Genomic DNA, 50,745 nt, shown 5'->3' on the forward strand with positions numbered 1-50,745 from the left:
TTTTTAAACAGGAAAAAGTAATTTATTTCAATATACATTGCATTTAAAACTATATAACATTATTTGTTTGTTGAATATTTTACACAGCTCTTATCATGGAAATGTACTGGAATTTTACAAAATAAGACCAAGCTCTGAAATAATAATAATAGTATATCCTGCCCTTTAATTACTGCATGATTCCTTTTTTTTGTTTTTTTTTCACATAAAAGTAATTATAGCTTCATACCTTATTTTTATTCTTTATAAAAGAAAAAAAAACATACCTTTTCAAAGTGAGTTTATATGCTCTTTGATGAAAATAAGATTTATCCAACAGTAGTGAGTGATTCTGATTATGTAATGCCTGAGAAACTGCTTTAAGTCAGAGCAGAATGGACATAATATGATATAATATTGTTGCTGCTCAAAGGTCCATATGGTCAGACCATTCAGATGTACCAACTGTCATGTATTAAGAGCATGGAAGATAGTTTGTGGAAACAGATTCAAGAACAGAAAGGAAGTCAGGTACAAATGATGTCGATCTGGAAACTAAGTATCTGTTCCAGCCTGACAGTACCACCAGAGCCAAAGATGGAAATAATTTAGTGTAAACACAAATCGGCACAGCTTTTCTCTTCAGAAATGGCCTAAAACTACAATTTAAAGAGAGAAGGACTGCCTATAAAGTGGGCAGGACCATTGTATTTTGTAGTCACAATATTGCACTATAACAAGCGTGAGGGAGGGAAAACCAAAGGGGGAATAATTGGCCTGTAGTCTGTAGGCCAGCACCTGAGAAGGCCTGTGGTCCGAAACAAATTGTACACATCATGGGGATGAGAGCGCTGAGTGAGGAGAGGAAAACTCTCCACTAGGGGGCCTTCAAGACCTGTTAGTGATGACTAAGGAATCCCTTTTATCCATCTCAGTGTGCAGTGGAGTCCCCAGAGAAAACTAAACATGCCACGGTGCAACTGTAAAAGCGCTGGGCACAGCCCATTACCGTCAAGAGCTGAATGGTCAGACTTGTTGGAATCTAGACCCTATTTCTCAAAGTGGTACAGAATAACACATTCATTGGCATTAAAACATGAAGGAATCTCAATATAAAAGCTGTTTTTCATTTTTGCTTCACTGGGACTGGTAGCCTGGTGATGATCGCTCTCCAGTTCCCATATATAGCAACCGTTTACTGAAGACATTGTAGTGTAGCTATTACCAGAATTATCCTTATTTACATGGTGATCATGACTTACATTCTTCTGAGTAATCCGAGTCCCGAGGGAGCTCTGGCACAAATGTAGGAAGCTCGCTAAAGCATAGGAAAATATGTCACAAGTCCTTTCATTTACAATTAAAGCAGGAAAAATAACCAAAACCAAAAAAAAAACAAAGTGGCCTGTTCTGATTTTGTGTTGCAAACTGCTACAGAACACTGTTGCACAATGCCAGTTCAAAATCTGTTATTGCGTGTTCATTCCCTTTCTCTTTTGCACCTCTATAATCAGACAGGCATTTGTGAACCATTTGTGTTGGCTGGGCACAGAAACACAAACCCTGTGGTTCCCACTGAGGCACCAGCGTCTCTCATAAACAGGTCTCATCATCACTCGGTGGCTGCATGACTGGTCTCTCTGCTCTGTCATCTGTAATGGTCTTACTCTGAAGCCTTGCTTAGCAGGAACGATGACGTCCATTGAAATTTCACAAGAGCAGTGTGGCATTTGCGTTGTACACAGTCGTGGATCTGTCTGTTGCATATGATCTTGTTGTGGCGGACTGTGTGCTTTCTGTGATGACCTGGGGTCAGATGCTGGCCTTGTCGCTATAGAAGGGCGTGACGTGAAACATGTAGCAGTGTGTGCACACTCTGACGGGCTTCACCTGGCCATATCGGGGTAATGGTGCGGAGTGGGAGGAGCAGCGAGAGCAGAAGATCTGAAATGACACCGTATATAATGCATCCGTCACTACCTGTATGATTATGACGTGCAATGTATTAGACATCTGTTTCAGCAACAGCTGCCCCCTGGACAGCCTCAGACAGGAAGAGAGCAATCGTACCTTTCCACAGCTCCTACAGTGATGCTTCCTGCGGATGACAGTGAAGGGAGCCTTGCAAGCAATGCAGGAGTTGCAGGCTTCATCGGGGACCCAGTCAGGAGGGTCTACACAGAGCCAACAAGAAACAGTCAACACAGATCACATCCCTGCCATCATCACTGCATCTGTTGCAGAAGGAAGGGCGGGCTGACATTTCAACTGTGAGTGGGTTTGTTTGTGGATTTACTGACCTTCGAACTGGCCCTCCCGCGCCTTGGCTGCCAATTCTGATGAAGAAATGGTCTCCTGACAGAGAGCACAGTCCTCCAGCACAGCGCTACGCAGAACTGGACCTGCTGCACACCACAGAAGCAGAAACTAAATCCACTGTAGAGGCACTACAACACTCAAAAAAGAGTGTGATAAATACGTGGATGGAAGGAAGCTGACAGAAGCAGGGCTGAACCACTAATTTCACATGAATTTAGACTGAGGTCAAACTTTTTTTTTTCACAAGAAGGTTTACTATTTTAAGCAAGCAGGCAAATGAAGTTTGTGTAGTTTTATGAAACAGGATCTGGGTCAATAAGAAGCACTGTGCTTTGCCATAGTTCACTTGAATAAATATTCCATTTATAGTAAGGAAGTTTTGAATTCTGTCTGCTTTATATTAATAAGGGAAAGACAATGTGCCATACTGTATATCTAAGACACTTCCTCACCTTTCTTTTGCTTATCATTGTCTCCCTCCTCACACTTGGTCGCCATAACTTCAAACAGGGTCTTGAGGATGCTGCGAAGGTCACTAGCATAGTTGGTCTGCAGCTGATCAGCAACACCTGCATCACACATAATGGATATCAGCTTGAGAGACACAAAGAGCCAGAGGGGAAAGCGACTAAGAAAGAGAGAAAGAAAGAGCTTTTACCTGATATACAAACAAAGAGACGGTGGATGAGGTCACTGCTGCTGTGGAAGCGTGATCGGATCTTGTTCCTGGCGGCCACCTTTGCGTCTTCCAGAGCCAGCTGGATCTCCTGATGGTCCAGGTCTTCTGATGTCCCCGAACTGGGCGTCAGACTGCTCACAGGGCTAGAGGGAGTGATGAGGGACAGGGAAGGATTGTCACTACATCTTTCCCCAAAGGTACATCCTCTATTTATACATTCAATTTATTTTTCATCAATAAAAAATTTCAATCTTTAGGTTAAAGATGAATGCAGAATATTAAGTGGCAGAAAAGAAAATAAATACACAGTCATTCCCTAGAAATTTCCCCACCACCTGATTAAAATTTACACCCATGCTTCTGTAGAATGAGCACCAGAGACTGGATACAGTCAGAGGACAGTAAATGTTTTTATGCACATTGCAAATTTCCAGGAACCTGCTGTTATTATTTAACATACTGCATTTCCACAGAAATCAATACTCCAGCATAGAGTATGTCTAATTAAATCTACAGTCACACCCAGGCAGTAAATTAATGCTGTCACGTGTAGCTCAGAAGGGAAGAAGTGACTGACACTTCAATCAATTGCTAAATCTGAACAAAGACCTCGATAAAGACTGGAAATGAACAAGGCTATCCTTTTATCCCTCACGCAAGGAATCGCAAGTTTTCAGTTACCATCAGTGCGTAAGCAGGATGAGACACTCACAAACATATGACACGTTCATGAGTGACTAGTTACCTGGGAGTGTATGAACTGCTTGACAGACTACATGTGGTGACCGACACACTCTCACAGTCACTACCTGACACAGAGCTGAGGGGAGAGTTCTGAAAACTAAAAACAAGCAAAAAAATAATGAAAAAGGAGAAATAAAAAAAATAAAAGAAATGCAGAATAAAACGTGCCTACATAAACACAGTGGAAAAACAAGAACATAAGTATTTAATTAAGGCAACATAAGGTAAAGTGTAAATGAGAAACAATGGATGAAAGCAACAGAATAATTGAAAATATATGATGAAATATGGTGAAATAAAACAGATATTTAGGTTGATGCAAGACTGCGTGGAGCTCATACTTCCCCCAAAGCAAACATGGTGACAGATTAATCCAACATGAATCAAAAACACAGTAAAAATAATGTAAATGGAAACGACAGGACACCTGGAGCTCCTCCTGCTGTCCTCTTTGGTGTCCCTCTTCAAGTCTTTAGTTCCTGGCTTGTCTTTATCCATCTCCTTATCCCTCTGTCGGCCTCCACTGGCCTGCTGCCTCTTTTCAGTCCTCAGCTGGTGGTTGCACAGAGACGATCCATCCCCTCCGATGGAGCTACAGTCCTGAGCATGATGCCCTGGCCCCGGAGCCACCGCCAGGCACTTCTCACAGAGCTGGGAGTTTGAATCCCCTTCCAGTGGCTCTGCAGAGCTGCGGGAAGATGGTGGAGTCACCTGGGCGAGCTCACCCTTACTGTGAGGCTCGTGACCTCGCAGGGGCGCCCGGCAAGCAGAAGACTGGATGACAGTGCTGGGAGCTGCGGTCTTAGAGTGTGTATCCAGTCCCAGGGCGAGCCCTAAACCGAGTCCGGTGGTCTCTGTGCTGATGGCATCCTCGTGGCCATCTTCACAGCTCCCGCAGCAGACACACGAGTTAAGCAGGCAGTGAGTGGCCACCAGAGGGCTGCAGGGCTCAATCTCAGAGGGAGTGGGCCGCGGCAGCAGCAGCTTGTCCACAGCCAGCTCCGTCAAGCTCGGGGAGCGAGGGTTGAAGATGACCGTGGCAGACAGCTTCATCCCACCCATACGGTGGGCGATGACCTCGGCAGTTTCAGAAGCTGGGCCCTCTAAACCCATCTCCCACCCATTTGTGTAAGGCAGAGGTTCAGAGCCAGGGGCCGTGGTGCATGGTGGGAGCTTTGCATTATGACAGAGTGTGTTCTGGCTGCGTGGCTGTGGGCATGGCTGCTCTGATGGGGTCTCAGAGTACCAGCCGTTCCTAACAGAGTCTGGCTGTGGTCCCGGTTTGCGCTGCACAGGACGAGCAGCGCCCGATGCTTTGGGAGGAGAGGCAATGCAACTATAGGCCTCTCTTGAGATGCTGGTGATGCCGTCTCCTGCTGCGTCCAAGTCCTCCATGAAGAAAACCCTGTCCTCCTCCTCTACATAGATGCCTGTCCTTCCGCGGACCCCCAGAAGCCTGCGGGGAGACGCGTCAGTGCTGGAAGCCCCACTTGAGCCTCCTGCCTCTCCTCTGTTGGGATTGTGGGCTGGGGACTGGCCCTGACTGGGGGGCGACAGCAGGGTGGACATCTCGTCTCCTACGAGGTACACCATCATGTTGAGCTGCTCCAGTTCCTCCTCATCATACTGCATGGAGCAGGCCAGCTCAGCCTCCTCTGCCTCCTCACATAACAGGCCCTGCTCCTGCTCCTCCTCCCCCTTCTCGGTCTCCACCTCCTCCCAGCCCTTTCTCACTTCTGCCAGCTCCTCCTCTTGGCTGGAACAGACATGCAGAGCCAGGTGCTCCTGCTCCCCCTCGCTCTCCCCACTGGAGGTGTCATTAGCGGGGATGCAGGATGAGTGATTCTCTTGGACCGGTGCTGGTACACTGTTTGTAGCCAGCCCCTGGCCTGTGGACAACTCCCAGTCCTGAGAGATACACAGATTCCTCTCCAGTGTCATCAGCTCCTCTTCAGTCAGCGTCTGTAGCAGGTCTCTACAAAAGCATTGTAAAATAGTTTTAACATGATGAAAGAGGAAAAGAGAAATTTTTTGTTATGATGTTTAATACTCATGGATTATACCTGATTTTCTTCAATAAAGTGCGAAAAGGCCGGAAGAGCTCAGACATGTCCTCTGATTTTCGGTGTAGGTTGAGAGGCCCCTCTGAATACACAACCAGCCCACTAAAAAAAAATTTGTTTAAAATTCTGTAAGAGGGTGGGAAAGAGTACAAAACAAAGAAGTGGGCGGAAGAATGGAGAGGACAGGCAACACTTACCACACAATGGCTAGTCTGGGAATTGTAAACATCAATGCAGGTTCATAGTCATCGATCATGTCCTGTGTAAGATAGCCCAGTTTCAGAGCCCTGAGGCGACGGAGACAGGAAAAGACATGATGAAAAAAAACATTACGTCCGCACATTATTTAGATTCTGGTCTCTTCCAGATTACGTCAGCATCTGTTTATGTTCTCTGGGTGCTCACCTCTCCACAGTCTCACAGAAGAGCACAATCACCTCTTGCTGTACGTAGTATTCTTTGGGAGACTTCACAGGCACCATGGCTGACACATAACTGGCAATGGAAGAGAAGAAGGAGGAATGTAATGACATTCACAGCTTTGTTCAATGTTTTAAATCTAGAAATCTTGTTGATACGATTGCCAGTAATGTCAAGTCCTTAATTTACCTGAGCTCAAACTCAGCAAAAAGGCTGTCGAAATGTCGCAATGCGTCCTTCATGCGGTCTGTGTACAAGTTGAGGTCTCTCAGGGCCTGGTCTCTGGTGATGTTGCGTACCTCCTCCAGGCTGCGAGTAAGGTCCTTAGCCAGGGGTCTCATAGCTATGCTCTCTATCTCCCTGTTCATGATGATGGAGCCGGCAGCCAAACACTGCACAGGAACACATGATAAATTCTCTAGACTTGTACAGAAGATTAAACTGAGAAAATGGTTGTTTACAATGGCACACTTGATGATCAAGGAACACCAAGGAATTGTAAAAAAAAAAAAAAAAAAAAAAAAATATATATATATATATATATATATATATATATATATATATATATATATATATATATATATATATATATATATAGCATTTCTATGCATGTGTTTAGGACTAGGTGTAAAAGTTGTTTTCCTGCAGGCTGATGCTGGAGGGAATACACTACCTCAGCCCCAAACCACAGCTGCCCTGCCAAGTTGTCATGACGAATCTCCTCGGGGAACTTGACACAGAAGTCTCTGTTGGCCCGGTCGTTGGGGATACATTCATCCATGATCTGATTGATAATGTTCAACACATTGTCCTGCAGATGAGCACAAGAGTGTCAGAAAACAAAACTGAACAAACTAGTTGGAGGGATAAACATGGGCACTTGTGAAAATCTGTTCCTGAAAAGCTATTTTCTCTGTTTACTTTGATTAACTAATGTTGGTTAATAATCTTTAAGTTTCTCCTCTTTCAAGAAGGCCATTGTGTTGCAGCGTTTAGAGACAATTGATTAGGAAGAGAATGAAAACAATTTGACAAGTACATGAGACAATTATGGTCCTCACAGCTACATTCTCCCTCAATAAAAACATTAAACTAAAGCACATAATTCCAGCAGTGAAAATGCAGTGTCACACACAGCAAGAGCTAATCAAGAGCTTATGTGCCGCTGGCATGTACAACAGCCATAACAATGACTTACAATGAGCCTTTCACTCAACCGCAGCTGCACTGTGCACTGTAATCTTGTCAGGCACAGCACTGCGTCTTTCTCTGCTCGCCCCGAGGAGAAAGATTAAAAAGCTTTGAGAGGGAGAGCTTAACCACCGATTCCTTTATGGCTGTGTGCTGTGTATGTGTCTTGGTCTGGTCTGGGTACCACCCCACTGTCTGTAAGTGTCTCCCAATATAGGACACCAGTGATAACCTTCCCCACCGTTGGTTTCCAAACATCCAGGGGTAGTGACTCTGGTGTGATACCTACTTCTGACAAAAGCCTGGCTTTACTTCTTTTTTTGCTCTCACTCTTTTCACTGTCTATCTTTGACAGTTTCTCTTCCTCCGTCTCTTGTGTATGCTACCTAACTCAATCTTTGTCCATCTCAAACACACATACACACACACACATACACACACACACACACACTTGCCTGTTCCAGCAGGCCACGCTGTAAGAACAGCCGTGCCAACATAATATGAGCAGCATGCCAGTAACCCCCACAGAGGACCCTGAATAAGAGCTGATAGCTGTAGTGGCAGGTTCAAGTGAAAAATTTTGGCTTGAGTGCACTAGCCTTCTATCCTTGGGGCCTTGGGGCTATGGGGTATAATGCCGCTTAATTCATTCTCTAAAATCCTTGAGGCCTCGAAGGCATGCCACTGAAAAGACTCTTCAATGAGCATGTAAATGCTGAGAGTCGGCTGCTGAAACATTTTCACTGCGACCTGTGAAATGAGAAATCGGAGACTGATATGACGTACGGACAGAGGGGAAAAAACCTAACAAGGGCTGCTCGTTCTCAAAAGCCTCCGCATGATGAAAAGAAACACTAAAGAATACTGAAGAAGAAGAAAGGTGACAGATTGGTAGAGGGAATGATGGAGGGGAAAGAGACAGAACAGTCGGGGATCAAGCGATGACCTTATTAAGTGATTCTCCCCTGAGTGCCTTGGTGGTGGGGGGAGGCTTGATGACGACCTCCCTCCACCACCTCCAGCTCTCTCAGCATGAGGCAGCATGGCAGCCATCATTCATTCGCAGCATCACCTTCTAAGCTCCTCTCAACCCTGACCTCATAAAAACCCCAAACAATAACCTGCATCGCTACATGCAATACTTTCCTATCTTAAGATCCTCAGATTGATTCATTCAGCAGTTTCTGAATAGACTAAAAAAGAGACAAGTTATAAAGCAATTCTTCTTCGGTTACTTCAGTCACAGCTGCAGGTATAAAATGCTTCTTTCTGACAAAAATGCTCTTGTAATCGTCCGCTAATAACCCACATGACACACAGCTCTGTGTTATCAAAGTAAAGAGGAGTGCATCCACTTGCTGCTTCCAAACAAAGTCCACTTATCTCACCTTATCAACAAAACTGCTTGATATAAGAACCCTGGCCACGCAGTGTTCGGTAAAGCAATAGTCATATCACCACGCCTTTATCCGGAAAGGGGTGATAAGGGTGTTGTCTTTTTTTAGCTTCCAGGCGAAACAAGGTCAAGATGAGTGATTATGTGAATAAAAACAAACAAAAAATTAACACATATGTTTCATGGCTCAGAGTCAAATCCAAGGGGGTTAATTTATCTGGATTCCAACTTTACTCCACTTAAGGGCTATTCTTGTGTATAATTTACAATCAGCGAATGAAGTATAAACACTCAGTTAAACAGGCTGAAAGTGAAATGAAAAGCACATGAAGATGAGGATTTTGAGCGTGTTGGTTTCTCCCCGCTCACCTGACAGGATCGGAACTGGTTGACCAGCAGGGTACATCTCTGAGGGTCCTTCCTGCCGTCGAGGCTGTCCAGCTCAGTAGCCACCTGGTTCAGCTCTTCATCAGCGTAGTAGAACTGGGCCAGGAGCTGGGGGTCCGTCCTCTGCACAGAAACACAAGGAGATCATTTTCAGTACTTGTATTGCTGTTAATAAGATAAGAAACAATACCAACAAAGCAATGCACAGAAACACAACATGCAAAAGGTTATACATTTAAATGACTGTGATGATTAATTACTGGGTTTGAATACAATCTACCCCCTCTATACTGTATGTTTTGTGCGCATGTGTGCTTTGCTCATTCACTGACTTTCTGAAAAGCTGAAGCATGATATTGGGGTGTCTTGTCTACAGATAAATAAGTGTCTTTTACCATTCAGGTTTTTAAAATCATCTGACAAAATCTTACATGTTGAAACAATGTCATATTTACAGAGGAAATTACAAAATATCAAAGTAAAAAAAATATGTTTGACCATAAGCAGAAAACAAAGTACAGGCCAAGCCAGGGTAACTTGGATAACAGTTTTTGAGGGATAACTGGGACAAAATCTCATGTCTTACTAAACTGTGAGAGGTAGGATATTAAACTCTCCAGTGTACATAACCTGCTTGCTGATCTCATATGGTGAGACAATTAGGCATTGATGAAATATGGTAACAATACGTTACAATACGATGTGTTCATACACTAGTTTTCATGTGTATTGCTAAGGGGAATTACCATATGCACAGTTTAGAGCTATGCATGAGTGAAGTACAGTGTTGGGCAAGGACAGCTGCACTCTCCAGAAAACACAGCTTGATGCTTGGTGGTTTGGGCAAGTCAACACATGAATTACGAATTATGTTCAGCAAGTCTCCTGGTTACAATAACACTGCACTACACTGAACAGGTGGAGTACTTTAAGTCAACACAGTTGCATCCACTCCAATAATACGGAGCCAGCAGTGAATTTAGCTCTCGTTAGTCATCTTCTGCCTCGGTGATATAAACCCTAATCTCAAATAAAACTGAGTGAGAGAAAGGGATAGAGAGAAGTTATGGCAAGGCAATAGAGCACAAACATGAAGGCAGCATAATACGGCAACATACTGACAATCTGTAGGGACAAAAATAAAAATCAGGTAAGTAGGGCATTGTATAGGCCAGCTAAACAACACACTAGAATCCCATTTGCCGAGGTATCTGGGTGATTTACGAGTAAACACAAATACACATTTGTGCATATCCAAATTTCCAACAAGTATAGGAAGGTAAATGATAAAGAAATGGCATAAATCCTAACAAGAAGAGTTAACAAAGGTTAATATAGTGTGAAAGCTCCCCAGAAGAGTAGGTGTAATTAGAGAGCCGGGCCCTGGTAGAGGATTTGTGTCATTATCTCCCACCATGCTCCCCTCAGTGTGGGGGGAACAGCACAGCGCAGCAAATCACTCCACTGCTGAGTGAAGCACATGAACCAGCCACAACACACAGGGTAGGGAAGAGATACTAAGGCATGAAAAATGCAAACACAACAATTCATCATCTGCATTGCATACGCCCGACCAAAATAATCAGGTAATGGCAATGCAAACTTTACAGGACAACCAAGACACTGATTTTTTTTAATCAAGACACCAACAAACACTGCGAGTGCACACACATCCTGGGGAGGGCTCACGCTGAACGAAAGGTTAATGGTTTTGAAAATGGCGACCGCATGCTGACGTGCATCATCACAAACCACAAGGACCCAATGACAGTACAGGAGCTTTAAAGGACAGCATGACTGTGCAGACTGGAAGAAGGGGGAGCTACGCTGGTAAACAGACTCATTTAGCTGCCGTGCATCGACTGTCTGGAAGTGCTTTTCGCAAAGTTAAACTGGATACTGGTATTTACCGAAAACCTCTCACAGGACCTTTTCCCTTAAGTTTGCAGTGCTTCCTGTTGCGTGATGCTCTCCCCCTGGGCCCTTGCCATCTTTCTCTGAATATGATACACGGTGCTGTTCCCTCACCCTCTCTCTCATTAATAATGAAACAAACTGCGAGGAGAAAACACAGAGATATAACCTACAGCTGGGATACTTGTCGCATCATTTCTGTGAGGGGGCAAAAAGTACTCTGAACATCTTTAAGGTTATTTGGAAGACAAAATATGTCACAGTGAGAGACGTTATAAGAAATATAATGTTGGGTGATAATACAGTTACAAGAAGGATAACTGATTATTTGGTTAACCTCTGGTTTAGTGCTTTAAATGTGATACTTGAGTTTACACCTGCTCACAGGTAAATCAGAGCTACAGCTGGCTGAGTTACAGAACAGCAGCACTGGGGCGGAGCAGGATGCGGTTTCTTCTCTTGCTCTACCGAAGGACACTTCAGTAGAACAGATACTTGCCAACATAAAACCCAACATTGCTGCCTTTCTCTTGTCAACGTGAATCCCACGGAGCAAACTCAACAATATTCCTGCACATTTTGTTCATGTGTGTTGAATTTTGATGTCTCTGACAAGTTATGCTTACTGAGAAAGTTGGGAAAGCGACACACAAAATGCATCTAATCCAAACTGAAACAGGCAACATTGAGTCTGTATTAACAGCAGGCGAATATAGCAAGTGTTTCACAGTCTTCTCAAGTGTTCTTTCTTAACAAGGTCACATACATGCTCTATATATAAATCATCTGTGAAGAATGGCAATAGAAAGCCATGATATTATAGCAAGACAAATAATATAAGCAAATAGTAATACTCGCAAATGCATTTGGCATTACAATAATGGAAACACATTTAAGTGGGTTTCTTTGAATGCGTAGGCTAATGGAAAATGAATACAAAAGGAAATCTTAATCATACACAAGGAAGCAAACAAACACACCACAAAACGAGGTATTTGCCTTTACATCCAAATTCTTCATCCAAAATCTCAGAACAATGAGAAAAGCAATGACATCACCAGTCAGGAGGCAGATATGACTGGACAACAGGACAACAATCAGCGAGTCTATGATACAAATGTCAAGATGACCAAACAGGAAGCAGGAGTGGGAGACAGTGAAAGACCTTTTTCTTGACGGGACACAGCACAGCCCAGAAAGCGATGGCATTCATTTTGAGATTTCTGAAGCTTATAGGCCAACGCTGACAGAGGAAGAAAAGAAGCATTTGAGACAGACGGCATCCTATAGCCTCCTCCTGCTGCATTCCTCACTCAAGAGGGAACATTCCTGCAGTGCTGCATCATGGGGGAAAAGTCAAAGACAGGCAATGTTCAAGACATGCTGATTTTCTTTTAGATAGGCAACAATGCTTGAGTTGCTTTGTCTACTGGTGTACCGTGAAATAATTACTTATCAAATATTAGTAAAAAAAAAAACATTACATTACATTACTAATGTCTTGACTTGTTTTCAGTTACAGTTGGTGCAACCAAATCCTGGGTCATGGTAAAAGTCAAGTGCTACTTGCTACATCTAATCAAACTCAGCACAGTTAACACCTCTGGTAAACAATGCTGGTATAAAGGCAGCAGTGAGATGAGGCCCTTCAAAGTCATAAACTGAAGACTATTCTTTCGTCTGAGATTCAGATGTGAAGCCTCCACTGCTAATATTTACCTGGTTACAAGGCCCATGAGTCAATGATGATGTTAGACTCTGCTCTGAATAGCTGAAAAAATATCTGTTATCTGCTATCTGCTTACATAACATGGGTTGGCACAAAGTAGTCTTGGCTTTGAATCAATGGCAAAAGCATAGATGGTTAAAAATAAAAACAAAAACAAAGCAATAACAAACAAAAGTAACAAAAAAAAGAAACAAACCTAACAATCAAATTAAGGAGCTGAGAACAATTCCTCTTTATCAGGGTAATAAAACAGTTTTAGCAAAGTAGTGGTGTGAACATCTGACAATCTGACTCCTGCACTTGGTAGTTGTGTCATCATCACCAATGACAGCTCTACCTTGCGTAAGCGAGGAAATGATTCAGCAGATTCAGCTCTTGTCCCCTGTGGCGTGCCACTCTCCTGTCCTACTCCTGCTGTCAGTTGTCCTGGGTGCCCTCTCTCTGAGATGACTCAAAGACTCTATCCACTGCGGTCAGAAACCCATCATTTCAGACTATTAATCTCCCCATAACTTCATACAGAGTGACAATTACTATAAGCCCCCCTCAATCACATAATTTCACAATGAGTCAGTGAAACTTCTGTCCCTTTTTGTTTAACATTAAATCAATTAGCGGCGATGACAGTGCAACTCTCATTGAAACGTGTTACCGAGAGTTGCCTGCCGCTGTGCGATCAACATTTCCGTCTTCTCATCCTGCTTGAGCTGCTGATTCTGGCCCTCATTTTCATTCAGACTGTGCAGATGATGGAGGCTGTCAGGCTAATGCTTCATGAACGTCCACAGCATCAGTGCATGCACACTGAGCCCACTTAAGGGACTTATGAGAAACCTTGCCTCTGCCCTCCATACTCTATTCCAGGCTCAATTTGCTGCTTTCTGGCTGCCTTCCAAGGATCAGAGGCAAATATTGTAGGGGGGGTAAACCAGTTCACTCTGTTTCATCCAGTTAGTTGGCAGACTGGCAAAAAAAAAAAAAAAGCAGCCGGATACAGTTCATCACCTTATTCATTATTCAGGACTCAGCATAAAAGCCCCAGCAAGAGTGAGCCAATCATTCTGGTAACAAACAAGGAAACTTCCTCAGCCATTATTTATATTACGTTTGGCAGAATAAAAAGTGTAATCTTTCGAAGAATGCAGAGTTATGCTGAAGCAGGTTTACCTGTGTTGAGTCATTCATTTCATGATCAGCTTGCACGGGGAGTTTCTGTTCTCACCTCTGTGTTGTTTTCTGCAGTTACTGAGTAATTGGTGGTGACCTTTCAAGCATAAACTCCAACTGTCTTAAAATCATGCTGGTCACACTTTAAGGCATTCTGAGATTTTCTGTTAGATAAATGTGCAGTTAAATCAATGGCACTAATCACAGACTGCTGAGGAGTTTTCCTGCACTAACCAGCTGAGAGCTGGATCCATGGCAGACTACAGACTTAACTCATTTCACTGACTCAATATACTGAGAGTGGTCTGCCCATCTGCACTGATGGCATAATCTGTGTGCTTGTCCCTTTTCTGAGGGCTGCCCTAATCTGGAATTTGGACTAAGCAATGACCTGTGCATGTGCCTGGCACATGATTTAGCAGGGCTGGCCGAGGTAACACAGGGGGGCACAGAGGATTTAGGTGGCAACAAGGCGTGTCCACGATCCCCTGACGGTAGTGCGGTGACACGTGGGGACACCCCTCTACACATCAACTGCAGGGAAGTTCTTATGCAAGAAATAATCTGGTTATACAATCCAGAACTGGCTGCTAAACTGTGGCCACAGAGGGGAAGGTGAATTTTAGATTTACAAATCAACAGCTTGACTTTTTTCATGAAGCATGTGTGTGTCCTGAAGAGATGAAAAGATTGGTGGAGATACATGCCCACATCAATATACTGCCATGCATAACATTTAAGAACTGTACTGACCCAAATGCAACTCAAACAAAACCATCTATGCATTGTTATGATCCCTCCTTGCAATTTTGACCTACATCCCCTCATCACTGTTGAGAATGTGCATGACTCAGAGTCAGGCTTATTCTGTCCACATACTTTTCATTGTCATAAACAGTGACTGAGCGCTGGCACTGCCCAGGCTGTCCCAAATTACACACAATGACAGCCGTGGATAGCCACAGTACGTGTCTGAGCAAACCCACGTTTTTGACTGCTGTCTGTGGAGATTAAGTACATGCAAGTCAACGTGCTTGTGCAACTGGGACTGCACCTGAGATTGCACCACCAACATCTAAACCTAACAGGGCAGTAGCAGAGTAAGTAGTAGTAATATGTTTGTATCTTTGCACTTTGTTCTCCAAACAAGATTTTACCCATAACACAGCTTTATTTTGGCTAGAAGAATACTGCCACTCATACTGTCTATCCCACATTATCTTTAGGCAAACTAAGAAAATGCTGTGTCACACTCAAATCCACCAACACAAAGTAACCAGTGTACCCAGTCCTTTCATTCTCAGTAAAACAATACCAATTTGTGAGACATTTTCAAAATGTCTCCCACCCTCAAGCAAATCATTACTGACGTTACTTTGGTCATTCCCCTGCAGCACATGACAGCTACAGGATGAGAGCATAAACAGATTCTAATACTGACTAAATAACTACACTGCTTTCTGTTTAAAAAAAACTAGATAAAATATGGGTGTTTATGAAAAAATTCAGTCCAGTCTTTTGGATTACTAATCATCTCAGCCCTAGAATTCAGTTAGAAGAAACACTAGAGCTGCTATGGACCGACATCCTCTCATTTTATGTCTTGCCAACTGTAACCAAGGCCAGAATCTAATCCCAAAAATACAGGCCCACTGTTCTCCTCCTCTCCTGCGTTCCCTGCCATTCTCCCCTGCTGGTAAGACAGAGCCCAGAGCAGGAGGGTGGCATTTCATTTGCTGGCTCTTCCTAGAACAGTCAGACTCACAGTATAGACAAAGGGCACCTTGAGTGCATGCTTTATGTTTATCATCAGCGACAATGAAGAGAGGAATTTGAAAAGGCCGTTGATCAGAGAGGGTACCAATTATTAGCAATAAGAAACGAGGTGCAGAAAATGAGCGGAGCCTCTCAGGCGATATCAGGACTCGTTTATTCTCTGTGGAACCTTTAGAACTCACTCTTCCTCCACCTCTACATTCCTTCAATCATCTCTTTCTCACACCTAGGACGGCCCCTGATTCCCCAGTCCTGCAATGAATTAAAACAGGCATTCAATGGCCTGGCCTGTGTCGATCTGCACTAGGGTCAGCTCTCTAAATCCAGGCAGCTGACACCAAATCAATTACCGCATGGCTGGTGGGTAAGCAGAAAGGGACATCCACAAAGAACTCCAGAAACGGGGCTAAATATGAAGCCTCACTGGCCACTGCTCAGCAGTTTGCTCTTCCTTCTACTCTGTGCCAATCCTCTCTGCAAAGACAAACCCCTAATTGCTTCGCCTTCTCTCAGTCCTCCTGCTTGCATGTTAGCAATATTCACAAACAAACCAGGGCAGTGATAAATGACAAATGAAGGACAAACAAGAAGATGACGTAAACAACAACAGTTCCTACAACAGCAGGGCGAGTCGTCATCTGCAAAGTGAAACAATCACTACTAGGGAAATGACCGGGAATGATTCACCAGTGATTGAGAGCTGTGACAAAGTATTTCCGATGAAAAGAGTGGTGTTCTAATAAAAATCTATCATTTTAGACTTCCGGTTTAGGTCTTGGGTCACAGGACCAAAAGACTGACAATAACAACTTGAGTTAATGGGCATCAACTTATAGAGGAGTAAGGCTCATTATTATTATTTTCTAGATTAATAGTTCAGATCAGTAAAATGTCAGAAAATTGTGAAAAATGTCCACCATGACTTTACACAGCCTAAGGTGATGTCTTTAATTACTTATTTTATCTGAACAACAGTTCAAAATATAACATTATATTTAAAATTACATAAAACAGATAAAAACACCAGATCTTCTCATTTAAGAAGGTCAAACAGGGGAGTATTTGGTATTTGTGGTTGATTAAACTATCAGACACTATCAGATTTTCACTGTTGTTGTTGACTCACTGTTTCAGCTCTGGTCTGCAGGTCATCTGCACAAATTAAATTTCACTTATTTCACAAAATCCATCATATGATACAAATATGATTGTCACATATAAATAAACTAAGAACTACAGCACTACATAACTTTAGACAAGAGATCACAACTTGATATTAATTTAAAATTCATCATGTATCACCAGTGAATTTCAAGCAATGTGTACTTTCACTAGCCAAGGTGGCTGCTTAACATCTGTCATGGTTTTTTTTTTTTTATTATTTCACTTCATTTATTTATTTATTTGTTTGTTTTTAATTTGAAACCTCATGACCCTGATGACCCTGGCTTCACTTTCACACACATTTGAGTAAGTTTGTAATGAGACATATGTAGCTATCTCCACTGTTGTAACCATGTGTCATCACCACCTCTTCATAGATGAGCATTTCTTTTCAAAATCAAACTCAACTGGTGCATTTTAAGTAGGACCCACACAGCTGGCAACAGAAGCGCCCGAGTGGATTATAAGTAAAAATGCGTTGCTTTGTCGAAGCCATCAGCTGTCAACATGCCTGCTTTTCCCTCCGACAGTGTAAACATCTCTAAAGCATCTTTCATGGTGGTCTGACATTGATTTATGATCATGGTAAATACTTACATTCTCGATGTGTTTCATTACACAAAACAGATGACTTTATGAGATTTGACCTTAAACCATTTAATATATATATATAGGTTAAACTTTTAGTTAGAGCTGAAATGATTAGCTAAACATCAATTTTAACGATAGATAATTTACATTTTAAAATTTACATGCCAAAAATTCACTGGTTGAAGTTCATTGTCTAAATCTTTCTGGTTGCATTAGTCTTTTAAGAGAGTAGACTGAATGACAGAAAACAGTCATCTTGGTCTATGAGAAACTGTGCTGGGCATATTTCATTATGTACCATTTTCTAACAGAAATACAAGCTATATGTACAATCCAATTTAAAAAGGACTACTAAGAGAAAATCTTGCTAACCTGTAGTTTAATTTTGTTTTTGTTGTTTTACGAGGAAAGAGACAAAATGGATCTTTAATTTTACTAAAGAAAAGGGTGTAAAATAAACAAAAGTCATCATTCAAAAATTAAAAGCATGCATGTGGAAGTAAGTTGAGAAAGGAAGAATTTATGGCTCTGAATTTGTGCTATACAAAATGAACAACTGCCACTAATTGTCGTAAGTATCGTTATATTTTTTCAAAATTAAAATGTGCATCTTCCTCAGTTCTCAAGTGAACTCTCATATGCTGGATGACCTTATCAAAGTAATCAGGTATTAGCATTACATATGTTCTTACACTTGTTAACAGCCTACATTGTTACACACAGTGATGTCTGACATTTTGATAAGGAGGCGTGTGGGAAGTATCAGCTACCCACGCCCTAAACTGTCCGGCAGGGAGAGGCGGAAATGAAAGGCAAATTAGAAGGATCCTGCAGATGCAGGTGAGAGCACCCGGCCTGGTGAGAGCCCGTCACACTGACAGATGAGGTGGTGTGGAGCTGAAGGTCAGCTCCTGAATGCCTGATAGAACAACAGTCAAGAGAGGAACACGGGGCTACAGAGGAAGTATACAGGTTCAGCCTCCTGACATCTCCCTCACTCACCATCAGTCACTCAGCAAGTTTGCAGCTGATGAATGAGAGGTGAGAAGACAGTGGCCGTTTTGGCTGCTCGGAAACCTGAGCCAGGTCTCGTCTTTGTTTGGGACTGCAGCGATGGAGAATGAAACAAGTCTTTCATGAATACTTCTCCCCTGATTTCCCCCTCGTCAAAGCCTCTTAATCTATCTACAACTCTTCCCTGCACAATGCACAGTCAATGAGAAGTCAAAACAGAACACACCTAAAACAAGTGTAGGAATTGTAAATATTTTGGGAAAAACTATTAACTATTGACGCAAAAACCTGCTAAACCAGTTTTAATGACTTAAAGGAATGTGAAGAATCTCGCCGTGTAGTAGTGTATTGTTTCATGTTCTTTCAGTGAGTTAAATATTACTACCTTTCCCCTAAAGCCTTAAAGAAGACCAGGACAATCCATTCTTGCACTTTGATGACAGAGTCAGGCAGGATAGACAGGTACATTATGTCCCGCACAGAGCCGCACACTACTCTCTAACACACCGGGAAGAGGTTGTGTGGCAGGGGCAAAAGAAGGTCCTCCTCAGTGGGACTTATCTGGGGAGGTAAAGAGCAGCTCTGGAAATATCAATAGCTCCTCTTCAGTCAAGGGAACATGCTGATTCAACACTTTTCTATCTCCAGGAGAACATAGTTCAATAATAAACAGCTTAGTGTTGATGCAAAATGACAATGCTGCGCTGTGTTCGACAATAAATGCCAGAATATGCGGGCTGCGCACTGACTTTAATTACCACAGAAATATTTTCTCTCAGAGCAAAAACAAAACGATTGGCTAGCCTAGCTGCTGTTCAGTAGCAGGAGCATAAAGTGACCTGAACCCTTTCATTACTGTTGTCTTTTCACACTGATTGGCATAATTACCGAGGCTTTTAGCACTCTTTCTCCTCACTCCTTTGAGGCAGAACTGGTCGTTTAAATCCCACAGACTTGTGTGTAATTCTGTTAATTCCGACCGCAGCTGTGATTTGGCAGAAAAGGCACTGATGTAACAGCTCAGCACTTCAGAGGCAGTAGTCATTCATGAATGTGACAATACTCTGGTGAACCCCAAACACTTAGGCCTAACCCCAACAATGTATCGTGAAAATGCTGTGACAGCAAACATGGTTGAACAGAGAAAAGGGGAATGACGCAGGTGTGTGTATGTGGTAAAGAGCAGGAGGATGATATATAATCAGAGGCATTTCTTCTAAGCCTACTCTGACATTATTGTTGCAAGGACTCCAATTATAGTTGATATGGCAACTCAGCTGTCTTCCATCACCAGAAAGACTGACCTATCAATGTGTACTGCCAATTAGAAATACATGTTGATAAACCTTTTATGTAAAGCAAAAAAAATCTATTTACTATGCCAAGAAGCACAACACTGGCCGCACCACAGTCAGCTGCTTGTTTAAGAGAGTGTCTGCAGTATATTTCCATAAAACAAAATAATCTGTTTTGGAGACTCAATATGTACAGCGGTTATGATGCAAGGTCAGCCTTTTATGTGCAGCTCTTATGCCTATACACTGAAAAGATACAATGCATTAAACACACTGAAATGTTACTGCCTTGCTCTGAATGTGGGTGTGTGGACTACAGCAGAGAACTTTACACCTTCAGCATTCTTCATTAAAAGTCAAGATATGTAATAAAGCACAGAAAGTTTAGAGAGTTCAATTGTTTTTTTTTTTCTAAATTTCCTAATGTTTTTATGTAAATGCTCTTCAGTTGATAATAATAACCTTTTTGTAACCATCCTCCCAAAGAGGCCACATTAAAATACTGTGTAGTATAAGTGGTGTGCATCATTTTGTAAAGCGCTTTAAAAGGAAGATTTGCTCAAACAGTCTTCCCTGTAAATAGCAAACTTTCGATAAGAGCATATGAGCAATTGAGACAGAATGATGAGTGCATACAAACTGTAAACCCACGTTAAAATTTACAACATCCAAACCTCAGAATTCTCTAGAAGCAGACCAGGTAGTGGTTTCTCAATCCAACATGAGCACAAAATCTGTGACTGTTTTGTGACGATGATTATGATGATGCAGCACAAATAAATGACTGTATATCCTCATGATTCAAAACCAGCCTCACATTTATATGCTTCAAGTTTCACACACACAGTAGTTTATGATTGCTCTCCCTGAAAACCCACAAGTTAATAAGAATTCCCTCTCCGGAGAAATATTCACAATCACTCTTCCTAAAAAGTGCTGCAGATGACATATATTAAACAGTTCATTTAACAAGGCGACCAAGCCTTCAATACTTCCTCTGCTGTGTCAGGCATGTTTCCACACTGTGAGCTTGATTTAAAGAATTGCAGCACATCCATTACTGGCTCACTCCAAAAGTGATGATTTTGCCTACAAATTGTGAGGCTGAGCAGCATTTGATTTGATGTGTTTTGGTGGCTTTTAACAACCATTAGTTAACAAACGATTGCAGTTTGGGATGATGTGTACAATCAACAAATAAATCAAGTCAATTCAAGTCCTGCAGAGCTGAAAAAAAAAAATTAATTAAACAATTAGAAGAAAATCATTGGTAACTATTTTGTAAACGAATTCGTCATTTTAATCATTTAATGCAAAACCTTTTCCCTAGTTCAAGCTTCTCAGCTGTGAAGTTCTGCTGCTTTTCTTTGTCTTATGAGATAGTAAAGTGGACTTTGGACTGTTAGTCAGACAAAACAAGCAATGTGATCTTGGGTTTCAGGAAACCGTGATGAGCATTTTTCTCTATTTTTTAAACATTTTATAGGGCAAACAATTTAGCAGTTAAGCCGGGAAATAACCAGCAGATTAATCCACAATGAAAACAATCATTAGTTGCTACCCTAAAATCCTATTAAACTTTTTATTTAATATCAAACACTATTACACTTTTGACTAAGAAATTATTATTAGTATTATTATTAGTATTTCGTTGCTGTTGTTTTTCTTTTTGTTATAGATAATCATACTATTTGTAAGATGAGTACGTGTAACTATAATACCGTAATAAATTAATAACCAACAATACATAAAATGAATGACAATGTCAGCTGGAGGCAGCAGTCAGTCAGCATAAACCAGTGTATATTGACAAGCTGTAACACTGTTAGTCCAGACTAGCGCATGAAAACAAAAGCATCAACAACAACAAAGGGGGTAGCTGCTGATTAATATACAGTGTAACATCAGCACGGGCTAACGTTAGCAGATGTGTGGCAGTGTGTGTGAAGTGATCAGGCTAGCGAGCCAACACTGATCGGCTGTTTTGCTAGCTATCTCCAAAGCTATGCATAAAAAATGACTGACTGCAGAGCTGACACGGTGTGTGAATCCAAGATAACTTACCTTGGGCTTATACAGCCACTTTCGAAAGCGGTTCATCGTTACCTCGCCACCTTCCTTTGTCACCAACCCCTCCTCTCCTCTCCCGTACCTGTGTGTCTGACACTACCAGCGGTTGGCTGCTAAGCTAGCTAGCGCTGCTGGGTTCCACAACGGAAAATGTACAAAACACAATGTACGGCAAGTTGTCCTGAACGTTACACCAGGGCTCTGAAGGCTCACAAAGGAGATATTCGGAGACAACGACTTATTCCCATCTTCCCTGAATCTCAAGCTTGGCTGCCTGTCTCCCCCGCCCGGCCACTTTCCAAGTCCCGACGATACAGACGAGCGGAGCACCGACGGCTCTGCTGTTCTCTGCCCCTGTAACGTTACTTGATGACAGTCACGTTGACAACATTCGCCTCCCACTTTCCCAGGAAATGATGCCTTCAGTGCAGCTCCCAAATGCCGTGCTCTCAATGACGCTTGGGCGGAAAAACTAACAAAATATCCAGCTTTATTCGTTTTTATTTTTATTTATTAATATCCCCTCCTGGCATGATTATATATAAAATTAACCGGTTTTTAATTTTTTTCCACAAATAACACGACGAATAACCCTAAATTATATACTTTCCCTCAATGTAAAAGCCAGATTCAATGAATATTCAAGTACATTTTTAATTTCAAGAGTTTGACTCCTGGACACAAAATATCTACTGAACTGAAAATTCTATTCTCAGTATATGTGCACTGAAGATTTCATGTTTCTTCATTGTGTTCGTTGGTTTCCATTCTTTTTGTTATGTTGCACAGTTATGCTTACACATACATGTCTTAATCTAACCATTTAGTAACTACGTGTATCAGTCGAGTGTCAGAGTCTGCACATCTACTTTTTGTTGAGTTGAAGGGGACTTTAATTTTAAGTTACTCTGGGTTGGCAAAACAATCTCAGTTCAAGGTCCACTTCCTCGCTTGTACCGGAGCTTTCAACAGTCATAAGCAACCGATAACTGTTTGCTCAGTTCTAGTGAAACAGATGTTGAAACTTTCCATGAATAAGAGCACTTCTAGGACTTCTCATCCAGGTTGTCCAAGTTAAAGTGGCCTGTTCCCTATTTCATTTCATTCTTCAACTGACAGTTCATTTTTAATGTTTCTTATTAAAAATATTCAGCCTGATTGAAAAATCAATTTCAAAACTAATTTTGTGACAACAGAATGCTAAACTAATGACTTTGTTTACAAGCCCACAAAATAATCAGATTATGTTAATCAGATTACTACAGGAACTCAGATGATGCATTGTGAGACTCCTCTAAAACCCCAGTTTGCATGTGATTTGGTCACTAATCTCAGATTTTCCGCACTAAACCCTGATGTAAAGTTAGTCACTTTTTCTTCTTCCATGGCAATTATATTTTTACAACAATCAGGCACAGGCCTGCTGCCTTAATCTAGTTATAATTACATGCATGAATTTAAGCTTTTCCTGTTGTATTTATCACGTTGATTTGATTATCGCTCTAATTGCCGTATTTCCAACAGCACATGAAGGCAGCGCACGGCTCGCACAGACGTCACAATATGCTACGTCATAATTATTGTTATGGCAGCCAACAAAGGATCAGGATGTCACACTACTAATCTGCATCGGATTAAAACCATGAATGTTGTGTTTTTTTTATCTAGTGAACAAAACAGTCCAGTAATTAAAAACACCTCCCATTAATCCTGCTGATATTTCCTGTGTTTGTAAGGTTTTACTCATTTAACATCAGGTGTTGGAGCTGGGATACGTTTGTGTTTACGCCAGTGTGTTGCTAAGCAACGTCTGAACATGGCAACGGGTCGAGCTGAAAACAAGCTGCTCCGTGGATGTTCTTGGGGAAAATTACAATTACAGTTACAACTGTAGAAAATTACAATCTTAATATTTTTTTTAATAGCAAACACTTTGGTCTCTTAGACCAAGAAGTTTTTTTAAATTCTATTTTACTTATTTTTTAAGATTTTTACACGTTTTCACTGTATTTCTGTGGCCTTTTCTGCGAGGACAGATCTTCTCATCACAGTTATCAATCTCCACCAGCTTTCTGTAGGTCGATTTAGAATGGCATCAAGCTATGGATCACTTGTCAAGGAGGCCATTGTGTTGCTTGATAAGTTCAATGCTGGCAGACAGTGTTTGGATGACTTCATAGAAGATGCTTCAAAAGACCTGCAGGTAGGTAAATTCAGATCAAAGTCCTGATGCTGCATGTTCTTGATCCTTTTTCTCAAGAATATCATATTTGTTATTTGTTGCAGAACCTGGATGATCATCATAAGAAGTTCATACTTGACGTGGTCTCTGGATGCACTGAGCACAAAAGCTTATTGGACGTAGTTATCAATGTCTTCTATGGCCATATTGGGAAAAACTTATCCAGAGCTGATCGCAGCCGGTTTGTTAGTAAGTCAATGAATAAACAGTCAAGTGCTCTTTTTTTAAACTCTGAATAAAACAGGATTAACACTGATATATTTCTAATACTGTGTTGTCCTCAGTTATCTGTTACATCACTACATTTGTCCTTGATGACATTGGGCTTCAGCATTTTAGCAACATTGTCAAATCTCTGGACATCAAGAAGATGCATACAGTAAGAAACTACATCTCTGAATACATCACTATATGGACTGGAAAGAATCAGCAATCAAAAGCTCTTTTACAGTGCATGCTGTTTAAGTGTGTGGTGTTCTGTTGTAGTTCCTGAATTTCTTCTTCACAAACCTCACCACATGGATACAAGAAGAGTGGAATACAATCTACGATGCTGCCTATGTGGAGAAACACTGGATTGCCCCCCTGATAAGGTAGAAGAAAAGTCTGGGAAAATCCTTCTCAGACTGTGACATTTTCTATGAAGACAGGAAATGACAGAATACTGTATGCTGTTTGTCCTTTAGATGGCGCCCTGAGATTGATATTCTCATGGACCAGCTTGCTGTCAAAATAACTCGTGGGACACAGGTCAAGAAGGCTCCAATCAAAACCACTGAGCCTCAGGAGTTCTCTCTCACCAAACCTAAACCTCAGCTTCTGCCTATGCCTGAGCCCACCCCACAGCAGGAAAAATCCAAACCAGTCAGCTTCATTTACAGTTATTTCCAGTATTTCCAGTTTGATATTTATAGTTAGTTCACATATATACTGACTTCTGTTTTTGCCTTCAGATATCCTATCTGAGTCATAATGCTGTAAATTCTGTAGAGGCTGATGCACCACTCATGAGGCTTTTGTTTCATAGGTACCAAAGAGCACATACACAGCTCCAAAGGAGATGCAGATAATAGAGGAGATAAAACAAAAGAACCATCAAAAGACTGAGGTACAATGTCTTCTTTTAAAATTAACATCTGAAAAATATTTTGACATCTAAGAGGCAAAAGATGGAGTGTAATACAAACGTGTTACAACAGTAAACAAGTTTGACAGAGGCTGCAGGTGTAAATCAACAGCCGATATATTCAACAGTTAACTAAAATGCAGAGAAACATTTAAAAAAGCTATTCTTAACCACTGTATGTATCATTATTACATGCACTTGACACCCTGTCTGTTTTTTATCAAAGGAACTGCTGTATGTGGCAAATATGAAGCAGTTCAGATGTGTAAACCCACAGAAGTCTGAACACACCAAGGTAGGACCTGTTTCCTGTGACTGATATGTTTTCATTTCACCTCCCTGGATGCTAGATTAAAAGCACACATTCTTTTCTCATTGAATCATTTTTACTGATCATTTGCATCTTTGTTGAACCTTCATTTCTTATTGCAGCGAGTGATGTCCCAGATTAGGGAAGACATGGATTCAAAACTCAAATTCAATTCATTTCATTCTTCTGGATGTCCTTCCAGCAACAAGGTGAGATGGAATTTGTTCACCTGCTTTAAGGGATCAGTATTCAGTAGAACCACCGACTAATGCATGTGTTAATTTTCCCGATGCTGTTAGACCAACAACTGGTCCATCAAACTCAACAGTGCAGCTATCCTGAGGCAGGGGGCTCTATATAACCGTCAGGTGGAGAAGGAGTTGAAGAGGTACAGCCACTGTTTACCTGCCATTTGTATGTAGATAGATAGATAGATAGATAGATAGATAGATAGATAGATAGATAGATAGATAGATAGATAGATAGATAGATAGATAGATAGAGATCCTTGATAGATTTCCTAACTCAATCAAAATAAACCAGTCAAAAGTAATTTCTGTGTGTTTATGTGTGCGTTGACACAGAATGGAGCGTTTGATAGAGGGGGCACGTGAGCCCTCGTCTTTCCTGCAGTGGCAGAAGGAGATGCGTGAGAAGGACTTTCAGGAGGAGCTGGCCAAGATTGAGCGCAGGCGTCTGGAAGGACGCATCAGTTATGAGGAGGCAGCTATGGCTCGCACGCACATAATGGAACGCAACCAGAAGACTGCTCAGATGAAGAAAGAGGAGGTGGGTAAAGATCACTCAACAACTGATAAGAAGTATTTACAGAAGATTACACAGTGTGTTAAACTACACCAAAGCACGTCTGTTCGCTACAAATATCCTTTAAAGAAGTCATTTTCAAAGGGATTTACAATTATGTCTGAAAAATGTGTTGTTTTTTTATGGTTGCTTTGTTGTGTCTTGTAGACAGCTCAGCTGATGCGGAGCTATGCTGAGAAAAGGTTGCAAGAGGAAAAAGAAATGAGAGACTTGGTGCAGCAAGTGGCAGAGGGACACAAGAACTCCAAATCAGCTAAAGAGAAGTTACACAAATTCAAGCAAAGTATAGGTACGCCTTTGTGTTTGATATGACTTGTGAAATTGTGATTAATTTCCTTTGGGTTCTCATCAATTTCCTGCTAATTTCACAGTGAAGGAAGTCTCAGAGCAAAGTCGAGAGCTCCTTCGTCAAGCACTAGAGGAAGCACAGGCAGAACTAAGCAGAAAATTTGAAATTATCTGCGAAATCCGCGCCATCGAGTCGCTTCCTCACACTACAGTCAAGAATTTTGATGACACAGAGGTGAGGGAATGAAAGGGAGCATGTCATCTCACACATTTCACACAGTTTTACATATCTCTTAGTCACGGTTAAGCTGTTGTCCCCCATGTCAGACTGCAGGCCATGAGCTGCTGGGAGAGATGTCCCTTGCTGAGCTGAAGGAGAGGCTGACCCTTTTGAAGGAAGCCCAGCAAATAGAGCAGCAGGAGAAACGGGAGCACATCTTAGAGGTGAAGCAGAACAAGAAGCAGCTGCTGTTAGAGCAGATGGACACGATCAACGTCCACAGGAGGGCACTGGCACAGGCTGCTGCCGTCAGGTCAGAAAAATGTGGCTCTGACTCGATCATGGCAGTGGGGAAATGTGGGCAGAATATAAAAAAAACTTACAAACATCCCACAGTCATTAATGATATTTTTGGCATGTTGCAGTAAAGGGGAGAGGAAAGCCAGGCTGGACGTTCGACAGACGGTGACTCAAGATGAGACACTCTTGGCTCTGCAGAAGAAGCTTGAGGAGAAACAGCAAGAGCGCCAAAGACTGAAGCAAATTGAAAGCAACAAGGCCAAAACCTCTGAACAAGCCACAGCGCACACTGTTAAAAACACAGGGACACACAACAAAGTGAGTATGAAATCCAAACCAAAGAACTGACTTCTCTCAAAGGGAACTGTACGCTTTGTCTGGTTTTTTTAGTGTCAGTCAAATAATATTCCTCATTCTTTTCTCTATGTTTCTTATTTTACCAGAAAAGCTTGAAGTCAAAAACGTGGGAGGAGCTGGAGCTGAGTTTAGAGCATCATATACAGAAGGACGCTCCTTATGCTGTTTCTCAGTGGGATACATAAAAATGTGCAACATGCTCCACAGGACAATGGATATTTACTTTTAGATGAGAAATATCAGCAGTGTATAGAAATATATGGAAGAACTGCCTTTCAGCTTTTGTTACATTTTTAATCTGACACATTTTTGCATTAAAATTGCTTGAACAATCACTATCACTGTGATTTATCTCATGGATGAATTCATTTATATCCATTATGGTTTTTCATACACTTGAAACTAGTCCACTTAGTACTGTATTTATACCATTAGTGTCAAATGTTGCCCTGAGGCTTGTTATGTCTGCTAAATGTCAAAATGTCAGGATATTTTCTCCCCAAAGTAAATTCCACCACCTGTGTATGTGGCACAAAAACGGGAAGTGGACCTTCAGCTTGTGACTTATGAAGAAAATTTCCCCGCCCCAAAACAATGTGGGTGTTATTTCTGTGGTAACAACTTACAGTACAAAACGTCACTCATCGTCACTCATGGAAATAATGCAACAATATCATTTGTTATTTGTCAAAGGAGAACCACGGTAAGCTTACACACGTGACTTTAACAGCAAACTTGCAGCATTTCTATAGTGCAATATTATTTCTACAGTGAAAATCATATATTCACAGACCCTGTGAATATAGTGAAACTGAATTTTTTTTAAATGTGGTAATGTCACCCTGTTGAATTACTGGTGTTCAGCATTATGAATAATGTATAATTACTCTCAACAATGTATTACTAGTTATTACTGTACACTAGTTTGACAGAAAATATCTTCGCACAAGATCATTTTGAAAGAAATTTTTGGAATTTAGTTTTTATTACAGTTATTGTTTATGGTTTGTTTGTTTTAAGCACTTGTAAATCAATAGCTGGTAGATCCATCTGAAAGAGCAGACAATACACTATAACAAAGCAAGACAATATACTGTGCAGCACATGGCAGAACAAATTTAAAACATGAAACAGTAGATATTTTAACCATACCGGGAGCAGTGGCGCCCCTGTCGGCTGTTCCGACAACAACAAGAGATCTGCCTGAATTCAGCTCATTTTGCTCGGTTTTTCCCTCTAAAGCAAAATCACATGATGTGTATTTTGTCATATGACACTGATGAGAGGACTGATCCCACTGAGAGCCAGTTTCTCTCTCTCACGTCCTCTGTAAAAACAAAGGCAGCCCGGCCACTTGTCAGGGATGAGATGCTGTAGACGGGCTTTGGTCGGTGGTCCTTCTCGATAATATCTGGAGGATGGAGTGTCGGGGACTAATGCTTGCGATAGCCGCCGCTTGTTTCATAGGTAAAGTCTGTACTTGTTGTTATTGTTGTTTTTTTTAACCAGTAAGCAAAATAACTGCTGTGATCGTACTAAACACTGGGAAGGGCACCATAGAAGTATTATAGAGATATAATAGTTGATCATACGAAGTTCCTTAATGTTAATGGAAGACCCTATTATTCATAAGCTTATTATTTATTTTTGTTGTGGAGTAAACAAAGGATAAAACACTATAAATGTAATAAACAATTATGCAGCATCAAAGGCTAAATTTGGACATTTGTGTGACAGTTTTTTTTTGTTTTTTTTTTGTTTTTTAAGTTCATGAGTTGTTTTGCTTATATTTGTTATCAGGATTATTTCATCAGGAATGTAATGTATTTGAGACCATGTTAGAAAGCTCTTTTCTCACAAATTCCTTCAGGTTTTATCATTATAGCATTTTTAGCATCCAAACTTTGTTCTTGTGCAAGATGTCTATAAAGTTAAAGTGCTGTCTTACTGGTTTTCTGTTGTACTATATTGTATTATAATATCTCCTTAGGGAATTATCCTTTTGCTGACACTGGTGTTATATCCTTCCAAATTTTATGATTTAGGAGTCAAGCTCAGGATTTCAGCATTTCTTTCTGCCACCTCAGTGGTTTCAGAAAGAAACGAGGAGACTGAACCAGAGGAATCACATGACCCTCTTTCTGAATAATTGCATTTCATGAGTAGGATGGCTCCTATTCAGAAAGCACTTAAGCACATGGCTAATATGATTACTACCACAATATGGGCTCTGTTTTGCTGATGTGCTTATACCTGTTGCCCCCTGTTTCTCAGTGGGTGAATGTTATACTTCAGATTTTGTGCAGTGATTTTAAGATATCACGACAACACAGCTTTAGCTGAATGAAGAAGTTAATTTGCAGGAATGATGTGAAATAGCTGGACTAGTCAACCATTCTAAGTAACCCACCCACCTGCAAAGATTGTTGTTTCTAGGTCTGGATCCATATTTAGAGCATGTCTGAGAAGAAGGGATATGAATTTACTGTAGATCTACTTAGACCATTTACTAAAGACCATTACTGTACATGCCTGAAAATATAAATAGGGGTATAAATACAATTTCTAACCCTCCAACCCCCAGGCCACCTATACAACCCCGGTCATTAATTTTTATTGATTAAAAGTTCTAGGTGAATCAAACTGCTGTGTTTGCATTGGAACCTTGTATCTATCCCTGTAATACAAAATGCCAGCGTCTAAACATCCAGCGTCCCTCTCTTCCAGGCCTGGTGGTGAGCCAGACCACACTTAGTCCTGCTGTGATTAACACCACTCTCATCGAGAATGTGACCAGTCTGACTCTAACTCCCGTGATCCTCAGCAGCACGACCCCGGGCTGCTTTGCCTTCAACACTTCAACTTGTGAGCCTTGTGCCCCGGGATCGCAGTACGATAACAGTGAGTCAGTGACCGTGTCATCTGATTTCAGGCCATCATTTTACTTCTTTTTTTTTCTAATGTGTGATGGTGGATCATTAAAACATTGTCTTAATGTTTTAGGATCTTAACTCATTCTCGTGTTCAGTTCAGTCTGTTCTTAGTGAAAAGATAAGCTCTAGAATTTCTTACTACAGTGATTAAAAATGGACGAAAGGACCCTAAATTCAAAGTTGAGAAATGGTTCTTTATCCGTCCCTAGACACCCTGCTGTGTACATGCTGTTCTGACCCTGGGCTGTGTCTATTTCCTGGAGCTTGCCTGGCGTGTGCCAAAGGTTTCTATCAGCCACTTGCTGGACAGCAGCAGTGTTTGCCCTGCAACCAGGGCTTCTACACAAAGTAAGGGCATTAATTATTCCAACAAATTCAACATTTTCTTTAACCTCTACTGGTAATGTTTACTTCACTGGTCATTTTCTTGAATCTGTCTTTTGTATTTTGTCTTTTACACCTACTGTACAGTTTCACTGGAAGTCCACTATGTAGCTCCTGTCCTCCTGGATCCTTCAACAATAATACTGGTGGAGACAGTTGCACAAGTTGTTCACCAGGTGTGTTTATTTAGCGGTAGGCAAAAAACTCATAGCAGTGCTGTAAATAATTAACTTTTTGTAATCCTTCAGTCACAAATCACAGTTTGCTTGAATATTTACAGTGTCTTTACTAAATCAGTTATAAAGGAACTTTAGCTTTCACATGATTTTCATGCAATGACCTCAATACAATTTCATATAATCTGAAACTTGAGAGAGAGAGAGAGAACATGGATCACATGTTTTGAGTTATTTTGTGCCTGCTGCTTTCAGGTTTCTTTTCATCACGGCAGAGTTCTACTTTATGCTCTCCATGTGCACAAGGAAGTTTTTGCAAGTAAGTTGCACTTGAATGTCTCTGGGTTTCTGTGTCTATTTCTGTTTCTGTTGTTGTTTGTAACCAGGATCCGTGTGGATGGAACTTCTGTGTTTGGAAAATCACATCTAACAACCAGATCAAACATCACATGCTTCCATCCCATGGTTCTGTTTGCCAGCATAGATGCACCCACACACACACACACACTCACTCTCACACACATACACAAGAACAGTTACGCAGTTGCTGCTTTGAATCATCGGCAGTAGGCATAAGAATTTAAGTGGCATCTATGATCACGTCTCTGTGGCTTATAAAATGGAAACTGAAAAAACTAAGATAGCGTGTGGTTTTAGAGGAAAGTTGCTTTACCAATCCCAACCTTTTCCGTCACATATACAAGTTAAGCAAAGTGGCCAAGGTGTCCTTCCTTCTAACCAATCATCAGGTGGATCTACTGGATTACCAGGGTAGATTTCATATGTTGTTCCTCCAGAGAGAACGCCCTGGGCTCTTCTCCCAGTTGACAGTGCCCTGAATACCAACACAGTCATCTTGAGCAAAGCAAAGGAGGAGGAGTGAAGGAGCAGAAGTTTCTCTGTACTCCTTCCACATATGGGTCCATCTACTGTATAGGAAACTGATCAAGAACTTCACCTTTAGGTTCAGCTCTTCAATGTGACAGTCTGGGAATCTGTTTGAAGCCAACCAAAAACTCTTCTCCACGGCCTCACCAAACTCCACCCACATCTGACCTTTCGCTTCTGTGCCAGTAAAAACAACAGTCCTTCTGGTTTTCATGGACAGAAGATGTCTTGGTTTTGCCAAGCCTGTAAGCCTGCCCCCTTCACCGCCAGTGTCCACCAGCAAGCTCTTGGGCTGCTGCCATAACAGGCAATGATGTCTCAGTGGGCACAGCTCCATGGCTTGTTTTCACTGGCTAAAAATATTGTGTTTGGATCTTGGACAGCTGATTTAATATCTTGTTTAATTAAGAGTCCAAACCGTGCACACTGATAAGAGTGGAGGAACCATTCTTTCCAATGATTTACATCCTAATTTGGCAGTGAGATATTAACATAATTTTTGCAAGATGATGATGTTGTTTGTCAAAGCTCTGCATGATTACTCAGACCTTTACTCAGGAAGGGGGGAACTAATTAAAACTATTGCTCAGCTGTCTGTTAGCACTGTGAAACCAAGCTGCAACAGCAGCTTCAAACTAAATCAGCTTTCACATTTTTTAAAAATGCCTCTAAGTGACGTGCGGTAACCAAAAGAAATCATCATAATTTGTCCACTGACAGTCACAAACAAATGCCCCCCTTTCTCTCCATCCTACAGTTCCTCTGGTTGTACAGAGTGCCATATGTGTCCTGGAGGAACAGAGTCTCTACAGGCCGCTGCCAAAGACTGCACACCATGTCGGCCAGGTAATTCACACCATGCAAACGCAAAGCTACAGGGCTGTAAATAGTAATTTGTGTGAGAGCTTGTTGCAGCCCAGAATAGAAAAGGCAAAGCATGAATATCCATCCAGGTCACATCTGGTTTTTGACAGGCATGCACAAGGCTCCCCATCAGACTATGTGTCAAATCTGCAGCAGTGGTTTCTACCAGATCCACTGGGGCCAGGAAAGCTGCAATGTCTGCCCAGAGAATCACTACTGCCCTGTGAGTACAGCAGCCTCCACACTCTGAGTCATCCACACTTGTGTACATTTGAAAGATGTACTGCATATTTATCCTACATATAAATTTTCTCAGAGTCCAGATGTGAACCCCATTCTGTGTCCAAATGACGCCTTTTGTCCAGAGGGCAGCTTGGCTCCAGGCTACTGCATGGAGACCTTCTTCCGCAAAGCAGGGGACACTTGTGAATTGGCTCCTGTCACTATTGCTCTATTAGTTATTGGAGGTGGAGGTGAGTAACAATAGTGGTACAAAGTGCAAAACTCTTTATATAAAAAAAAAAATGCCATGCAGTCTGCTTTTATCACTCAAAATTCTTTTTAAAGCATTATAATATACATAAAATATAGTACTCATATATATTTATAAATTAACATTGTTTATTCACTCTGGGGAATAAAAACTGTCCCAGAATAGAAAAGTTTAATTGTTAAGTTAGGAGTCCTTCGTTGTTATTTTTATGTTTATTACTGTTAATAGTGGTATGTATTTAAAATGGTAATAAGCACATTTCATATATAACTGTGTATATAACTATGTAACTTAAGTGTTGTTATGGGAATGTACATCATGTCAGTGATATAAGATACTTTAATTTTCTGAGGGACCTTTTATCCAATGAGTCATTGGGCCATTTGGCCTCATGAAAACAGTAAGACTTTTGTTTTTGCTCACTGGAAACAGATTATGTTTCTGCCCTTACGCTGAGATCACATTATTCATAAACAAGACATAATGAAACAAAATTAGAATCATGCTCATATATCAATGCATTCTCTGTGCTCTCCTGTAAATCCTCATTTCCTTGTAATATTTTTGTTTTTCCTCCCTTTCCTTTTCCAGTGGCTTTACTCTTCATAATTTTAATGGTTCTGCGTCGAAGAAGAGACACCGATGGAGAGCTGACTGTAGCCCGAACTCCATTATTACGCAAAGAGCGACCTCAGGGTCGATACTATGGGATCCCCTGTGACGCAGAACCTGTATATGCTGGCTGGTGAACGTAAGGACCTCAGTTTAGCTTTCCTATAGTCAGTGCTTCGTCGGACAAAGCCAACTGAAGTATTTTCTCCATGTGGGTCACCACTGAAGACAAAAGGACTGATAGAGGAAAACTGATGGTAAAATCCTAGGCTGGTGCATCGAGAGTGCATTGACAATCCACCAGCCTTTTTTATGTGATACATTTGAATATATTATCGAGAAACAGAAGCTCAGTCTTTTGTGAATTCTTGTAGTTTGACACTGTTACAGTTGTTCCACTCAGAGATAAACACTCTCCTTTTGTAAACTAGGTAATTGGATTATGAGAGGTATGCTGGAACGCTGCAAATGAGATGCGTGCCTCAACGTGGTGGGAACCTCTCTCTCTTATGAAAAGCACTTTTTTTAACCAAGCTAATTGATTTACTTTGCACTCGTGTTGGTCGACTTGTGGGTGCCTCCATTAACTCGCGTAGTTCCACAGTGACACAGAGGAGTAAACTGTGGTTGGTGCCTCGTGTTTTTTAATGCATTTGATTTAAGTACGTCATGTTGTCTGTAGTTTCATTGATACCTTTGCCTGATATTTTTCACCTGCTTTTTTAAGGTTATATTTGTATGTTTTAAAAGAAAATAAATTAAATCTTTAAATTGAGCCTTGTTTCTAATTATTTTGTTGGATGAACAATTTCTCAGTTCATCCATTAATGCTAGAGATGGCTTTGATTTTTCAAAATGTAGTAAAAACTTAGAGTGACAACTATCATCCAACAACACAACACTGATGGGGTGTTTGTTCCACCACAGCTACAGTTTGTTAGTGGAAATAAACACTCTACCTTCAGTAGAACATGACCTTTAGTTGGAGATTTTGGGTGATATCCAAGCAGTACTGAAGTAAATGCTATAAAACTGCCCTTGCAATGTGTGGAAGGTGTGAATCCAAACTCAGCTCAGTTTTAATCAGTCCACTGCTGTGTCACTCCCAGAGAAGACTAAACCTACTACATTATAAACATGATATACTACTGTCTACCTACTTTCAAAGCAGTCACTCAGTATTTCACACGGTAGAATAAGCGACTGCAAGTGAGGAAGCCCATGTACTGTTTTTAAGAGCCTTAATATCTAGCAACATCCACCAGTTAAACTAGCAATTTGATTCTGCTGTTGGGTTGCACCCGTGCATTTGCGGCAATGACAAGTGAACACATCTGCCATGAAAAATATCTGTTCAGTGGATAATACAAGGTTTACCAGACTAAACAAAAAAGAGAAAAGTCATTCTGACAAGATTGTGGTCCAACAGCACTGACCAGTTCTCTCTACATTAGATAAACATCCAACAGCTGTGACAAAAGGCAGATCTCAGGATCAGATAAACATGTTTACAGAATGTGACAACCATGGAGCAGAAAGACAGATAGAGGTGAGAGACACAGAGGTATAGGAGACTGTGAGCTTAGCATTTTAGTAGCATTGTAATGGTTTATTTGGTAGAGGTGAAGCTAATTATATCTGCTTTATATATTATTGGGTAGTTTTCTGGGCCAACAACAACATATCATAACATATTTCAAAAGCTAATATTTAATTTAAAACTTTAATCTGAAAACTAGTACCTCTCAAATAAAAGAAAGGAGGAACAACAGTATGTCCCTCTGAAATATGGTTGGTTAGAAGAACTGTTAAAAAGTAGACACATTCACCAGATAGTAACGTACAGTATTATTTATCTACAACAGTAATTATTTAAATTTGTGGCTATGTTTACAGGAATAGAGGTCCTGTAACAGTTGCTAGGTGGCGGTAACGCACCGTGTAGCATTAACAGTAGCTGTGATTAAAAAAAAAAAAAATCAAGTTTGTCCCAGACAGGACTCCGTACTTACGTTAGCATTCAGGGGAAAACATGGCGGCCGTCATGGCGAGGAGGGTGTCCGGTGTGTATCCACGATTTGACATTCACACTTTATCATTTCAGTCCGTTCATTCAGTACATATTTAGTATGACATCTGTGTTTTACTGTACTGAATTGTTGGAGCGCTTGTGCGTCCGTGTAGTTTGTTCGCGCAGATAATAGCCAGGTGAAGTCGGTGCGTTAGCTAACTGTACGGAAGGCCAGCGAGGTTTTCTCTTAGCTGTGTTTTCATGTTGTCCTTGTGTCTGGCAGGGCTGCTGAGGCCGCTGTCTGCGTCTCTGAGTGCCAGGACCCCACGGCTCTGTCAGCTCTCCACCCTCATCCAGCCTCCGCCTCTCTACAGTTCCGCTGCAGCCGCTGTCCGCGCTCCTCTGCGAGCTGCTATGTGTCAGACACCCCGGTACAACATCCTGCAACGGTAAAGCACAGGAGGAACACAACTGCTGACATCCACACTGCTGACAATGAGTTGCAGTATTATTAAGCTCTCACATTATGCAGAAATGTAATGAGTAATACACGAGACTATGACAATAAACTGAGATAAATTATTCAAATGACTGACAATCACTGCATGTGTTTTGCTCATTCCATATAAGATTGGGTCCCAATCCAAAATGAGATTTATTTTGTGAAAAATAACTGTTTACACTATAGGTGGACAATAACAGGAGAGCTACAAAGAGAATGTTAAAAAAAAAAGCTGTAAGTACTAATGGTAACCCCAATATATAGAGGAAATTGTTTAGCAGAACTGGTAAGCCATCCAGATCCTGATTGTCATCAGTTTTCAACCTAAACAGCCTCAGTTACTAGGTATTTTTCACTAGTGATGTGAAAAAGTACCTCAGCTCTTTACCCCGAATGCTGATGGTTTGTTTTATAAAGATGCTTTATTTTAAAAATGTTAGCAGAGGTGTTTTTATATTAGGTAAGGCAGCCCAACTCCTCAGTCCAACTGTGAGGAAAAACACTTATTTAGATATTTAAATAATAGTAGTTCTGCTGTGTTGTTGCAGGGTCACAGCTCTTCTTCCCAGTCTGACTCCACAGCCAAGCAGAAGCCTGACGTACTACAGTGTGAAGAAGGGAAAGAGGAAGTCTGTAAAATCTGTCACAGAAAGATTCATGAGGCTGCACTGTGGACTGTGGATCAGACGCAAGGTATGTTTTTGGTACAGGATTGTTTTCTTTACACCCAACAAAAAAATAGTAGTTATCTGACACCTTGTTTCTGGGTGTAAACAGGCTGGACACAAGAAGAAACTGTGGAAGAAGAAACCTGCCAGACGAAAGCGCCTGAGGGAGTTTGTATTCTGTAACAAAACACAGTCCAAGCTTTTGGATAAAATGACAACTTCTTTCTGGAAGAGGAGGAACTGGTATCTCAATGATCCATACCTGAGGTACCATGACCGGGTCAACCTCAAAGTTTAACTTGCTGAGTTATGTAGTGGCATCTTATTTTCTGTTTGAATATAATGTACTGATGTAATATACATAATAAAGTCATATGTCCTAAGTGATTTTTGCTTTTGAATGTTCTTTTAATTCAATAAGAAGAAAGATTTAAACACAAAATCAAAGTTTTACTTGATATTTAATGACTGTAAGTCAATTTCAACAGAAATATTTAATCCAGTGGAACAATTGACAGCCATAAACCATCATGTCATCACATCACTACTTTTAGTTTATGATTAGCAATCAAGTTTAAAAGTAATTTGACATTCTGGCCTGCCAGAACTAAATTTCTTAAGATAAGTTAGTAAATGGCGTCTCTTTATGTATAAAGCCAAAGTAATTTACCAGTAAATAAGACATGTCATTTTCATGTATGTATAGCCAACTTATAACATTTCATGTTCTTTCTATAAAGCAATTGAAAATGACAAAAACAAAATTGTGTAATTGTTTACCAGCAAGAAATCTGAAGCTTCACAGAAAAATGGCTGAAGAAATCCAATTTTCATACAAATTAATAACAAATATCATGCAATGATGAGTTTATCAGTCTACGCACATGTATATAAATCTGCTAATTAGCAACATGTTTTTTTTTTCCTCAGTTTTACTTTGCATGACTTTTAACAGAAGGAAATCACCTCCAACACTAACACTGATATTACTAACTCTGAAACACAATCAGATTTTTCCGGTTTAATTTTTTTTCCCATATATCCATTAAAAGGACATTTTATGTGCATAACAAGTGTATCTACAACATTAGAGTGTATGACGTGTAAACAGAACAGTTGTACCTGAGAAGCTTTTGTTTCAAACTTCAAACCACCGTAAAATGATACAGATACAATGATGAAAATTATAAATCTACTGCGTAAATTCAGCCATCAAGAACCAACACAGTGATATTTTGTGTAAAATGCTGCTATGATTCACGATCAGTGAATAAAGTACAGGATGAAGACATACAATGCATCACCACGCAATATTAACGTAAATGTAAGTTTGTAAACCTGCAAACCAGTATAGTCTCTCTCATGAATTCCTATGGAATAGCAGAAGCAAGTAGAAGGTAAGATTGTTGGGTCTACTGTTGCTCAGTTAACAGCAAAACGTTACACAGTGATTTCAAACATGGACAAAGAACCATGTTTATACGGAGTAAATATTGATTCATGTCATATCCATTTCTGCTACAGCTAAAAGTGACATATTCCTAATTGGCCTTAACTTGCCAAATCATTTGTCAAATAAATGACAGAATGCGTTTAGAAACTGAACAGTAGATTGTCAAAAACAGTCCGTTCCACTGAGAAAACCTCTTGTGGTAATAAAATTTTTTTTTAAATTTATCTCTGATTCTAATGTTATTACTTCTTACACAAGTAATTATTTCTTTACCACAGAGGAAATTAACAGCAATGAAAATTACTCATGATAATATTCAGCTACTAATTTGTCATGATTATAGTTTGATGTCATTTTTGGCCATTTGAGCAGCGAGGGCAGTAATTTAGATTCAAAAGATAGTGCAAAGATGATTGTTTAATGAGAACATAGTTGTGTTAGAAATACTTATATTATGTGTAGAGACATTTTATATTTTCATGTCTGCTATCTCTTTCTTTAAGGCTTTAATAGAGAGGTAAATAACAGAATATTGTCTGCCACTTCTTTCTGACTTTTCATTGTTATAAGGGAGGTTGTTTTTTTTGTTTTGGGGTAATCGGCTGATTTCTCAATATCTTGATGTGATAATTAACCAGTGCAGAATTCAGCTGCTCTCAGATGTTTATCCAGAACAGACAAAATGAGGGTAAAAAAAAAAAAAGCCTCGTCTTTTCTTTTGATCCTTGGCTTGTAACACATTCTCTAACAGCTGTAGTATTTAGTGACAGTACATTCTGTTTAATAAACAGCAGACTAATGACTGGGAAGACACGCATGCGATTGCCTACCCACACCTGATATATAAAAACAATCAAATCAGAAAGATGAAATACACACAAACTGTACATACATATTCAATAACCCACAAACTCAAAGTGTCTTATCAGCATGGAGCCCATTCACTCATTTTTCCTAACTCAGTATCACAAACCCTCATTTATTTAATCATGAGCCACAAGCTTTATACTATATATTTAGAGGGGTCATCATAGGTCACTTTGGTAATACCTTATTCCAAAGCAAGGCTGCTTCAGTCATGTAGCTTTTGGCCATTCAGTATTTTTACTTCTTGCAGCGAAGGCAGCTGGAGTAGTCTTGAGGATAGTTTCACATGGCTTCATTGTTCGAAGAAAGAGCACTCCTGGATCTTGTGAGAGGCCTTAAGACTCTAAGAGGAGGCTAGAAGGGAGGACAGACGAGGATAAAAGCAGAGAGGGACACAGGGTTTAGTCAACTAATAGCCACAAACAGTTGCTCTTTTTATAAAGGATACATCTGGCATTATTCTATATTTTGCTTCTTGCCAACAGTTCCCATGAAAAGACCACAACCAACAATGTGTTCATACATGTCTCAGTACTTTCTGACTTCCATAGCCTGGCTGAAGCTCTCAACCACAAACCCGCTGGTTCCATAAAAACAGGTCACAAACATACATGAAAAACACACGCTGTAGTTTTTAGGAAATATTGCTATGACAGGTGTAAGTGCATTTGTTGGAAACTATTTTCATTTGCGGATTAATACCTGTTCGGTGCAGCAGGATGGTGGATCTGGATTAACACAAAATAAACTATGTTCATCACAACGAAAGGACAAGTCAGCCAGAGCAACAATGTGGCTTACTGGTGTGTTTTTAATAGTGTTTGAACAATAACAGAGGTCTATGCCATGGAGGAATAAGTTACACAAACAATACTTGTTAACAGGATTAATTAATTGTAGGTTTTGGTCTTTTCAAGTGGTTTGACAATACGAAAAAAAAATAGTATTGTTGGCATTTTTCTTTAAAGTTGGGCATCACTGTGTCAAACAACAACACCCCCCTGATAAGTAGAAGTTCTTATCAAGGGTGAAATACACCAGAAGGCAATCCATGTCAATATCTTATTCATGTTTGTATGTTTCCCATGCCACATTTCCAAACAAGTGAGTTGTTAACAATCATACGAGAGCAAGATCACACATTTGCACTAAACAGCAATTCCACTAAAGTTAATGCATGATTCAGCTTCATCAGTGCAGAAATCCTATTAGCAGGCAGTCTCTCCACATTTGCATAAGTACTGAACCATGATGATTTGTTTAGCCACACAGCCTTAGAAATTAGAGAATCAGTGAGTAAATCACCACTCTCTGGGGGCAGTTAGAATCAGGCAGCAGCTGAGCAGCCACTCTGTCGAGGCGGTATACCTCAGGAGCCTTCCTCTTAATCAGTCTGAGCTGCGGAGAGTTCAACGCTGCCTGCACCCCTTTGTCCACCTCCTCAGGCTGCTCCGGTACTGGAGGAGTGGGAGGCGGAGAGGGCGTGGAGGGTGGGCTGGACTGGGGTGTCAGTGAGGGCGTAATGGGTGTGGACTCAGACTCAGAAGGTGAAATGGCCTGGGACAGCGACTCCTTGGAGTCCCATTGGTCCAGCCGCAACACCTCATACTCAGTCATGTCAAAATCCTGTTCTGTACCGTGGAAAAAGGTCGTTGGGAGGGATGAACAACATGTAAATCCTGTCTCTGATCTACTGAATCAAACGGAAAACACTTTTTGTGTAATTGCTGTAGTGCGGCAGCTGATTTTGGTCAGCGGGGGATTATGGAAGCTCATATGACAATTCGATTATTCTGGAGACCACAGACCAGAGGCCATATTGGACATCATGATGGGCAGAAACAAATTTGTGGCAGCACAAACAAGTATAACAAGGCTGTTCTTATTAAGTCTTTGTTCTTTGTTCTTCTTTTCATCTGTATCTATCTGCAGAAGTATGTCCATGTAATGCAATAACAGCAGAAAGTCAAAACATGTTGATGTTGCCACTCTGTTCAAATGGAGTTTAAAAAGGTTTGGTGATATTTTGTATTTTTTCTTGTTGTCAACAAATCTCATGGAAAAAACAAAACCAGCAATGAACTGACCGTGTTACTATTAACAAGTACCAAACTCTTGATATAGCTTATTCCTCTGTGCCATAGAGAACAATTGTTGTCCAAAAATGATTAAATTATACTAAAGAGCCACACTGTCGCACAGATTGACATGTTCCTTCACTATGATGAACATGAACATGTACTGCACCTGGACCCGGCCAGCAATAGTCCCCAAAAAATGATTTAATTACTCCTGTTTAAGTAAAGTTTCCAAAAAAAAACTGCAGGTGTCCAGTTAAAAATCAAACTATATATTTTTGAAGATTTACATGTTCAGTAGGAACCAAAAGGTTCCAGGGTGTAGAAGTTAGGAAGTACTGAGAGATGGACTAAAACACTTTCATGGGATATGCTGACAATAAAAAAAATATATACTTTAGTGAGAATTTATTTTTCTATTCAGCTAATATTAACATAAGTAATCTCACCAGGATTCCTTCTGAAATATAAAGCTTAACTGTGGCTTACATGTACAGATGTTTCTGTCCGCTGTAAACAGTTGTGTCTAAACATTATTTCTAATTTTATCTACAAAGGAATTATTATCATCTGAAAAAACAAAAAAAAAACAAAAAAAAACGTAAATGACACCCAGTCCAGACTAAAACAAACCACAACTGTTTCCACATGATGTTAAACTAAGAACAAGTCCCTGCAGCTACATATGAGTCTTATCACAGGATGGTTAGCCAGGCAGCCCTGCGAGGTCTGACCTGACCCAAACAGGAAGGCAGGACAGAGATGGGGGCCCACTCAGGAAAGCAGAGGTACTAAACAATCTGTTGGCTTAAAAAAACTCAAACAGGAACATAGAAAGCTAGATGAAAATCTATCTGACGCAAACCAAACAGGCGCTGCTATTACATTATAATGGCACTCTCATAGCTAATGTGGTGAGTGAGCAGACAGCATGGTGCCCATTTTTATCAACTCACTTTTTTTTTTTTAATTATGAAATTGATATATTCTCAGACCATATCAGAGTTTGAATATGCTTCTAAAACACTATGAGCTAGTAGGTTAAAGTCAGTCTCTATACTGGGTTTTCCTTTTTTTGTGCTGGTGAGAATAATGAATAATGTCTACTTACCTTTGTTGTAGCTCTCTGACTTGCTGCGCATCATAGTTCTGGTCCGATGCTGTGCTGCCGCAGGCTGCGTAGTGCCAAGACCGGTGTCAGTGGGGTCAGACTGGTAGGAAGACAGATCCTGCATGCTGAAACTCCTCAGTCTGTCTGACAGGACTCCTTGACCCTAGGACAGAAAACAGCAGGTATTTATTTTAGTGTCAGCAGCAATGTGAGGCATTTTTAGGGGCCTTAATAATTTGATACAAATATTAGGCTACTGGATTTTCTGTGTTAAAATCCAAGCTCTGTTCACATAGACACTTTAATATGTGAATGGCAAACAACACAACAGACTTCATACCCTTATCTACAGTGACCCTCTACTGTACCCCCAGGTCAACACAAAACAAATGTCCAGAGTCTGCATTACCTTTGTTGCAGCCATGACTGCAGCTGTGGCTGCAACGTTCAGCCCTTTCCTCCCAAAATGCACCAGTGTGTCATAGCTTTTGTCCTTGGCTTGGCAGATGTAGTCATCAATGTCCTGAAAAGAGGACAAACAATCACGTGAGCACTGTATCTCTCATTATAACAGCGTAACTCATTTCATGTTGTGCTGACAGAGGTTTCTTGAATTGTTTGCCTGCATCGTTTAATTCTGTGACTTTTGATCTTCATAAAACAGGCTTATCTGTTTCCTGACTCACACACTCAGAGGAAAGGGAACGGAGAAATGGAAGAACGCTGTGACATTTCCTCTCCCCTGTCCGGCAAACACATTTTTAACAGCTAAAGTGGAAAAGTGAATCAGCACAAAGGCACTTTTGTTCACTGGACTGTCGCAAAGCTCAAATTCTATTACTCAGAAAACCTTGCAGACTAACTTAAAGCCTAGACTGAATATTTTCACAAAAGCCTTTCACCGAACTGCTACAAACAAAGGCAGGGATTTCACCTTTTCTTTTGAGGAAAGTGTGGGATGAACAAACTTCCTGTACAGCACACTAGAGCCTTTAGTGTAAGGGGATAACAGCCAAACCACAAAGGCTATCTTCAGTTCATAGTAGAAAGGAAGCCTGCAGTGGAGACACAAAATGGCAGCAAAACATAGTGATGTGGATCATATTATATGTCCCTAACAAAATGTGATAAAAACACAATAGTCAAGAGGTAAACTACTTTCCATGGAGGAGTCATTAAGACTGAATATCTGAGGTCACTTACCAACAAAGAAACATATCTGAAAATACTTCCACAGACGTGAATAGGGCAAATATTATCCAGTACATCATCCATTTCACCTAAAATGTGATCAAACAGTGAAAAATAGTTCACAAATCTCCACATGACACCTTGTAAAATCATATTTATGAGGATGACGCGGCCTAATATGATTTCATGACTAAAGATACAAATAATATACTCACATATTCTTTCACATCTTTTGATTTCACAGCTTTATAAGATGAATATGCAGGATATAGTGTACCAAACACAAGTCTAAAAGACAGAAAATGAGCCCATCAACTCCAGAAATTAAACATCAAATACTGCAGTGCAGCAGATATTTAAAATGTAACATCAGATCATTACATCATTTCAACTATAATAAATCATGATCATGGACAATATATTATAGGTTAAGCAGAGATTTCAAATTATACTCTTGAAAAATATATTTACGGCCGGGGTGTCAAATGTCTTTTTCTATTTTTTGTTCAGTGTATAAATTCATCCAATGCATTTTTTTTTATCTGTGAGCCATCTGAGCAGCCTACATAAAAGTGAAATGATGGACAGGTTGACAGGTGCATCAAGGTAAATCAGGAGCCCTTTATTTTATTTCTAGGGGAAAAAAAACCCCCAGACTATTAAATCAACCATGCATTAAGTCAGATTTTGTCCTGACTGAACAAGCTGTCCAGGTGACAAACTTCCATGCATGAGATAAAATTAGACCAAATTTGTTTTCTTTTCTTTTTTTCCCTTTTTTAAAATTTCTATTCCTGTGTAGACACCTGTGCTGTGGTGGGTGTCCGAACAGAGACAGCACCCTGTTGAAGTGCTACAGCCAAGCAACAGCTGTGAGTGCGACCTGATCAAATTACTGACCCACATCATGTTGCACCACTCAGGCCTCACCAGCTAACTGTGCTCAAACAGAGTTTAGGAACAACAAGGACACTTAAAATACATTTATCAGCTCTGGGCTACAACACTAAACCTTCCTCTTGGAGACTGGACCTAAAATGACCCCATATAACCATGTTCTGAACAGGCAGAACTAAGGAAGTCCAATCTCTGTAACAAGATCTTGTAATCTAAATTTAATTGCCTCACTATTTTGAGGTTGGGCTTGCTGCTGGTGTATTCCACACGGTCTGCAATGGCGCTGATTCATACTTTGTGCAAGTAAAAATAGCCAGAACCTACTGTAACATGTGTGGTCTTATTGTTTAATCTCATTTAAATACCTAACTACAAGGTCACATATTGGGATATATTCCCACATGTCTTATAACATAAATAAGTATTGCTTTGTAACCTGAGCAGGCTAACCCATCCCTTTTGTTTTTCTTTTCCTTTTTCCAATGTGGGACATCAACAGAGAATATAGCCTCAGTCAAAGACCGCTCCTGTTGTTTAGTCACCTCGCCACTCACTGACATTTAGGCTTCTGCCACTGAACGACGCCTCTGATTTCTGCGTCTGAATCCTTTTATCATCTCATGGATGATAAAATAGATTATTCAGCCAATCACGTCACCTCTTTGTCCGTAAAAAAAGAAAAAAAAAGAAAGGCACTTGATAAACACAAAGAGTGCCAGGCTGCTGAGCGCTGTTCAGAAATACAGATGGTCTATACAGGCCCAGATCAGCGTTCCTGCTGAAATGGCAAAGTACAATCCTGTGGAATTCACACTGTTGTGCAGTCAAAAATTAACAGACCGACATCTGCTCTCGTTACACCCTGACGTCTAATTCTGCTTAAATATTAGACAAATCAAAGGGAGGGGGAGTGGGCGCTTATAAAGCGCACCGCTCCTGCACCGTCAATGAGAGGCACAAATACCCGCAACAATCAGGAGCCGCAATTTATTATAATTCTAGTCTGTGACAAAGTATATGTAATGAAATAATAATAATTTAAAAAAAACGACTTACACCACAAGTCTAGAGATGATCCAGGAGACCATTGCGCTGGAGAGGCGACAGGACGCGCTGTCTGCGGGGAGGAGTTTCCTCCAGATGACAGGCGCGTCCAGGCGGCAGCGTCTGGACGCACACAGGCAGCAACGTGATGCAGGATAAACAGTGAGCGGACTGTAACTGTTATCCATAGATGGCAGTGTTGCATTGCACAGGCAACACGGATACCCAGAATGCCGGGTGAGTAAAGACGAGTCTCACCCAATACACAAGTGTGTATAGATGTGATATGGTGCAGACTATGCATGGCCTGATTGGCACATATCGATTGACACCCTGTTCCTTTCACCTTTGCAGAGTCTGTGCACCTGGGGATCAGATTGTGGAATACTACAATCTGATCCCCAATATGTTTGTTTTTTTTAATGTGTCAGTCTCTGGTAATTTTGATGAAAACTATTTTACAATTGGCCGCTTTATTTCCTCAGAGCACAAAGTCACATCTTCAAATATCTTGTTATGTCTGACTAACAGTTAAATAGCCAAAGATATTCACTTTACAATGGTGCTAAACATAGAAAAGCAGCAGATTTTGACACAGGGCCAATGTTACAGCGGCAAATAGTGCAGGATTGCCTTCGCTGATCTTGTTAACTTAAAAAAAAAAAACAGTTTCAATGATTAAGGAGTCATAATGTAGTTGTCAGTTAAAAATGGATCTAGGAAAAGTTTGGTGATACTGTAAGGAAAGACTGTCTATTAAATATTCATGCCTTTGTCACCTGTTGTCACTGAATAAATAAATTGCATTTGAGCCTTACACCATCTAACATGTTTACACTAAAGTCACATGGTGAATTAACTTTAATAGCTCAGTTTACTTTACTTACTTTTGCTTTTTAAGTATTGGGAAAACTAAACCAACTATGAGATATCTACAGAAATCTGAATCAATATGTTCAGTAATGAGACTTTACCAGGCCTCCAAATTTCTAAACCCCTGCTCAGTAACCTGTGAATACCTGCTCCATTAAGAGCTATGGTACCTTTTCTGTGTCCAGCGTCTGGCCTACATACTGGAGCCCGAGAACAGAGGCAAGGTTTTGTTACAGTACAACAAAGGCTGCTGGGGGAGGGCTGTGGCTGGTAGAAATCTAATCCTTTTGATAATTTTAAAGCCAAGTGAATGGCTTCAAAACAAGAGTGGCCCAAAATGCACTGCAAAAAAAAAGGCTTTACATTTCTGCTCCTTCATAAAAAAAAATCCTTCTCACTCATTTAACTCTTTACTGTTCATACGATTTGGTTTCAGAGCAAACTGTTTTATCTGACAGGTGCTTGTGTCCACAGCAAAAAAAATAAAATAAAATCTTATTCCTGATGAGAACATACTTGATATTTAGTGTCTAATGTGATGCTGAAAGGCTAAATGTAAAGTTAGTGTGGTCAATACTGAGAGCAGAAAAATATGTCATAAAGTCTTCTTATTGGCAACTTCTGTTCTTAAAAGTTTATTTCCTTATGTTTTCCCCCCATTCACATAGAAAAATTATACACACAATGTACTTTCACGATACATAAGCTCTGCACTAACCAACTTTTCCATTGCCTTCTGCATCTTCCCGCTGAGAGGAAACTCAATCGTGACACAAAGTCAAACACTGAACAAGCAGAATGTTAATGCAAAGAATAGGTTAGGGGAGTGTGCGTGCATTTTCCTGCTGAGTGTATTTCACGTGTTTGACCACATATAGAATTGACACATTTTGACTGTACAGAAAATTGACTATCAAAAGAGAAATCCACCCACCACCTCTAGTGTTTCAGATAATAAAGGCTAATCACTAGTAAAACAGAACAGCTGTTGCTTACAAAATGTATTATTACTACTGCTGAACAGGAATCTAGGGAGTGATTTATGTGCTGGGTGGCCTCCATCGACAGTTATTTAATCACTTGTTTGGATCATAAATACCCAAGTACCTCCACCACGAGTCCATAACTTAGGACAGGAGATGAATATGATGAAGCACTGTAGGCACAGCAGGCTTTTCATACTTACATTATATACACTTTCTTAAACCTTCAGCTTGACTTTGGATAATAAGGACTTACCAAGGGTTACCCCCTGATAATAAAAGACAAAAAGCAAAAACACCTTTTCTTCTGGCTGAGTAGACCAAATGCTCAATAAAAAAAGACTGTTTTTTAAAGACATTAACTATTATAGCACAAAGTTAACCCAAACTGATTATGTGAAATAATAATTATAATATGAAGCACAGAGGATGCTCAGCACTGTAAACCCTGCACCAGAATTCTTTCTGTCCTTTATGGAGTGAGCAAACTGACTTTAACATGACAGTAGCAGTTCACCTTAGCTCCTCAGAGCTGCCAATCTTGACTGCATCGCTTCAATGTCCTCCTCTGATTCATCCTCTGAAGCTGCAGTGGCTCCAGCAGGCTCCATTTCAGGCAGGGCATCTATGACCTTGCTCGGCGCTTTGCCAAGGGCACCTAGCAAAGCAAATGCAATCATGAAACAGACTTTTCAGCATTATTCATCTGCAGTATAATTTCATCTGTGGTTCAGATTCTTAAAAGCAGTTAGATACCAAAACCTTATTATAAAGCAGGAAAGTCATGATGTACTGTCATCTGGTTTCACAAATCTCTTTACCTGCAGTGATCTCAAAGAGGATCTTGTCAACTTCCTCCTCTGCTGCTTCCTCCATCTCCTCTCCATCCTCCATGCTCTCAAATGTGTCCTCAAGCATTTCCTCAATGATGCCGGCCTGAAATATGAATATGTTTAGCAACTTTTTTCTTTGAAAGAGATAAAAGTAGATATTAATCTGAGTCAGGGTTAAATTTCTTGTAACTTGACTGTAAATAGAATCTATTTATGTTGGACGCTGCTGCTGACCTTCATCATCTCTTTTGATAGTTCCCTCATGGTGGCCTGGATCTCTGGGACTTTGACAAGACTCTGCATGGCTTTCATGACCTCTGTGCTCCTCTGCAGGGCCCCAGCAACACGCAGTACAGCTAGAAAAGCACAAACATTCTCATAACCAAGAAGAACATCAAGCTGATAAAAGCACAAACTATTCTAATGATGACAACCAAGATTTTTAGATAAAATTACACAGAATTTTCCCTTGTCTATTGACCTAGCTTCTGTACTCCCAAACTCACCAAGCTGATTCTTCATGCTGAGTAGCACAGAGTTCATGTGGGCTTTGGAAGCATAAAGCTTTGTGATGGCTCGTTTTGACTGAATCATCTCCTTTGCGAGCACCACACACACGTCCTTCTGGCCCTTTTTGGCAGCATCTTTGATGGATCTTTTCACTTTTTCTTGTTCCCTTTGAATATCTTAATCAAAAATGGATGTTATTACAGACAACACAAAAACTAAAATAATTTATACTATCAGGTCGTTGGCTGTAGTGTGTAATAAATTTAGTAAACAATTAAGATTGACCAGTGTATTTACCAGAGCCATTGCCTCTAGTATAAAGTCATTTATACATTTATTATTTGTAGTTATTATGTTATTTTATTTAACATCTTTCTGGCCAATAACATAACTTACTATCTGTCAAGTCAGATCAGTGTGTTTCAAGAACTTCAAAGCGTCCTTCTGTTTTGCTTCTAGACATTCCAATTGCAATTACTGTTATTATCTCCTCTCCTCACACTTAACGATAATTAGTTTTATTTATTTAGATATGTCCAGGTGTGATGTGATAAAGGTTGACTGTATCTTACCTCGAATTTGTCTGTCAATCACTCTCATTTCCTTTCTGATTTTCTGAGACCATTCATTGATCTGAAATGATACATTGTGTTATCAGAAGCTGCGTTAATTTTACCTTAACAGTTACGGTTTGTTAGTAATGTCCATCTCAACATTTGTATAACATTAGACAAAAACAATGTATGAGATCACAGAAGCTAAACTGTATCATGATGTCAGCCGAAGCGAACCAAATCAGGGTTTGTTTACACTCACTGGCAGCAGACTTGTGTTAGCTTGTATGCTAACTAGCTAAACCTCCAACACACCAAAATAAGACTGACCGATCGATTGATAAGACGTATAAACAAACATTTCACGTTAAATACAGAAGAAATAACACGGGATAACGTGTGAGGGACTGTTGTCTCATGCCTAACTAGACTAGCGTCAGCTATTCAATTAGCAAAAAGTAGCAACAGTTTGAACGAAGCTAAGTTAAACTGACAGCTAACGTTAGCAAAGTTAGCTAAGGCTACTGTCGTTTTTTTCTTACTACGGACAAAACTCTCAAAGACAGTCCTGGTCTTCAACTGTCAGTACTCACCAGGTCTTTTGGTGGTTTCTCCGGTGTTCTGCCGAACAGTCCCATTATGAGTACAGAGTTAAATGCCCAGCTAACCTACCTGACTAAATATAGCTGGTTAGCTCAGTATGTTAGACAAGCACTTCCTGTTCTCAGGCCCGTCACGCTGAGTGCAAACATGACGTCAGTCCCTCTGCTTCTGAGCGAGGAAAGTGAGGCTGAAATTTAACCAGACACACTCAGTAAAAGATGTCTTAATGAAAAGCCATTTCGACCATAGACTGTATAAGACATAATAAAGGATTTCACATCAAAGATAGTCGCGGTGCATTCATGACCAGTCAAAATATTTGAAACTGGAGTTACAAGTCGTCAAGCCTAAAGTCAACATATCCTTAATTTAAGTTTACAAGTTACAGGTCCTTTTATTGTTATTATGAATAACAATTATAATAACAACAACAGAAGCTTTTATTTATAAAGCAGGTCACTAAACGCACAAAGAATGAACACAATACACAACAATAAAATTATATAACTAAGAGGGTGGAATAGTCTAATAGAAAAGATAATATATTTTGGAAAACAAAGTAAAACACATCATAATTCTCTGTACACATAAACAGGTGTTTTGACTTCCCTTCCTTTCAAGTTGATGTTGTGTTGAGCTTTGGTGGGAATT

The 50,745-nt window shown here is 40.4% G+C and overlaps 6 protein-coding genes across 10 annotated transcripts; 3 read left to right on the plus strand and 3 right to left on the minus strand.

Annotated features, from left to right (window-relative positions):
* Nucleotides 1-204: 204 nt before the first annotated feature.
* On the minus strand, nt 205-22,239 carry zfyve28 (zinc finger, FYVE domain containing 28). 3 transcript variants are annotated; one of them, XM_041061167.1, is made up of 14 exons: nt 21,893-22,239; nt 9,161-9,301; nt 6,878-7,015; nt 6,394-6,596; nt 6,190-6,279; nt 5,982-6,071; nt 5,785-5,886; nt 4,149-5,696; nt 3,723-3,818; nt 2,957-3,120; nt 2,751-2,867; nt 2,280-2,381; nt 2,050-2,153; nt 205-1,923 (listed from the first exon to the last, which is right to left on the minus strand). In XM_041061167.1, the coding sequence occupies exons 1-14, from the start codon at nt 21,926-21,928 to the stop codon at nt 1,792-1,794; spliced, it is 3,063 nt and encodes a 1,020-aa protein (XP_040917101.1). In that variant the 5' UTR covers nt 21,929-22,239; the 3' UTR covers nt 205-1,791. The 3 variants fall into 3 exon arrangements, with proteins under 3 accessions (XP_040917101.1, XP_040917100.1, XP_040917102.1); XM_041061166.1 differs by having other exon boundaries at nt 2,280-2,384; XM_041061168.1 differs by lacking the exon at nt 3,723-3,818 and having other exon boundaries at nt 2,280-2,384.
* A 1,748-nt stretch (nt 22,240-23,987) lies between these two features.
* Nucleotides 23,988-27,751, plus strand: cfap99 (cilia and flagella associated protein 99). Its single transcript, XM_041061161.1, has 15 exons — nt 23,988-24,101; nt 24,185-24,329; nt 24,425-24,519; nt 24,627-24,733; nt 24,827-25,004; nt 25,168-25,248; nt 25,493-25,561; nt 25,699-25,785; nt 25,876-25,964; nt 26,161-26,365; nt 26,549-26,690; nt 26,773-26,924; nt 27,017-27,222; nt 27,335-27,527; nt 27,653-27,751. The coding sequence occupies exons 1-15, from the start codon at nt 23,988-23,990 to the stop codon at nt 27,749-27,751; spliced, it is 1,962 nt and encodes a 653-aa protein (XP_040917095.1).
* A 1,149-nt stretch (nt 27,752-28,900) lies between these two features.
* si:dkey-21a6.5 (tumor necrosis factor receptor superfamily member 9) lies at nt 28,901-34,679 on the plus strand. The gene is made up of 9 exons (XM_041061004.1): nt 28,901-29,033; nt 30,294-30,467; nt 30,709-30,847; nt 30,971-31,059; nt 31,315-31,378; nt 32,705-32,793; nt 32,922-33,034; nt 33,128-33,284; nt 33,896-34,679. The coding sequence occupies exons 1-9, from the start codon at nt 28,985-28,987 to the stop codon at nt 34,051-34,053; spliced, it is 1,032 nt and encodes a 343-aa protein (XP_040916938.1). The 5' UTR covers nt 28,901-28,984; the 3' UTR covers nt 34,054-34,679.
* Nucleotides 34,680-35,913: 1,234 nt separating this feature from the next.
* Nucleotides 35,914-37,484, plus strand: mrpl35 (mitochondrial ribosomal protein L35). Its single transcript, XM_041060908.1, has 4 exons — nt 35,914-35,979; nt 36,211-36,376; nt 36,978-37,122; nt 37,207-37,484. Exons 1-4 carry the CDS (start codon nt 35,949-35,951, stop codon nt 37,393-37,395), a joined length of 531 nt encoding a protein of 176 aa, XP_040916842.1. The 5' UTR covers nt 35,914-35,948; the 3' UTR covers nt 37,396-37,484.
* Nucleotides 37,485-37,550: 66 nt separating this feature from the next.
* Nucleotides 37,551-45,861, minus strand: reep1 (receptor accessory protein 1). 3 transcript variants are annotated; one of them, XM_041061376.1, is made up of 10 exons: nt 45,751-45,861; nt 44,013-44,085; nt 43,810-43,886; nt 43,541-43,661; nt 43,016-43,129; nt 42,607-42,769; nt 40,786-41,048; nt 40,120-40,145; nt 39,953-39,997; nt 37,551-39,771 (listed from the first exon to the last, which is right to left on the minus strand). In XM_041061376.1, exons 1-10 carry the CDS (start codon nt 45,780-45,782, stop codon nt 39,753-39,755), a joined length of 933 nt encoding a protein of 310 aa, XP_040917310.1. In that variant the 5' UTR covers nt 45,783-45,861; the 3' UTR covers nt 37,551-39,752. The 3 variants fall into 3 exon arrangements, with proteins under 3 accessions (XP_040917310.1, XP_040917313.1, XP_040917312.1); XM_041061379.1 differs by lacking the exon at nt 45,751-45,861 and adding an exon at nt 45,353-45,410; XM_041061378.1 differs by lacking the exons at nt 39,953-39,997; nt 40,120-40,145.
* Nucleotides 45,862-47,230: 1,369 nt separating this feature from the next.
* On the minus strand, nt 47,231-50,224 carry chmp3 (charged multivesicular body protein 3). Its single transcript, XM_041061434.1, has 6 exons — nt 50,085-50,224; nt 49,510-49,570; nt 48,934-49,113; nt 48,662-48,783; nt 48,416-48,530; nt 47,231-48,252 (listed from the first exon to the last, which is right to left on the minus strand). Exons 1-6 carry the CDS (start codon nt 50,127-50,129, stop codon nt 48,113-48,115), a joined length of 663 nt encoding a protein of 220 aa, XP_040917368.1. The 5' UTR covers nt 50,130-50,224; the 3' UTR covers nt 47,231-48,112.
* Nucleotides 50,225-50,745: the final 521 nt, after the last annotated feature.

The sequence above is a fragment of the Toxotes jaculatrix genome, chromosome 17, assembly GCF_017976425.1.
Source record: "Toxotes jaculatrix isolate fToxJac2 chromosome 17, fToxJac2.pri, whole genome shotgun sequence".
Taxonomy (NCBI): domain Eukaryota; kingdom Metazoa; phylum Chordata; class Actinopteri; family Toxotidae; genus Toxotes; species Toxotes jaculatrix.

Coding starts and splice junctions, on each gene's coding strand:
- zfyve28 (XM_041061166.1), bottom strand. CDS start 21,928: ATGAACCGCTTTCGAAAGTGGCTGTATAAGCCCAAG. Junction 3,121..3,722: donor AGCAGTTCATACACTCCCAG/GTAACTAGTCAC, acceptor CACTCCCTCTAG/CCCTGTGAGCAGTCTGACGC. Junction 2,868..2,956: donor TCTCTTTGTTTGTATATCAG/GTAAAAGCTCTT, acceptor TGTGTGATGCAG/GTGTTGCTGATCAGCTGCAG.
- cfap99 (XM_041061161.1), top strand. CDS start 23,988: ATGGCATCAAGCTATGGATCACTTGTCAAGGAGGCCATTGTGTTGCTT. Junction 25,965..26,160: donor GTGGAGAAGGAGTTGAAGAG/GTACAGCCACTG, acceptor GCGTTGACACAG/AATGGAGCGTTTGATAGAGG. Junction 27,528..27,652: donor ACACAGGGACACACAACAAA/GTGAGTATGAAA, acceptor TTATTTTACCAG/AAAAGCTTGAAGTCAAAAAC.
- si:dkey-21a6.5 (XM_041061004.1), top strand. CDS start 28,985: ATGGAGTGTCGGGGACTAATGCTTGCGATAGCCGCCGCTTGTTTCATA. Junction 30,468..30,708: donor GGGATCGCAGTACGATAACA/GTGAGTCAGTGA, acceptor ATCCGTCCCTAG/ACACCCTGCTGTGTACATGC. Junction 33,035..33,127: donor CAGAGAATCACTACTGCCCT/GTGAGTACAGCA, acceptor AAATTTTCTCAG/AGTCCAGATGTGAACCCCAT.
- mrpl35 (XM_041060908.1), top strand. CDS start 35,949: ATGGCGGCCGTCATGGCGAGGAGGGTGTCCG. Junction 35,980..36,210: donor CATGGCGAGGAGGGTGTCCG/GTGTGTATCCAC, acceptor TGTGTCTGGCAG/GGCTGCTGAGGCCGCTGTCT. Junction 37,123..37,206: donor GACTGTGGATCAGACGCAAG/GTATGTTTTTGG, acceptor GGGTGTAAACAG/GCTGGACACAAGAAGAAACT.
- reep1 (XM_041061376.1), bottom strand. CDS start 45,782: ATGGTCTCCTGGATCATCTCTAGACTTGTGGT. Junction 40,146..40,785: donor TTAAGAGGAAGGCTCCTGAG/GTATACCGCCTC, acceptor GTGTTAATCCAG/ATCCACCATCCTGCTGCACC. Junction 39,998..40,119: donor CATCCTGCTGCACCGAACAG/GTATTAATCCGC, acceptor TTATGGAACCAG/CGGGTTTGTGGTTGAGAGCT.
- chmp3 (XM_041061434.1), bottom strand. CDS start 50,129: ATGGGACTGTTCGGCAGAACACCGGAGAAACCACCAAAAGACCTG. Junction 49,571..50,084: donor AGAAACCACCAAAAGACCTG/GTGAGTACTGAC, acceptor GTATCATTTCAG/ATCAATGAATGGTCTCAGAA. Junction 48,253..48,415: donor CCTCTTTGAGATCACTGCAG/GTAAAGAGATTT, acceptor TTGCTTTGCTAG/GTGCCCTTGGCAAAGCGCCG.